We start from the raw sequence: 72,089 nt of genomic DNA, 5'->3' as shown, positions 1-72,089 counted from the left end.
TGGTAATTGCTACAAGTAGGATGGCAAAGCTATCACCACCTGCTCGTCCTTCACTTACACTCTTTCCTGAAGCATTTGCTCCTGTCTGTCAGGCACATAATGCTAGGCAAGGAGACTTACTCTGACCTAAAGCAGCCTTTCTGATATTCTTAGCTAAGTATAGAATTATACACTAAGGGATAAAAAGTACCTACATTTTTCTTTTTTTTACCATAAAAGATATCTTCCTCGTGAAACATAATAATTTTATATAAAAATAGAATAACAATTTCCACATCAATAGCTTCTTTTATGAAGAAAATCAAACTTACAAAATAGTCCTTTTCTGTCCAAAATTATCACAATGTAGGGGGCAATGCAGAAATACATCATTTGTTCAGGTTATAGAAGATTTTTGAGGAAGGAACATCATTTCTGCAGTCTGATGAGTTATGGTGAGAGGCCTCCTCTGCAGAGCTCTGGGAGGCTGCAGGGAACAGGGGCCAGCCAGAAGCACTTGTGTGCTTGGCAGGGCTAGGCTTGGGTAAAGTCCTGAAGTACTGAACACGAGGAAAGGTTGGATGACAACATGGGCTCTGCATCGGTAACAACTTGTATAAGAGAGTGTGAGAGTATAAGAGACAGCAGAACTCTTCCAGTCAACTTTTGTACATGTAAGCATTCTCCCCTAGATGCAAGTAGTCCTATCCCCTAAACAAAACTGTTAGTAGGAAAGATTTCTGTCTGTGTTCTAAACAGAAGAACTGCTCTCTCAGTCTGTTGAGCTCTCAGAATGATCTCCTGGCAAGCCATAATGGTTTGCTGCTATTTTTTGGAGTTGTACAAATTGCCTATGTGTAAATATAACCCAACAGTAAAAGGCACCATGTATACTGATCAATGCATTCAAGAAAGCAAACTGGTGTTTATTTTCATAATCCTTTGACTTCATATGGAACTCATTTTTACAGAGAGAGAGAAAAAAAAATCATTTCCAGAGATAAAAGCCTAAATTTATATGTACATAAGTCTTCTGCAATCCCATCTGAACTTCCTGACTTTCTGGACCTCCAGCTAGCAGACCACGTGGCTCCACCCAGAAATCATGCCTAGTTTTAGGTCCCTTTTTTCAAAAAAAAACTTGAGAGAAAGACTAGAGTCAGTGTCTTTCCCTTCCCTTCCCTTCCCTTCCCTTCCCTTCCCTTCCCTTCCCTTCCCTTCCCTTCCCTTCCCTTCCCTTCCCTTCCCTTCCCTTCCCTTCCCTTCCCTTCCCTTCCCTTCCCTTCCCTTCCCTTCCCTTCCCTTCCCTTCCCTTCCCTTCCCTTCCCTTCCCTTCCCTTCCCTTCCGTTTTCATGGACAACTTATCTTGTAGAATCAAAAGTTAAACTGATTTAATATAGTGAGAAAAAAAAAAAATTACATCCTTCTGTGATTTTTCTTCTTTGGCTTAACAGGCCGGTTTGAAAAACAGTGCTTTTTCACCACTAAGTCTGAGTCTCATCATTCATGCTATTCACACTGGCATAGTGGTATTAGAATAGTTGCCTTCTAATAATGGTGGAAGAGCCACAGGCTAGAGGCAACATCCAGAACCATTACTATTTCTAAGTCTGCTTTGGAATATTTTCACCATTTATTTCCTCTTTATGCATATGAAATTAACCAAGCATAGCAAGGTTTTCTTTCATATATCTGGTTCACTATACTGCATGGGGAAATTTGTTATCACAAAAAATAAAGGAATCTTAGTATTTTTCCTTATTTATTTATATTTCCTAACCTTCCTTTAACAGAGACTCTCTTTCAACAGTCTTACAACTTATTTCAAGATGTTTAAGCACTGTTGAGGGACCAGAGCAGAACTTTTTTGGTTTGGAGACCGCCAAAGACCAGATCATCATTGGGTGGAGCTGGCAGATAATGTGACAGCTGCTGCAAAGTCTGGATCTCCATGGCATGCCCCTCTTTCACTGCTCCAACTGGCAAGCTCACAAGGGCACATAAGAATGATGGTGCTTCAGGTACTAAATTGTGACCTATAACTACCTCTGATATTCAAGCATTGACCCAGAAGACATTATCAAGAAAGATAAAAGTTTGAGATATTAAATGCAAATGCATTTCAGGTATTTTCTTCAATACAAATAAGCTGTAATTGTTGACTCCTGAGTTGCAGAGGTCTATTGGATAATATTCTGGCTAATCTACATGGCCTCAGAGATACAGCTTATTATTTTAGCAACAAAGACTCTGTTCTTTTGGAGTGCTAACACCTTTCTTTCCCCCCACTTTACTTTTTTTTTTTTTTTAAACTGTTTTAAGTTTTGACCTTGGACTGTCATTTTGCCTATATTTATTTCTCATATGATTCTTTTTCTCCTTGAGGTGTTTAGGTTAAAAGAGGAACGCTGGTCAAATATCATACAATGATAATGGTGTCAGGAAAAGTTTATGTAGTCTGCTGTGAATTCAACATGTCCCCTAGAGGATCCAATTCCTGTACTTAAAAACTCTGACATCTGAAGAAGAGGGATATTTGTTTAACTATGCAAGAGTTTAGAGTGTGTCTATCTAGTCTGCTACTAAGAATAATATGGCAGTCCTGCTAATTCGTTACTAGTAGCTCCCTGATTTCTTCTTGTTGCAGATTGGTTTATTGTAACCTAAGGCAGGAAGAAGAATTGTGGTAATTTTTATTAGTCTTCTGACACAAGCTTTTTTGTCCTTGTTTAGTAGTAGTGCAAATGGATTTTTGCTGTTTCATCTCTAGTAAATATTGTCCAGTCTAGCTTTATTTTTTTATTTTTTTCAGGCTTTTCCAGAATGTTATTATGACAAATTTGCTTAATCTGCTCCTATATTTTGTGTAAATACAATTATTTACTACGGATATCCTTTATGACTAAAAAGTATTTATCTTATATTTTGTATCTTGTATTTTGTATCTTGTATGTCATGATAACTCAAATTCATCCTACAAAACATGTGTCTTCAATAACAATATGTGCCATTGGCAATGTGTGGCAACTGTACAGGAAAAGTGTTCATCTAAAAGAAATACTTCCTGACCTCCCTCCATCTCTCATCCATCAGAGCCCTGGCCTGCGGCAAGTGAGCTCCTCTGGCTGTCCAGAACCTGTCTTAGTCAGCAGCATGGTCAGGATGGCCTTTGCCAGCTCCTCCTTGCACTCTCATCTTACTTTTTGCACAGTTTGTCTTGAGCAGCCAGTGTTTCACACCTACTCTGATAGAAACCTTTCAATGCTGAACAAGGTTAACCCCTATTTCAACTCTAGGGCTTAAAGCTAGGACAGTCAGAACTGTGTTGTGCTGTCTGCTGGAGGGATTGGCACTATGCTTTTCAGTAGACTCCCACCACTTCTAGAACACCCCCCAACCTGCTTTGTTTTGGAGCAAAGTGATTTGGTAAAAAGTGACCAAGTTGCAAATAGCATTTGCCTATGTCCATGTAGCAAAGCTGTTTTAGGTGGACATGACATGTCTCATAAAAAAGGCGATGAGATTTCCTGCCAGTACTTAGTAGTGAATCAGAGCTTGGAGACAGAGATGTCATTCTTGCCTACCCGCCTGGTACACAGATAAGAAAAGACAGCTCCAGGCTGTACAACAACAGAGGCAGGTTCCAGATCTTTATTATTTTCAAGAAAAATAATAAAATGAAATTTTATTTTTTTCCCAGGTTGTAACATCTCTGACAACATGTCAAGTGCTAGAACTTGAAAGGGCAAGTGAAAGAGCTGGGTGGTTTCAGGGCAGTTTCAGGGCAATGTGGATGGTAACTGAGAGAAATCAATGTGGTGCTGGACTGAATGGTGCTGGGGGTCTGTTAAAGGTCACTGTCCAGTGCCCATTATCTGGGCTAAATCAGAGGCCAAGAAGTACCCTCATCTATCTCTTGCAATGTGGCAAAGTGAAGGCCACACAAAAGCTTTCTTAATGCTTTCTTAAATGATGTGCCTCATTAACTTCTGGTTCCCTGAGCTTCCCTGCATAGTCAGTGAGATGATGATAGTTAACCCACTGCTATTTTTCTCACTCAAGAGTCTCAGGAGAAAGGGCCTTAAACTTTGATATCTTGTCAATAGGACTAAAAGCTTCAGGATAGCACTGAGATGTGTTTCAGGAGGTAGATGAGCTCCTTGCTGTATATATATCATAATCCCAATGATGGAGAATGAAAAGGGAGAACAGCAGGATGAACCCAGACTTGCCCACCCAAGCAGTTGCATTCTAGTTTTATATTCAGTTGGTACACACTGACCGACTATATTTTTATATAAATATATTTTTATTTCAAATATTTTTATTGATTTAGAAGACCATCCATTTGCATATTGTGAACTGTCCCACTTTCTACTGGACGATTAGGGGAAACACATATTTCGGGGATTATGAAAGTGGAAAAAAGCCTCAGTCTGTGTCTTAGCGATGATTTGAAATGTATGCAAGCTCTATAATGCTAGACTGTCATGGCAGGAACTTCATATTAAGTTTGATTTATGGAAAGACCACATGTACCATTTCTGTAGTCATCAGACTTTTGTGTGAGTCGTTGTAACTGGTCTCATGATAACGGGAAGACTGCAAACAAAGGTGCTGCTGTGGCATCCTGACACCACATGATGTATGAGTAAATTGGAGATAGACCCATCCATTGGTTCTGTATGAAGATATGCTTTCTAATTGGTACCATGTGACTACATCCAACTTTTATTTGAATGTGATTTTTATTGGAATTGTCTTGGTAGCTTTGGTAGGACATTCCATATTTTAATTACCATCAGGGGAAAAATATTTCAGTTCTGCTTCCTAAAAGCTTATCTCTTTTCCTGTTCTATCACTGACAATCTTTCTGGCAGCTAAATTCTTTTTCAAACTGCTTGCCTCAGAAGATAACGAATCTATTATGTCCATTCTTATTCTCTTCTTCTATTGTCTCATTACCTGGTACAATGTTTTGCACCTCCAATCCACAGCGATTATCCTTTCTCTTAATGATTTTCTGAATTATTAATATTCCCTTTCTACAGAAGCCCAGAGAGTCTTGCACAAGGTTACATAAGAGGGTCACCCTGTATCTTCTAATTCATCATCTGTGCCCTAATTATGATCCTTCCTCCCAAGTTTCCTAGAGAACAAAACATTTGCTTTCCTAGTATGTTCAGATAACTATAATTATCTGACTGAAACTAATAAACACAAAGTTAAGATCTTTGATCTTCGAGGCTGCTTAAATTTGAGATTAATTTTACGATTGGGTAAGGATTTTTTTTTTTTTCCAGGGAAAAAAGTCTGCTTAAAGCTGAAACCATGTAATGAAGCGGCAAGAATAAGACTATAGGTGATCAGTCACACTGCTTGACAGCTGAATTATAAAGATTAATTCTCCAGTAATGTTGGCAAGTCACTATTGAGAAACTTCCCGAAAGAAATTAGTTCACTGATTCACTGTAGGTTTCTGAATGGTGAGTACATAGGAACAGCCTGTTTTGTAAAACTAACTTGACACACTCCAAACAACTGATTCATTCTGAGAAGGTCTTTCATAAAATGTCTTCTCTCTGCCTTTTTTTAAGACAAAATATCCTTTCACCCCTCTTCAGAACAGTTTTTTGCTGCTTTTCAGTATTCATTTGCCCTCTCCCTGGAGAATTCTCTGAGCCAGCCATGAAATGAGTACCTTCAAGAAAGACACAGCTGTACTGCTTACATCACCCCTGACTTAATGATATCTACATCTGAGATGGGAACTCAAATTCTATTCCATTCTATTCTCTGAAATTTTGACTCCAAATTAGTTGCATCGTGTCATCTTTATTTGAAACATTTTAGTCCAGATTACTCAGATTCCAAATTAAAACAACTAATGCCAAATTAATAGATAGTCATGTGCTTGCATGCTTGTTCTAATTTTAGTTCTCTGATCACCTTGTGATGACGTGCAGATAATTCTGCACAATGATGCTGTTTCTCTTATCTTTTGTCTCTGCTGACTTCTGCTTCATTCCTCATTAATGTGTCTTCGGGCTTTTTTTGCTCTTCCAGCTGTTGTAGCCATTTAGGAGCTGTTTTATATGCTTTTGTAATCTCAGCTCCTTCATGAAATACTTGCTGAAAAGTGCTCCTTAGTTAACAAAAATCAGAGGATGAACCTAGCAAAGGGATGCTGGATGCCTTAATGTGGCTGGTTATTTAGATGGGATTGGCACTTTGAAAAAAAGCTGTGTTCCATAGCCCTGGGAATTTATAGTTGAAAGATAACATATTACTTGCTTTGCACGTATTACTTGCTTTGCTTAAAAATTTAAAAAATAAAAGAGCACAGAACCATGTTGTGAAATGGTTACAGAAGTATCATATACTTTATAAATCACATGAGAAGTAAAACCTGACAAAGACATCACTGCAGCCCATATGCGTCATTTTATTTATCAGGGAATGAATGAATGTGTTATCTTACGCATACAGAAGAGAATCAGGCGCTGTAGCTCTTTTAGCCTTATTTATGGCAACCAACTCACCACATACTGTTACAGAAGCGGTCCGTAGTGCTGACGAAGTTAACCTGATGTCAGGAGCTTTGGTTGACTGTACTTGCTGTCAGACTGCATATGTTGCACCTTGTGTTCACATAAGTGTAGGCAGAAGGGATGTCTCACTGCTACTTGCATTTCTGCAAGCTGAGCAACATGTGCTTTGTGACAGTCATGTTGCATGGCCAGGTTTGAGAGACAGGTTAAACACCGTTGGAAGAGGAAAACCTGAAAGGGGACTAGCAGGATGTTGTGAACCTGTCCCTTTTGAAGTGAGAAAACTGGATTCTATGTTTTAAAGTTTTTATTTCTTCTCTAATTTCTTTTTCTTTTCAGCACCTTTCCTCAGTAATTACAGTCTACCCTCAACATCTGAGAAGATTGTTCCTGGTAGGACAATTTCCCAACATTTCTAACTGTGACTGGAAATATATGTTCTTGATATCCTCATCCCACACAACCATATTGTCTAACTGCTATAGTGTAGAGGACAGCTAGATTAGAAAAAGTGAAAATGCTCAGCCCAAGAATTCATGCATTGTGTGACATTACTGTAGCATCCAGTGTTAGCAACTCTGGAAGTGAACCGAGCAGTCACAAAGAAACACCTTGTAGACAGCCATACAAGTAAATGTCTGCCAGCCTCCTTGTACCTTTCCAATAGAGCGAGGAAAAACAAACAGAAAGATAAATTTAAAAGGAGTTGGTGTATTGAAGGAGTGTTTGGTCCAAAATCTGATAACCCAGAAATCAGGAACTGTGTAAATCTTTCAACTGAGCTAACTTACTAAATGTTTTATATCAACAAAAGCCCTAGGTTCTCTAAGTAGAGCAGATAAAATTATGCATTGTGGTAATATTGCATTAGACTTGGAAGACATCCCACAAAACTCTAGAAAGGCTCATGAACAGCAGCAGTTAGGCTTTTCTGAGCTGTACATTACAGTGCTGCTTCTTTTCAGAAGCCCAGAAAGTCATTTTTGAGTCTCTAGCTTGCTTTCATTGTTTTTTGGGGATGGATTTGGAGCTCTGTTGCTGTGGATTGTCTGAACAGAAAATTTGTCTATTTAATGATCTGAAAAGGAGATGCTTTCTCCCCAGCTGTGTGAAACATGGAAATGTAGCCTGGAGAATGACTGTAAACATATTCCAATTCTCTGTATTTTAAAAGACCTCATCTTTTTTTCCCATATTTCATATTTTCACCCCAGTTAGCTTAAGTTCTGAGGGTTAGGCTCTTTATTTCAGAGTTATTCCTTTGCTTAGAGTGATGCTTTGTAAAACAGTCAGCTAAGCATTAATCACCATTTATCTTGTCATTTTGGCTGTGGCTGACAGATATTAAACTGTACCTCAGGACATACACATCTGGTGATGACAGTCATTTGTTAATTGAATGTGACTTTTAATGAACTTTTCACCCATCAGGCTATACCAGGGATTTATGAACCACTATGTTTGTTCAAAGTGTTTTTTGCAATTTTTGGTAGCAAGGATCAAAAGGAAGCTTGCAGGGTTGTACATATTTTGCCAGTTGATCCCCATGGGTACCAAATTCATCAGCATCATGTCTGACTCAATAAATGCAAGCTCTTAATGACAAGTGTTTTATAACCACTCCCAAATGTATCATCTGAGTACAGCTATTCACCACAGCAGCCATTACAGCGGGTGCACGCCTCAGAGGCAATATCACCAGGTTGACTCCTCTTCCTTCTTCTAGGTTTATTTGAGAGAAGACGGCTGCCTTGTGCATGTACTGCTGGTGAGGCTACACATGAGTCTGTGTTCTCCATGAAGGTAACACATGGGAACAGCTCATGTTCCATTAGAAAGCAGGAACAGGCATCAAGGGTTTGTGGGTGCTTTTCAAAGGAAAGAAGTGAGGATGATCAAAATGGTAGGACACAAGTCAACTGTAAGTATATTTGGGACTCAGAAAAGCAACTTTACACTGCAAACAGACCCTTTCCCAATTCTTTTGGTTCTGTTTCTGATAGGAATTTGGCTTTGATGTCTGGTTTATGAAATGCCTCGTTCTTTATCTTGACTTCCGATTGCCATTGTTTACATGCCTTTGGAAGAACTGAAGATCAAACACAGAACAGGGGGAGAGAAGCTTTGGAAATTAGCAATGTATATAGAGACTTGGCAAGAGCATTAATAGATGCAAAGGAAAATTACAAGAAGAAAGAAAATAACCTAAATGAAGTCAACTTGCAATATGAATATCAAAAGAGGACTAGTTTGGAAATGGAAATGCAGCACACTTGGAATTAATGTGGACTCATTCTAGTCCTGGCATGATTCATAAAGTGCCAACAGGCTGTACAATTTGCATCAGTATCTATGTTTCGATACAATTTTGTAACCAGGCTATTTAAATGATCTAATCCTTTTATGCATGCGTGTGGGAGCCTGGAGATGAGGAAGGGTAGGCAAGAGCTGGGTATCTGCAGGGCACGTCTCACATGCAACTTGTCAGGGCCAACTCCAGGTTGAAAAAGCAACATCTCTGTTCAAACCCTGGCTTTGTCATTTTGATACACACATTTCGGCTGCAGATTCTCTGAGCAGACATTTCTGAATACAGGCAATGTAGTCTCCTCCCTTCCTCTCAGGATGCTTTAATTCAAAGCACATATATAGTTGTCAGTCCTGCTTTAAGTCATTGCAAGATGTAAAGCCTGATGCTATATCACAGAAGACAGAAAGTGTGTGTTTGGAAGTTTGCATGTATATGGATGCATACATGTAACATCGGGAATCAGAAGCCTGATTGTTGCTTCACCTCCTTTAAACTTATGTGGAGTTAACTCTTGATTTGTACTGAACAGAGGCCAGTTGCTGAAGGCAAATATGTTGGAGGCAGTGCCCTCTTTTTGATCAACATGGGTATACAATGGTTACAAGAAGAAAATGTTACCACTTTGAATAATTGTGCTATGCAAGCTAGAAGGGGCTCCACACAGTGCTCATTCTGTCAGTATTGTAATGAAAATGTTGGTACATAATAAATAAAAATTCAGTATTCATACTGAAACGTCTTTTCCAAATAACATCCTCCCCAAGAATATTCCTGAATGTGCTCAGAGTCTGTGCTTTCCCCAGGCAAGCAAGCAAATTTCAGGCCATAAAGCTGTGACACTGATGATGCTCTTGAACTTTCTTTTCTTTTTCTGAAGCCTATCATTCGGCTTGTTGCTTTTGGCTTTTTATTAGAGGCCTCATACTTCTAAAGAATGGAAAAAATATATTTTGTGTGTGTGTGTGTCTTTGTATGTTTAATTGTACCTTATGGGTATTTCTTCCATAATTTACGCTTTATTACCTGTTTTTTGTTTGTTTGTTTTTGTTCTTGTTTTTTGCCCTCTACATCTTTCTCTGACTATGTGGTAAAATGTCATTTAATAATGTGCTATGTGGAAAGAGTTCTTCCTTTTACTTGTTTCAAACACACTTTTTGAGGATTTCATTTACTGCCTCTTTTCCTGTGTTGGGGCAGAAGTTGCATCTGGAGCATTTTCTTTAATACCCCTTGACATCCTTTAATATTTCTTTAACATATTTTTACGTAGTTATTAATTCTTTTAATCTCAAGATACCTGAGCTTCTTTATAAAGGTTTTCATAGGTCTTACGTAAAAGACCTTGATGTAAGTATTAATAATATTTAAAAGACACCAAGATGACCGGATTGTTTACGTAAGAAGAAACTTGAAGCATTTGCAGATTGTGAGGCTTCCTTCCACAAATGGCAGGTCAATGCTTCTCCACTAATTCAGATTTACTTGCATGCCAACAAATCTAAGATATCCAATATAGTATTTTTAAATGGATCACCTCAACTACAAATACCCTCTAGGAGCCCTTTTCAAGATCTGGTACCTTCTAGTTGTCTGACTTCTAAAACTGTTTAATGGTAAGTTTACACTTTGGTTAGTTGACAAGCTATTCAATATCTGACCTCTATAGGATCTTCTGGGTGGGCAGGACTCAGGCCAGTTGATTTCATTATTCATTTTATTTATGTGAGCTATTCTTTTTCTTCCAACCATTCAATGTGAGATAATTCCTCAGTCCTGATTTTTGTAAAGAAAGAGTGTGTGTGGACCTCTACAAACTCCTTGGTAGTGAACACTGCAACTAAGATTTTAGTTAGCACTTCTGCCATGACCTTTGTGATCTTTCTGTTCCTTGATTATCTACCAGCTGTACAAAGCTCTTACGGCCTCAAAGTTCTTATGGCCAGAGAAAAGGTTTTATTAGTAATTTTAATACCTGTCTTTAGCTAGATGTTCTTCAAAATCTTTGTTTATAGTTTTAAGCCTAATTTGTCTGGGTTTATGTTCTGTGTAAGCTCCCTTGTTTGCACACAACTTCCACTTTTTGAAAAATGATTTTTAGCTTCACATAATGCCTTTTACTCCTTCTAACCCTGCCAGTTTATTTATAGTCCTCCAAGAATATTTTTTCTATTTTTTTTTTACAATGAATATTCATTTATTCTGAATCTCTTAAGATGATGCTTCATATAAGGGCAAAATGTCAGTTTTCTAAAACCAAATCTCTAGAAGAAAAGAGATTTCAGAAGCCTTTACTGAAGCAAGACTCTGCCTGCAGCTTAAAAGACCTCCTGAGCCTCTGATATATTGATGCAACCACAACCATGGCTGCTCAGCTCCCGTGAAATCCCAGCTGAGCGCAGCTCTACCCACAGCTCCAGGAAGGGCACTTTGCAAGAGGTTTGCTTCATGAGAAGGCTGAGTAGCAGGACAGTGGTCCCGCAGCCCCTCTGCTCTCCTGCTGCAGTACCTGTCCTCTCCTGCCTACGTCCACTGCAGCAGAGACACTGTGCCTGGAGCAAGGGAGTTTTAGGGTCTGCCTGCAGGTGATGGGCATATTCATCCACCGGTTCAAACTCCCGTGCTGGCTCACTGAAGATGGGTGAAGGGAGACAGCCTTTTTTTTACAACCATGCTGTAAAACCGTACCCTCCCTTGCTTCCTCAGACGAATGTATCCTTAGTAATTCTTGCACTAAAATTAAGGTGGTCAGAGTGATATGCAGCCCCGAGGCTGTAACAGTCCTGTGTTTTGCTTTTGTCTCATTTTGACTTTATTGATATCCTGTTCATTTCAGAAATTGTAGCTGTCAGGTGGAAAACATTAGGATCACAGGACAAGCAAGGATGTGGAATACTGAATTAATTCCCCTGCTTCTAGGCACTACAGTAAAACATAATCTTCATAAATTTCTCAACTAGAATTCAAAAATATTAATCTACAATATTTTCTTCACTGGATCCTCACAATTTCATTAGAAGCTTCATTGGGATTTAATCTTTTATTGCATTCTATCAAAAATATTCAACATTATAAAGAAAGGCTTGGAATGAATATTATTAAAGTACACTAGGATTTTTTTCCTAATCTTCCAGATGTCTAAAAATACAGAGACTGCACAGAGTTACATCACAAGTCTCTTAGCAAGGCTTTCAGATATAAAATCTGTTTTTCAAGTGACATTGATTTTGCTATAAAGAGGAAGAAAATGAAACTAAATGAAAGAAATAGCAGTTTATAATGAAGAAAGGGAAAAGAATCCCTGTTGTGGTTCTAAGTGGACTGCTCCATGTCAAGGCATGCCCACAGCAGTCGATCTCAGCTGCCTTGAAAACAGCTTTCCACGACTGAATATCACTGAGGCAACTGATTTGCTCCTTTGCAGAAAGGTTTCTTCTCTCAGTGCTGCAGTAGGAATATGCACATCCCTTAAGAACTTCTTACCTATAGTAACCATCTGTGGTGCGTCTGGGCCTGATCAGGTGTCTGAAGGGCCCTAGGCCAAACAACACATGCCAAATCCAGCCTGTATGCAGCAGACACTGGCTGCAAAGGGAAAGGTGAGCAGAATCTTGGACTACCTCAGAATAAGTTCTACCACTGCATCAGTCTGAAGCAGTACACAGGTTCACATTAATATTAGCAAGCTAAATCCATTAGTACAGCATTTTGGCACTAATATCTGTAACGGGGGTGTGTACAACAGTTGGGTGTATTCTTCTTTCCTCATGTATCCTCAAGTAAATGATTTACCACAGGTTAACATGAATTCCAGTTCCTGCAGCAAAAAATTGAGTTCCTGAGTGCAAATCAATCATATAAATACTGCCCTCATGGGCAAGTAACTGCAGTTTCCCCTTATCTGAATAAATCTTTCCTATAATCCAGAAAATGGAAAATATCTGACATTTATTTTAGTCATTTAACTAAAAATAGTAGTCATGAGGGTGTTTTTTGTTTTGTTTTGAGAAATCAAACCAAACGCACAAATAATAAAATAAATGACAAATGGACTAATCATTAACAGTTATGTGTAGTATGTTATAAGGAAAAATATTTTGGAGTGTAGAGGCATGACTCCAAATTAGAGCTCTTTAAGAGGGATTTAAAAGGTCTAACAAAAATGCAAGATGAACAACCAATTCTAAGCCATGCACTGAGTTATTAGGTGTTTAAAGTTTCCACTGTAAATTGAATTACTATAATAATAAGGCATAAAGAGTTGTGACAATGGACCCCAAGTGTGCTAACTCACACCAGAAAAATGCAAGTAGGGAGGGATTTTAGGTTCAGGAATACCAATTTTAGTTTTGAGATAAATAGAATTCTAAACTTTATACTGTCTTTATTTATTATCATAGAAAATTATGATGAAAAGCTTGACCTACTTTGTAGGGTATCCACTGAAAAAGAAAAACCAAACAGGTGTGATACCCATTCTTAGCTGAATCTGTGCAGTTCTGAGAAATGGGTACGAATGGAAGATAACTCTGGGGTGTTGTCCATTTGGGACTTTGGGACTACTGGGGTTCCCTCATCGTTTTGCTATGACTGGATCTAGGTAGATGACAGGATTAAGGCTCAGATAAATCTGTATCGGCTGTAATGAGATTTCAAAATAAAAAATGAAAAAGGATTTCCAGACGAATAGTCCAGAGCCCTTTGGTACAATGTACAAACTATGTCAAAATCAGCTCCTAAGATGTCGAGGTTATTTTAAAAGCCTTCAGAGCCTGTGTGCATGAAACATTTTCCCGGTGGCCCCGGCTGCGGCGGAGCCTCCCCTTAACCCGAGTGTTTCCAGCGCCGCGCCACGGCGGGGCCCGGGACCGGCCCGGGACAGGAGCGGTGGGGCCGGGCGCGGGGGGACCGCGGCCACCACGAGCCCCGTCGCCTTACCGCGGCCACCGAGGGCCGCCCGCGGTCGCCACCAACTTCTCAGCGGCGGCAGCAGCAGCAGCGCAAGTTGGCAGCCGCCGGCTGCTCGCCTCGGGCAAGAGCGGGAGGGCGGCCCAAGCTCCTCTGCTGGCGAAGCCAAAAAAAAAAAAAAAGGAAAGAAAGAAAAGGGAAAAGGGAGGAGGAAGGCAGAGGAACGACAGAACGGCAGACAGACGGCGGCCGGCTCCAGGTAGGCGCCGTCCCCTCCCGCCGCCATCAGGGACAGCGCGGGGAGACCGGGGGCTACTGGGGGCTATTGGGGGACGCTGGAGGCTACTGGGGGATGCTGGGGGCCGGCTTTTTGGTGTTTAGTGGTGTTTATGGGAGTGGTAACGCTCCGGGAGCGCCTGGAGAGGCTGTGAAGAGGAGGCATCGCTGGGCTGCGTCTCGTCGGGGGGGAGCTGAGTTGAGGGGCTCCCGGGGCAGGCAGGCAAGCAGGGGTGCTCCGGCCGCAGTTCTTCGCCCTCCTCTCTCGTACTCTGCTCGGGCGACCGAGTTAAGCAGCGCTAAGGACACGGGAAAGTAGCGAGTGGGAATAAGCGGCGTTATTCACATAGCCGCACTGCTCACTGATGTTAAAGTACATTTCTGACAAGTCAGGTTTCATGCTCAAAAGCTTCATGCTCAAAATCGCACGGGCAAGAGAACGAAGTAACGTGGCTTTTAATTTGTTGATACAAAAGACAGTCCTGGAAAATTAGTTAAAATACATCCTTGACTTTCATCTTTCTGTGATTGTAACAAAGTCCTTACGGGGACAGGATTTTGACCACTCACAAGACAGGAGTTTTTCTTTCTGTTTGCAACAGTGTTGTCAGTAAGGCAGGTTTTCTTAATTCAGTTCCTGTGGATGCTCTTCTCCATATATTAAAAAGTCCTTTGTGGGCTCTGAAGAACAGGCAAGGGCTTTTAGGGAAGGAAGAAGTAGAAATATATTCCTGCAGCGATACCCAAAGTGCTGATGTACCCTACATCATGCTGTTTGGTTGGTACAGGTATACCAGATTCTTAAATGGTTGAGTTTTTGAAAGTAGTGAAACTTTTACAAGAAAATCTGAGCTGACTTTGTTGGCAGCATAGGGAGGAATTGTGAATGTGAAAATATATAGGGTGTGTTGACTTATCCATTGTAACTTAACCACTTTTTGTACCTAGCAAAAAAAAAAAAAAAAAAACAACCAAAAAACAAAACACATCAGAACAGAGACCTGAAAACATCTGAAATAAAGGCCATGACTCTTTGTTTACCTTTCCTCACTGAAGAAGTCATAGGGATGATGATGGTCCGGTGTTTTGGGTTTTGTTTTTGTGTTTAGCTTCAATCGCCAATATTCCCTTTGAAATGATAAATGTCTCTGTTACGATGTTTGTGAAATGTTACATTGTGGTTGATAAAAAATGCTTATATGGGGGTAAAATAAATTGGAATGTCACTAGGGATATCCAAATAACTTCTAAAAGCAATCACTTCACCATTAGAAAGTCTGGTTCCATAGGTGTTTTGAAATAAGTCCTGTTGGAATAGAGACCTGTCGGAATATGTCAAGACAGTAACAAATTTAAGCAAAGAAACAAAGCATGCTTGGGAATGCTATGAAAATATCCATGGAGTTAAAAATCATGACAAATGTAAAAATATTAATGCAAATCATGAAATAGAAAATCTCTTAGTATATTGTTAATGTCTGGAAGAGCAAAATTGTTGCTTTGTGTCCATTTATTGATCTATTCTGTTCAAATAAGGTTTATTGATAGTATAACAATGAATGTTTTTAGTGCATCATTCAGAATGTACCTCTGTTCTTTTGTTTCTAAAACCTGGGATCAGTCTGTGAGGAATCATATGTGTACTTTACTTCATAAGCTAAAGATAGTTCTCCTGGGTAACTGTACACTCTCTGAACTCCTGCCAGGCCTTTTCCTGGACTTTATTGATTTCTTCTTCTGGTGAAGATGCTCCAGGACCTTGCTGACCTCTCTTTTGGGGAAAAGTGAGTCTTTGGGGGAGCAGTGAAGGAAATTTCTGTGCTCTCTCCATATCTTGAGCACCAAAGAGCCTTCATTCACTGCAATGTCTTCCTAGCATCTTCCTTGTTCTCAAACAGTTTTGTGAGCAGTTAAACAATTGAGTATTTAGAATTGAGCAATAGCTTACAGCAGCATGAATTATTAATGTAGTGCTTTTGATTTGACACTTGCTACTGTGTCATGTTGATTCAACTCTTATTTGAGTAATGTCAGGCAGTAAATTTTCTTCAGAAGATATGTAATGAAGTCATCGCCTTCTGGAGAACAAGGCAGCACACGTGAGTATCAAACGTGCCAGGAAGACAACAAGTCTAGCCATATCCCAAAGCTGAATTTGTCATTCAGAAGTCTGGGATTCTCAGAGCTTGCTGATGGCCTGATTTATTCCACTGTTTGGCATCCAGGCTGGCCTCTCAGACCCATGGGTCTGTTTTGCTCCAAGACTAACTACCAGCATTGAAAGGAGAAAATTACAAAAATAAGTGAAAGTGATCTTTTCTGATAGAAGTATTTGAATAGTCAAATATCTGCTTTAGAATGAATGAATATTCTGGCATTAATTTTTTTATGGATATGGAGATATGGAGATCATCCAGATTTTCATTGCAACTTAAGAGTATTGCTTAGCAGAAATTCTAAGAAGTCAGGAATACTGATCTATTTGTGAAAAACTATAAAATCTGGCTTTTCATACATAAAATAATATATTGTATACTAAACTTGATAATTCTAGAGTTTTCTCAATTTGAGGTTTCTCTATGTTATTTCTTCCCTTCTGTCCTGAATATAGTTTTTGACCCGGTTTCCTACAGAGATGAAACTGAAATAATAATGCTGTCCAACTGATAGCTCCTCTCATTGTCCACCAGAAACTTTTTTTTACCCCTGGGGATAAATTTCAACCAATATAAATAGAAGAGTAGAGATTTCAAAGTGATGACATTCTTACAAACCTCAAGACTGCTGGTGACCAGGGAGATAAGAGAGATGATGTTGATGCCCCTACTGAGGGGAGAGCAGTAGCAAGCATTCAGCTTATTAGACATTAGAAAATTCATGTGGGTACTCCATAGGATGCTGAACATCCTAGCTTTTGCTACTCACAAGGTTGGTGATTATAGTTTTCAATTTCTCTGCTCCTTGGGAGTGCACAGTCTCTAGGAGGTTTTGATCATGCCTTTTCTCCTCCATAGTTGGTTCAAAATAAACTCTTAGCCTGCGATGTTTCTGGTAATGAGATATATGTAAGTGCTGCTGTTGTTCCTTGACTTTATAAACTGACCTGTTGCTTTCCTAACCCATAATTTAATACTTCTCAATGCAGATCGATAGCTGACTGTGCAGTAATTTTCTTTTCTTATCTTGCCTCAGTGCAAACACTTGATTGCTGTGGTCACAATAAAATGTACTTTCTTCCAGTCAGTTTCTCTGAATTGCTTACAAGTTTTTGATTAGGTTGTAATTTGTTTCCTTCCGTCACTGCTGTTTCTTCTGCTTACAGCTGAATCCAAACTTTCTGTTCTGCTTTCTCTTCATAGCATGGTGTCATAACAATGTGTGTGTCATGACAAGAGGAGGATAACAGGATAATTATTAAAATGCATCATAAGTTTATCTAGCAGGGACTTATGTTCTGATATATAATTATAGTTAAGAGCTATATTTCTGCACAATTGCCCATTTTCTCCTTTATTGCCTTTCCAACATCAATACCGTCACAATACTTGCCTTTTGTCTCTCTTTTGTTACCTCTCTAGAAAATTCCTTTGGGTGCTTTTTTAGAAAGTTTTGATATAGTTGATTTGTTAGTCTTCTATTGTAAAAATCATATCACCTGGACTTACTGCCTGTGCATGAACATACATAAAGTAAATCAACTGAGTGGAGCACTTAGTGGTGTCAATTTTTTGTCAAATATTCATCTGCATTCAATGCAGGTGCACCAAGATCTCCTTTACATATTTCAGAAATCATTTAAATATTATTAAAATCTGCATTCCACACTTGGTACAGAGCATCATGTTCATATAGTGATTAAATTTAACTCTATTTTACCAGCTTAGGAGGAAAGAGGCACATAAAAATACCTTTTTCTATGGGAGCAAGAACGTATGCTGGTGTAACATCTTGCCCTACCCCATCTTCTCATACCTGCATGGAGACAAACAGCCTTATCTAAACCCTTTTCAAGGATCAGGATCTCCTGGCTCTTGCCTGGCCAAGCCACATGGCACTGCCTGCTCACCTCCTGAGGCAAGGCCAGGCACAACCACTCTATTCTGGTCTTGTCCCAGTTGGTTGAAGAGGCTTCTCCCACAGCTGCTTCTCACACCCACCCATCACCAGAAGTTGCTGCTCTCTCAGAAGCACAGGATGTAGCAGCATATGTAGGTGTTACCCGGTCTGTTTCAGTTAAACTGGATCTGGAGGATCTTAAAAAACCTTGCCAGTGAAAGTGCTTAACCTAAATCTCTTTGGCAGATCTGTTAGGGTGTGGAAACACCTGGGGTTATGTTGGCAGGTCTAGGAAGGAAGGGCAGTGACATCCTGCAGAGAAAGGGAAACATCCTGAGGGCATTGGCCTGGGTTTGGAGGCCAGGAAAGTGGGTTGTGGTGTGAAAGCCAGCAGCTGGGCTCAGAGCAGCCTTTTAGCTTGGTCAGCTGCAGCCAAAGCAACTCAGCTGACTTCAGCCTAAAAAAAATCCCCCAGTGTCAGTGAGGGGAGGTGATGGTTCTGCTAAATTGGTTGTATTTCTGTTGCATGTAGGAAGATGTGTACCTTGAGCAATCTTTGAACGTGGAGCTGTGTCAGATGTACCCAGGCTAGGGTGTTTGGACAGGAGGTGTTGCAGCTAACTTGCCACAACACCATTATTGCTGAATATCTGCAGTAGAAGCTCTCCTGCATGTGCTTTCTTTGATACATAGCTTTCCTTGCTGATTTGAGAGATAATGGCAATTCTGTACTAGACTGTGCTGCAAGGATGCAGTTCTTAATTAAACATCTACAATTTTTCTGTGCACTCCTTAGGAGGATCCCAGGGAAGCAATAACTGATCAGAAAGCATTTTTTTTTCTTTTTTCTTTTTTCCTTCTGTAATCCGGATTAAGCAGTATTTGCTGTGTATGTAAAGTTAGCAACATGCTGTCTTCCTCTCTGTTTGCTTTCCCCTTCCTGTCCACATAATGCATCCGAAAGAGGAAGGTGAAGTGGGTTTGTAGCCCATGTTTATGTCTGCAGATCTAAACACACTGATGTAGGACAGGGGAATGAATAACATCAGCTAATTTCTAGACTTAGTGGGCAAATAGGCCACCTTTTATGAGCCTTTTTATGAACCTTTAGAACTGGTTTACAACATTGAGAAATCACAAGCTTGTCAATAGGCCCCTGAGCAACCTGAAACTGTGTTCAGTAATGCCACTGCAGAGTTGTTGAAATGTCCTTGGAAAACATTTTAAATTCAGCACCTCTTGGGTAGAGGCAGTTTCCTCCATTTGAACACCAGATCCCTACTGTTGGCATTGGATGGGATTGCCATTAGGCACCTCTGTTTCTGTGAAAAGAGGCTAGTAGGTCAACAGAAATAAGTATAGAAGTGAATATCACTGTAGCACGCAAACCATTTTTATAAGACAAAACCAAATGCCTTCAGATCTCTGGGTTTGGTCTTTATCATTATTATTCTTAATGGAGCAAGACAACTTGGAGGATACCTCCCCCATTACTCTGAGGCAGTTCTAAATACAAAACATTTAGCAGTACTTGTGTGATAAGTCTTAAAAGACAAAGAAAACACAAAAACTTAAAATAAGGAAAATGAAGGAGGAAATTTCAGTTTGTATGTCCAGAACCCTAGTAGTACTGATTATTTATAGTTTCAGGACTTTATTGCATTAAAGCTTGTAAATCTTCACCATGACATAACATATCCTGAAACCTCTTGGTGTTGTCTTAGAAGCTCTGTTGATATCGGTATTTTCATATATGCTATAGAAAATACCTGAAGTGTATTTCATGATGTCTATACCATCATTTGGTGACTGAGATACTAGACAAGCATTAATAAACCTCATGCAACTCTGTATTCTGTCTGGGTAATATATTCCTTTCTACTCAGACTTGACATCTCCTTTCAATTCTGTTTTGCCTAGCTTTGAGTCCTGTGCTATTTGTATTCTCTAGCTAAAAACCTCACCCATTGATAAGTATGATGTCTTCATTACAAGGTATTTTCTTAGACAGAATCAGCAGTGTTGGCAGCTGGTACATATTTCATACAGACTAATGAAAGTGCTCTGTCACATACCACTGTGTGATGCTAAGGAGATTATTGTTAAGGTGAGTATATATGTCCTTGTTCTTCCTCATCAAAAATAGCTATAATTCTTGGGCAATATGTGGTATGCTTTGTTCATATGTAATTACTAACTATAAAGTTAGATGTTAGAGTCTTTAATTAAGAGACTGTCTATTAAATAGTGTTGGCAAGATTTGCTGTGTAGGTACATGTATTTTTATGTGGAGAACTTGATCTCTTCTGTCTGTTGTGGACATGGTTTGGTTAGATATGAATGATAAAGGGAACAGAAGTTGGGAAGATGGTGTCTAGAAATTCTGTCTCTGAGTGGACAAGAAGTTCTGAAGATAGTATTTGAAATGTAACTAGAGTTTCCCCCATGGTACCATACAAAGAGATGCACAATACCTGAAGTGTATCTATATTTCTCAGGGCTTAGGCAGTTTTGAATAGCACTGTTAGATTTGGCAGATGGTGTGACAAGATGTTGGGCAATCATATGGCACTTCATTTAAATTTAAATCTAGGGTATAGTGGGAGTGCTGGAGCTTTTCCGCTGCTGAATGAATAAAAATCTGGAGGATTGGCTTTATATACTGTCCTTGGAAAAAAGGGAAAGCGTTCTGGCATTGAGGAGCAGAATAGAGCTCTGTGTTTCTGTCGCCACTTTTCCAGAGCAAATGGGATGCTCTTACAGAGAAAAACTGTAGTTGGATGATGAGATGACAGGACAGGCACAGCGATTTGCCTGCAGTCCTGCCTGTAGCAGAGCCTTGCTTGCATGCAGGAACACAGCTCCACCCCTGAAGCAAGGAGTCATGGTTCTGTAGCCCAGTTTGTTGGGGCTGTCAATGTGATTAAATAGGATGCACTTCCCCTGGGGGAGAAACAAGAGTACCTAGAGCTCATAGGACATTAAGAGCATGATGGGTTAGGGCTGTAGCAGCTGCCCTGTGAGGAGATGCTGGGGGACAGGGACTGGCCCAGCCTGGGAGAGGTGGTGTATAAGAAGTAGCTGGGGAGACGGAGGGCCTTGGCTGAACCCAGGGAGGCTCAGAGCGGATTCAGGGAGAAACTTTCTCCCCATGGGACAGGCTGCCAGGGAAGGCCACTGGCACAGTTCTCATGGTTTCTACCCCCAGTCCCACACAGCCCGGAGTAGCCCCTGCCTGGCTTCAGCACTGAGCCTCCTGCCTGTTGGGACAGGGACATACCAAGTGCCCAGCCAGGCACAGCTGTCAGGGATCCCATCATCTGAAGTTCAAAGCTGAGCCTTTGAGAAGTTGCTGTTAAGTTTATATTACCATCTGTGCATGAAAAAAAAAAAGTAACGGGGAACAGGAACCCTAATTTCCCAGACTAAAAGAAAGCCAGTGACAACTACCTGTAATAAGAAATAACAAATAGGCACTTAAACAGCATAGAGTTTTACAGTCCCTGTCTTTAAGAGATTACATTATCAATATATTTAATATGGCTAAATTCAGTTATGTAAAATCATTTGTAAGTGTGCTGCACGTGCTCTGTTTCAGGCTTCAAGTCTAATTCAGTTAGCTGCTGCCTTTGTTGACCTAAGAGAAGCTTTCTCCAAGGCACAATGTGGTATTATGAATAGGAAGGAATTTCTGTAAACATGTTTTGCTTAAGTGTTAGCATGTGATACTTATGGTCTGCAATCAGAAATGAAACACTAATCCTATTGCTTTCTTAGAAGACAGCATCGCTTGTAATGGCGTGATTTTGAGGCTTTGAAGAAAAAGGTCTCTCAGTGGGGTTAGGTCCTTTGAAATATATTTCCTGTTTTTCTTCTTGGAAACCTCAAATATTAGAAATTCTACACCACCATTCTTGTGTTCTCTTTAAGTGTCTTCTCAAAGAAGCTGGAGTGCAGTGAAATCTCATGATAATGAAGTCTCCAGGGAAGACAGCCACTCGCTAGGCTGTTATTAAGACTGTGGCTTGCTTCTGTTTAACACATGCACGTGCGCACATGGCAAAATAAAAGCAATTGTTTCTAAAACAGACATAGTCTCACTTAAACAAACATAAAGCAAAAAGCTCCTTTCAGTGTTGTCAAAGTTGCTTCATAAACAGTGATTGCACATATGTTCCCTGAGTAGTATAAAGTTGTTTGCATTAACAAGCCAGCGGTGCTTTCAACCACCTCCTCACTTTTCCCCATCATTACTCAGAAATTGTCACTAATGGTGCTTGCTGTTTACAGTGGAGAGCTTAAAAAAAGCTTAAGAAGATGAGTGCATGAGCAATATTTTTTTTCTTTCCCCTTGAACTTTCATTTGTTTGCTGGAACAGCTAGAATTGTGAAAGGAATTGAACTGAAGAAAAATCTCTCCTGATTATTAATGGATAGTCCTTTTATTGATGTGGTTGTAAACTCTCCACTTGAATATGGAAGTCTCATAGCACAGAGCCAGGGTTTGATGCCTTTATGAGGAAGAGGATGATGAGAGGATGACAGTAGCTTTTGCTGTTCTGAATTTGGTAGTTTTATCTGTGATAGCTTGAAGAGAGTATACTTGCTCTCCATGCAGTTCCTTTTATTAATGGATTATCTCACTTTTGCGTACCTTTGTTCCTTCCGGACTGTCATTACTTAAAGCTAGCTGGAAGTAGCACTTAAAATAGAATAAATGGGATGATGTTTTTCTTAAACAGATTTGCCAATAGAGCCAGTGTATTGTTTCTGTTCTACCAAGTTTTGAAAGAAAAATAAATAAATACTAATTAATTAAACTTTACTTGTTATAAAAAATAATGCCAAATGGAAGCTTACTTGCTGTAATCGTATTTAAGTAGAGACAATTGCTTGTTTTGATTGAACTGTAACAATTCCTGCATCTTGCCATGGAAATTGAATGCTATTATAGAAACTCATCTATTTTGATGGAAATAATACAACCTTCAGCTGTATAGTCACTGTATTAATTAAGTGACTGGTTAATAAGCCGGCCTTTGTAGAGAGTTAAATTATGTCATGCAAAGAAGGAACAAACTCATTTGGAGACTTCTTTAGAAAGAATTAGTAATTGGTAAAGCATCTACAGAGTGTAGAAGGAAGCTGAATGAATGTACCCAGCTGACCTATTTTGTAAATTTCACATGAAGTGATATTTACCTCTTTTCACATCCAAACAATATCAATTAAAACTTTGCACCATAATGATATGGAAAGTTGCTTGTTCTTTAAACTTGTATAAAAACATATAACTTTTAAGTTCTATTGCTTAAAATTAAATGCAAGTTTATATTCTGGAAAAAAAAGTGAAAGATGAGATGCAGAGATGTACTTTTTTTTTAAAAAAAGGGAACTTCCAAAACATAATTGTTTACTCAGCTCTTGCTGTAAGTATTTTGCTGTGAAAGTTTCCTAAGCACTCATTATGAAATGGTCATTCTTTAATTTTGTATCTCTTCCTTATTTGAGTACTTTTAAAAATATATATAATTTTCTTGCCTAGAACTTAGAAAGTATGTAAGATTAGAGCTGAATCAAAGCATATATATATATATTAGAAGAAGTAAATTCTGATTTTGGACCATGCAGGTACTCTTCCCACCCCCTCTCCATCCTCTGATTTGGTTTTGGTTGTATTTGATTAAAGCCACCAAAAAGATAGAACTTTGAGTCCAGGCTTTTCTGCAGACCTGCCTCTGTCAGGGTAGGAATGAATGCATTTTTTCCTGCACTATACCTGGTTGAGAACTGGAGAACAGAGCTAACAGCTGGTACTGTATTCTCTGTAGTGAAGGACATTTCCTGCGATCTCAGTTTTCTTGTTAAGGCTTTCCAGTGGCAGTATTTCTTAAAAGAAGGAAAGTGGGGCTGACAGGTTTAGCTACCATCTGATGTGAGTCAAAGTGTATGTATAAATGGCAGCTGATCTGTTGTGTCTGTGATGAATGAGGCAGCCCTGCAATTTAGGCTTAGAAGACGAGGAGAGCCCAGCAAAGATGAAGTGTAATTACCATTTGAAATTAAACTTCTCTTATTTGTTCAGGTGTCTTACCAGGAGCTGTGAGGTCAAAAAAACTCTTGCCTAATAGCAAATAAATGCCAATATACTCGGTGCTTTCCAGAGCTTGTGGAAAGCTCAGGCAAGTGTTCAATGGAATAGGTCTGATGCTGAATGAGAAGGTACAAGTGTTGTTAAAAGAAGGATGAACACAGGGGAAAGATATTTAATCACATTGTCCTTATGAGAGGAAGAATTGTGTTGCTGAGGTGCAAGACACCCAATCTCTTGATGAGAAGCTTGTAAGCAGGTTGATAAGGCCGTGACTTTGTATTTGAACCACATTTCACAGTGTAGAAGAGGGGTTCAAATTCCAAGGCAACAATTCCAAACCACACAGAAGCTGAGCTGGCAGGTGCATCTGGCTCTGCTCCTCTCCATGCCATTCTGAGCTGCTCCATCAGAAAATGGGCCAATCTAGACAGCTGAAAAAAAATAATAAATGTGCAGAGTAAGACCTAGTGCTGATTTTTTCTGGTATTCATGTTGTCCTGTCCTATATTTTTCATCAGAGGCCTTGATAGGAGCAGATGGAGACACATGCTCTTTGTTGGAGACCTTTTTAAGGTTTGATCTTGCAATAGAGAGTGTAGGGCATGTATCCTCATGTTCAGAAACATGAGGATAGATGGATGATCACTAAATGGGATGTGATGAGGGGGCAGATGCTAAGCCTAAGGTAGTGGTGTGGGAGCTAAAAACAGCTCGATGTTTTGGGATCTGCACTTGCACAGTTCCAGCAGATAGCGCAGCAAGCACCTAAGTTGTGATCAGTTGGAGTTGTTCTGGGATTGTTCAGAGAAGCAAATTCCTTAGGGAGGAAAAAAACAAAAACAAAACAAACAAACAAACAAAAACCCTTAAGTTGAGTAAGGAATATTAAGGCATGGCTGTCTGGTGCCAGTGTGTATGAGTTTCAAAACTTGTTAAGAAAATAAGCATATGGACTGCAATGTCTAAAAGGCACATAGGCTTTTTTGAGTGAGGAACACAGCAGACAACCCTTTTCCATTTTCCATTTCTTCAGAAAGTGTCTTCACACATTTTCTTGTATATTTATGGCTCTATGGAGGAAGGCAAGCTGAGGAGACAAGCAATGTTGGGTTCTGATGGAGATTAGCACCAGTTTGTTGGCAAATGGAAGTGCAGGAGAGCTGCAGTGATGTGTTATATTGTTAATTATGTTTCAGTGGAAAAGCTGAGACTCCGGAGAAAGAGGCATTTCCAGTAACAACTCTGGAACTGGATCTCCAGCCTGCATGAACGTGGTGCTTAGTATTTGTTGGTGAACTGTGGCTTCTGAAATGATACTGCTCTATACAAAAATAGAGCTTAACTGTGCTAAATGGCCACAAAACACTTATTGAGACTCCTATTTTAATGTTTAAACTAAACAAAATAGCAGGTTGTTGGGGGAATGAATTTTGTCACATTTACATGTACTTTCTAGAGGAAATTGTTCCCTCATTTTTTAAATTAGTGAAACAAAAATATTTGGTCATAAATTGCATGAAAATAGCACATAATTTTCCTGCACTTCTCATTTGGGGCACTGAATCTGTGGGACATTCACTTGAAGGAAAGCAGCTGGGGGCAGAGCATGTAGGAGTAGGACGCAGAGCTGGGGAGACTGGCCAGCTGGTGACTTGGAAAACGAGGTGTGCAAAGCACGGAAAAGGCGTGAGGAACATTTGCTTTGTGCTGTGTGGTCTTGTGGTTTTCTGTGTATGGTGACAACAGCCATCAATTATGTAGAGCAGAGAAGTGAGGAAATGTTGACTTTGTGTAATGTGGTGGGAGCGTTTTGCAGGAACCAAACTCCCCCGAAACCTTGGCTGGTTCTCTGAGGCCTATGAAGGTGACTGCTCATCACAGTGAAGCGTGGGTGGACGCCTGCTTTAGTGCTGTGGTGGCTTTGTACAAAGTCCTGGGACCGTTCCTGTCCAGGGAGCCTGGGGACACCTCTGCCACTGGCTGCTGGGGGCACCGTGGCCTGGTGCAGGAGCAGGGGCAGAGCAGGACAAAGCCTTCAGCTGCCCCGAGTGTAGAATGTTGCCCCCTCTGAGGAGAGTTATGTGTACTGTCCGCATCACTCTTGTAGATGGTTTGTTTTCCTCGTGTTTATTCTGTCAACACACTCCTCTGAGAAGGACAAACAGCAAACACGAGCACTGGAACAGGAGCAGCAGTAACTGCTTGTTTTATAGCCAGGGTGGGTAGGGTGAATCCAGCGAGACCTTGCAAATGCTTTCCTCCTCCACTGATGAGGGTGCTGGCTGACAAAACGAAGGTGTGGTGGCAACAGCAGTTGCACCCAGTTGTAAACATGTAGGTGGCAGGTGTCCTGATTCAGATTATTTTCCTCCTTCAAGGTAGAAGACACTTTTGATATCTTGTATCTCTCTGTCCTCCATTTAAAAATGGATTGGTGCTATAAAAATGCCGAGGCTAGGATGTTTCCTCTGGTTATAAATTTCCCACAGAAAGATCGCTCCATCTTTAACTTCATGCTGGGTCTGGTGCTGAAGCTTGAGTTTAATAAGGTTTATTAAAGAAGGCTGGCTGAAATTGTACTGATTTTCTTATTCTTGCACTGTAATTGTACTTCTGAATTAGGCTTCAGTTTTGGTAGCAAACATTACCTTATTTTCTTCTCCATAGCTCAAGAACAACTCTGGTGTTAAAATGTACCTTTTTTTTTTTTTGGACAGGAAATGTAATGAAATATGTATTGAAGACTGGGTCTGCATGAGCAGGAAATAAATCCATAATCAAACATGGAAATCTGTAGAAAAGGTGATTTTTAGTTAGAAGATGTACCTGCCTTTTCCCATCTACTAACTTGTTGTTTTACTGGATCTGGGGAGTCAGAGATTTGTTATGAGTCTTTGCCTTGAACCAGCAATGCCTTTTCAGATCATGGAGGAACTGTACAGGACTTTATATTCATGGGTAGCTCAGGCTTTAAAAAACCACCACCACAAACCGCTAGCAACAAAACAGATGAAAAGAGCTTCTCAGGATTTAGGCTGTAGCACCTCACAGATGGCCCCACGCTGTGGTTTGGCAGTGGGGCCCCTCTGGTGGTTATGGGGCATACTGCATAGGAAGCAGCCCTCCCACCTGGAGGTCAACATTCAGCTGGGGGAGCTGTGAAGCAGGAGTACATTTCCTCATAGATCTCCAGCTTATCCTCACTGGCTCCACCACTATACCTGGACATGCACAGACAGATCTTTTGCATTTACCTGTTTGCCTCAAAACAATATTTTTTTTTTCTGTTTTTAAATGACGGAGAAGGAAAAGAGAGGCCATCAGTATGTGTTTAGTCTCAAGGAAGAGCATTGGCAATGCTTGTGCAGGCCTGAGATAGCGTAAAGCAGAATACAGGAAGATGTGCATGCTCACTGCAAAGTTTCAAGTTGTCCTCTAATGTATAATAATCCTGATAATAAACATTACTTTGAGTTGTAAGACAAAGCCTTCAAAATGCAGAGTAGACAGCAGTATCACCAGGAAAGTTTCTTGAAAGACAAAGAAGTTTGTTTTCTTTAATGAGGTAAATGAGTGATGTCCTCTGGATTCAGTTGTGCCAAGCAGATGATAATGGAAAATCATTGCTTGTGAAAAAGTTTATGGGTATGCCTGCATTGCTATGCATGAATAGTTTTCACCTCAAATAACCCCAAAAGGAAGTTGGCTGAATATACACACTCTTGAGAACTGGGCCATGCTCCATCATTTCTGTGAGATCTATCCTACCCATTGCAGCTGGCATTAAAGTGAGGACAGGTTCCTCAGGGATTCCTGTTTGAGCCCTGAAAATCTAAGGACAGATCTTCCACAGAAGATTTGAGCTCCATCTCCAGGACTTGGCCACTCTCACTATAAATCTTTTCTTCCTCTGCCCAAAGCAAGTTTCCTTGTTGTGACTGACCAACTCTGAGAAGCATTTGGATCTCTTTTTAGTAGGCCTGTGGAGGTGGTGGAGGGCTGCCATGGCAGTCCCACCTTGGTCTTGTCATCTCCAGGCTGAATGGTGCCGCTTCCCCCAGCCTCCCGTCACACACTGTGTGCTACAGCTCCTTAATTCACTCCATGGCCCCCCAGCAGGCCCCTCTCTTCTGCAGTGTGGTGGTGCTGGGGCTGCAGCTGGATGCCTCACTAGTGCTGACTTATGAGATGTCTTCTTAAATCATGTGTGCTATAAGTGCCCTATTAAGAGCAAAGTGGACTGTGCATAAACATGAATATATGAATATATTCTGAATATATTGAATATATTCTTTCTGTTGCTGTGCATACTTGAGAGATGGACCAGGAATAATAAGCTAGTGAATTAAAGTCAGAATTATGTTCACTTACAGGCTGCTAAAAGCTGAATAACTAGTCTCCTGTCATACATAAACCATATACACAGAGGATGGAAAAGCAAGAATACCATTAAGATGCCTGAGGTTTGGTTTCATAGCACACTGAATCCAGAGGTGACCTTTAGTTATAATCAATGTGATATCCTTGGATATACAGTGTGCCAAGGCTTCCTTCCCTTGTTTTATCTGAGGTTTGATCTCGGTGATACCTGATGCAGAGTAATGTGCTGTCAGTCAGCCTACTCTGATAAAAGAAATGCTTGCAGACATGGTCCTAGAGCCAGCATGACAGAGACCCTCATGCTAATAAACATAGTCAAGTTTTGTGCAGAACAGCATTGGTGGGAGAAAGGGAGGAGGATGAGCACTGGTAAAGTGGCATGAAACTGGGGAGGGAAAATCTGTCTGTCTGAGGTGAGGCAGTTTGGCGCATGCAGTGGTCATTCTGGACACAGGATGGTAGCTTTCAAACACACTTGCTTCTCTTTAGGCTTGTCATCTCCTGCTGCTAACATCAGCTATACTTTTGTTGTTGTTGTTATCGCTACTTGAAAATACAAATACTGTGTTTTCATGATGGGTAAAATTGAATTCTCCTACTGACAGCAGCAAGAGTTCTTGCTGGGGGATTGCAAAGCAATCTGTTCTGTGGATGGGGTATGCAGAGGGTAGGGCTGGGATTTAATGATTTCTGCTTTCTTTCTCGTGCTCTTCGCAGAGATGCTGTTGTTCAGGGGAGAGCTAAGAAGTGCAGCCCTAACCCTCAGGAAACACCTTGAGCTGCAGCTTTGTATGGTCTGCATATTGCAAGAACAAAAGCTGAAGAAAACCTTCTTCTGTTGTTCTTCTCTGCCTCCTTAGGGATTGGATGTGATTTATGGTATTTCCCTGGGGCTCCCTGCACCTCACCTCTAAAAGCCATTCATTCAGCCTTTGGCAAGCCCTAGTGGGGCAGCAGATTGCTTCAGCTGAACGTTGATAAGCAACCACATAAGCTGTGGCTAAGGTGGCTCTGGTCTTCTGTCATACTTTTCCTTCTAATCATGTTTTTTTAAAGAGGGATTTAATTTTGGAACTGCTGACTTCGGCACTCACATCTATGCTGATAGCTTTATTTATGCAGATGCAGCACATAAATTGTCATGTCCTGACTGCCCAGTGTCAGGGATGTCTCTGTAGACAGGAGAGCAGGTGTTATTTCTTTGAGGCATTTGACTTTTAAATTTCCTCGGTATCACCTTGCTTGAAAGAGCATTGCTTTAGGAATTGATTTCTCCAGTTGCTGCCCTTTCAGAAGGGCAACCTGCAGCACTGCAGGGCTGCCTCTGCAGCTACCAGCGGAGAGTGGCAGGGTTTCAGGGATGATCAAAATGGAAAAACTTGTGTGTTCATCTCTCTGTATGCTGCAAAACTGCCATTTTAACATCTGAGTAGAGTTCAGCACAAGTGGAGGGGTCACACAATTTCAATAGGAAGACAAAATTGATAATCTTAATGTCCTTTTCTTATTGAGCTTTTTCAGTCTTTAGAGCTCTTTCTCATTCTCTCAGTTTCTTTGAAATCTGAAACTAAACTGAATGAACAGTTAATGGTGTCTTTTCCCATTTTCATTTGAAAACAAAATGCCTTATTAGCCCAAAATACCCTTGTAATTTTCCATTTCCAGATTCTCCTTTATGCCTCTCCAAAATCAGCAGACCCATTTGACTTTTCCTTGCCACAGAAAGGACTTCCCATCTGGAGGGGACTGCTGTAAGACTGGTTGGGGAAGGTCTTGTATACCAGCTTCTGGAGGTGGAAATCAAAATTGAAAATATTTTTGGTGATTTTCTCTTCATTAAAAATGTGATGTTTTGCCTTGCCACAGCACCAGGCTGCCAACACCAAACTAGAAACCTCTGTGTGCCGTGCTGTGCCGTGCCAGTACTTGGGTGTCCAAAAAGAAATGGATTTACCTAAATTAATGTTGACTGGATGATTTGGATGTCTCCGGTGTGGAAGGGGAGGAAAGTTTTCTATGTGAAGTGACAGAATGGGGATTTCATTTGTAAGTTGTTTTTGTTTGTTTGTTTTTTAATTTTCATGTTTTCCTGTAGAGTATGAGAACAGTTGTACTGGATCAGATTAAAAGGCTATGTAGTGTACAGTGTCTTGCCTCTGACAGAAGTCAAAAACAAATGGATTGGAAAAAGACTATCAACACACAACAGTACTTTCCTCTGTATATTCTCCATTTGTCCAATGCTCAGCAGCTCATGCTTACTTGAGCCAGATGCAGTATCTTTGTGTTTAGTAGCTGTTGATAGATTTTTGCTCTCTTTCTCTTGACCTTCTCAACATTATTAATTACCTCCTGGACCCCTCAATCATCTCTTTAGATTGAATCCAGTTTTCAGGTCCAGGATAGATTTGCCTCAGACATCCAGACGTGGCTCCATAGTGACACCTGCATGACATCAAGCATGTTTGGTCCTGGAAACAATCATGATTTGTTGCTTATTGTTCCTGTGGATATCTGAAATGCTAAGATCATGTGCAATGGAAACCAAACCATGCATCTGTGGAGGTGTGGGAATTTGCAGTGTTGGTTTTTGACAGAGGTCCTGGCCAAGGATCAAGAGATTGAGAATGATAGCCTGTCTTTTCAAAGCCAAGCCTCACTGCTGCCAGATTCATATTTCTTTTCATGGCACTGCTACCTCCTCGACGCCAGCTGTTATAATTATTTCCTTGTCACTAGCCCAGCTGTCACCACTGCTTTCTTATCTACTCCAGGTATGCAGGTACATGGCTGGTACTTAACAGGATAAGCAGTTTTGGAGGCAGGAGCATTGCCTCTCAGCACACAAAGAAGTACTCAGCACACAAAGAAGTACTGAGGTGAAGTGGGCTGTTATGCACAGCGACCACCCTTCAGGTCATCTATCTGCTCTTTTGATTTCAGAAGGTGTGCATTCAGATATCCCAAAGGAGTTAAGTAACATAGAAATTCATCACAGCTCTGGAAGAAACCAAAATGATCCTGATGATTCCTAAGATCTTATTGAGCAGGAGCATAGAGCTCGTTAATGTTGCATTTGAAGATGAGAAGAAAATGTATGTTTAACAAAACATTCTAAACTTACATCATTAAAATCAAGCCTGACTAGAGTAGATGATTTTTACATTGTGTCATTCAGCCTATGTTTGTATAGCCCCCACATGAGAAGTGCAGATAACTCAGCAGGTCTGCAGTCAGTAATTCAGTAAGTGCTTACAGTCGGAGTTTTTAAAGGAAGGATGCTTACTGAGGCCTCTTGCTGTAGAGTGACTTGTTTTTGAAAATTAGTTTTCTGTTTCTGAAAACAACCTTTTTCAGAGTGCTCATTCCTGAATACTGCAAACAGATTTTAAATATCTCAAGAGTCTGAAATACTTATGAGTAAGTAGTAGTAACACGAGGTATTAAAAAGGTTTTTTTCTCTCTGCAGCTGTGAAATTTGCTTTGAAGCAGTAGAGTGCTCTTTGGTTACACAAGTAACTGGTAGAGGAAGGAGCCACAACTATAAGTGGATGTGGCTTAAGCATAAGATTAACCTACCTATCAGCTGTAGACATCTTTGTTAAGACTTGATAAAAGCAGAACTCATGAAATACATTTTTTCCCCTTATTTCACTGTAGATAATGCTCATGACACAAATTGTGTAGCTTAATAGTTTACAACATGAGATCAGAAATTGAATTAACCTCTTTTATCTGTTCTGATGTAAAGCCTGCATATTTCTGTCTGGAAATGGTAAAAATGTGGAAATTGATAAGCTGCATATGTTTTTGAAAGATAAACTTCTAAAATGTGGGTTTACAGTGTGCAAATCAGGCCTGCCAATATCCTTCATGTTCAGCATAGGCTGAATGAGGAGAAATAAGTAGTTGTGCTTCTTCTTAAGATTCAGAGATGTCCTAAAGGCAGAACTCTCTGAAGCTGGTACAAGCCTATACAACAGCCCTCTCCTTGAGTCCTGTCCTGACTCTGAGATCCTGGAAAGTCTCTGCCTTCAGACTTCAGTGTAAGTTGGATCTGGTACTCAACCCATGTTAACTTCATATCTTTATTTCTTTAATATAGAAACCTCTATTTTTTTTTTTCTTCAAAGCCTCCAGGGACTATGTAGGTACATCACTGAAGCTTGCAACACTGACATCCAGATCAACATAATTATACTGGGTCAGGTGGGAACTGTGATAAAGGATTTTTTCGCATTGGAGAGACCATGTAGCAACTTCTCACAAAAAGGATGGTGGAATCTCTAAAACTGCTCTGCCTGCATGTTAAAGATGCTCTGTAAAAGCACTGCACAGACTGAACCCACACCATATTTACATATTTTAGAGGAAAGAACAAGTTGTCCTCTCTTGCGGCCGAAGAGATGCTGTGCTTGCTGTCATGTGAGCAGGCAGGAAGCCTGCGAAAGCTCTGTCCCTAGGCTGAAGTGTTGGTCCCTCACTTGCTGCAGGGCTTTACCTGGCCAGCAAGACTGTGGCCTTCCTTAGCTGGCATAAAATGCCTTTTGGCAGAGACCAGCACTTTGGAGGCTGGCTCCTGATAAGGATGCAAACTAACCCGAAGGCATAATGAGCCAAATGGTAGGTATGTCGAGAGCTGAACTGTGGGGGCCTCTCCCTCTCTAACAAGCACTTCATTAACCTGTTGTCTATCAGCTAGCTCTATTCATGTGTGATGGGACAGACATGTCTCCTCTGGGTTACTTTTCTCCAGTCTACAGTCTGGACAAGGAGTGGATGCATGTGAGAGGTAAGTATTCAGAGTTTCTTTCACCCCTGGTTCCAAAAGAAGCTGGAGTTAGGAGTGGAGATGCTTTTGCTGGCCTAGTTTGGTTCTGATTCATTCTGAAAACAGAGAATGCTCTAAAATCATAGGAGCAGCTATAATATGACATGTCTTCTTTTGTTGCCATGTCAGTAACCTTTTACATTTTATCTTGAGAATGACTGTGAAAGGCCAGGCTATCTCGGGAAAACGGTGGCAGGTTAGTGTCTGGAGAATGCACTGACATTTGTCATGACTTTCCATGATGCGTGAATCAGACATCTGGGTCCTCAAAGCTACGCTCCGAGTATTTGTCATTTAGCACATTCAAATCCCCCGAAAGTTCCATTTTACTCTGAACAGGTCAAATTATTTGTGAAAAGACAGAAGTGAAGGGGGTGGGAGTGGAGAAGGAGTCCTAAACCATGCACACCATAGATCTAAAGAAGGACACAAAAAAAAGGGATGCCCCCGTACTTTGGGGAGGGCTAACCAGGTGGCCTGGACATACCCCTCGTTACACCTGCCAGCTGGCTCCAGAGCTCTGCACAGTGCTGCTTTTAGCTGTCCTGGGAATGTGAGTGGGGGGCACACACATGTGCCCGAGATGCGAGTCCCAGCTGCCAGAGGGAGCCTTGCATGGGCTGGCAGGTCACATCTGTGCTGCTCCTGGTTGACTGCTCCTGTTGTCAGGGACTGGTGGCTGTCACACCCTAATATTGCTGCAGCCCTTCAGTGGTACGGCTGGAGAAGAGGAATGTGGGCTCTGGCTGGTAGCAGCAATTCCTCTGACATTTCACAGTTGGTAAGTAAGTAGTGGTTGCTCCTTCTAAATCCTGGGTAAATGAAAACCATAAATCCTCTGTTAGGAGGCATGTCTCTGTCCTCAAATGTTCTTCAGGCTATTCAGACAGCTTCAGGCTGAGTTACAGCAGTGGGCTGAGCTGGTGCCCTTCTTCCTCAATGCTTTAGAGGGATGTTGTTGTTTTTGATGTTTTTCAAGTTTAAGTCAAGAAAAAAAAAAAAAAACAAAAAAAACAAAACAAAAAAAAAAAAAACAACAACCAAATCCCAGTACAACTTCAGCATTATCTATCACAGGATGAAGGCAAATCCTGTCAGAGAAGCCAAGCTCTTTCTTTGCTTTTTGCTCTTCTCTGAGGCACAGAAAGTGAAGGGGAAAAAAGTGAGCAACTGCTTCTAGGGGATAGTACTGAGGCTCAGAAATTAAAACTAGACTAGGAGAATAGAGTCTTTGACATAGGTGCCAGGGAGGCAATTCTGAAATTGAAAGGGGAACTGACTGACTTTTTTTGTTTCACAGTTCTAGTTTTGTTTGCTTTTTATGGGCCAAATTTGTATCATGCCAATATCATTTCACTGCAGTTTTACACTAGTACAAAAGGAAAATATGTTATCAGATAGTAGTTTGATGTCTGTACTTGTACAAATAAATCTTTAGCAAGCAATTTATTATAGTTATTTATACTTCAGAACATCAGGGGAATAAAAAAGTCACAGAGTAGAAGTACTTACATAAAAATTGTATTTCTAAGACAGCACTGGGAAAAAAATAATAAATAAATAAATAAATAAAAGGTGCAAGTCATGTCCACAGTCTGATATTTGATATTTGAAGCTCATATGCATAAGGACAGTATGTAAGAAAGACAGCCTTATCAGAAAGTATCAGTTTAGCATGCATTGCAAAACTACAGTACTGTTGACTTCTACAGTGTTCCTGAGTCAGCTGCATAGGAGTGGAGTTTGTGATCTTGAAGTCAGCAAAAGCATACAATGATCTGCTAGAGCAGGTGATGGAAATATTCATGAGGTGTTTTGACCTTCACCTTTCTTTGTGATGATCCCTGATTTATAAGTGAATATGGGAAACAAATGAATCAACATATAATGTGGTACCCTGTTCCCTAACTGTTTTTTTTCCTTGGTGCTGGAGTAGGAAGTCCTCCCAGGCTGAAATGCATGGTAAATGGTTATTTACAGCTAAACTCTTTAAGGTCGAGGGTAGACTTTTTCTGTGTGTTTCACTGTATAGATTACATTGTTGCCTTTAAACTAAGGATTTGGGAAGGATGGGGCTTTCATTCTTTCCAATAAGCTGATAAAGCCCAGGAGGCTATATGCAGCTTTATCACTTGCTGTAACTGCTCATTTGCAATTTCCTGAATTTCCCTTGCCACTTATCTTTACAAAAGGTAACTGATCTAATCAAATTATGGTCTTTGATCCTCACCAAAATCAGTGCTTCTCTTCTGCAGTTGATTCCAGTGCAGTTTGAAAACTGTATTTGGGCCATGCCATAGCTTGAAACTCAGTCAACTGTTAGTGGCTTCTTAATTTTGATTTCAGAACTAATGTTTCTACCTGTTGGGATCCATTGTTCTGATGAAGAATAATGCATCATGCCACAAGACGAGTCAGAAGTGCAGCTGAATAAATTTAACATCCATGCTCTATGAGAGCAGATGTGTAGCCCAGCTTCCTTCTGCATAATAGAGCTTCATGACCACCTATGCTGGTTTCTGAAGTGCTGCAGATAGCACAAATACCTCATACAGCTTTCAGGTATTGCATGGCAACATCTTGGGGGAATTACTGCAGAACTTCATTTGTACAAGTGAACTACAAAGATGATTGCTTTTCACCAAATTGGCACTTTAACTTTAATGATGTGTGTTAACATTCTGCTGCAAATGTTTACATATCAGTAATTCCCTTTATTTTTCTAGCTTCAAAACAGCCAGCAGCTTAGTTCTATCTCTGTTCCTTGTTTTGGACTTGGAGCACACCTGTAGGAAAGAGGCCAACAGTGTGCTAAAACTGGAGGCAACTGAAATTTTTTCCTATCTAAGCAAAACAAATACCTTTTTATGGTTTCACATTTCAGTTGTGATATGTGCAAAGTGATATAAAGAAGTGCTTATCTTAATAGCTGCCTTATATATATTTATTTATCCTAAGTACCAAACTACTTTATTTCTTATAAAAATCTTGGTAACATTCTTAAAAGTGAAAAGTGGTCATCTAATGATTTAGGAAGTTAATCAGTCCTGGATACGATTGTCTCTCTGGGAATGAGTTATGGAAGCATTTTTCAAATCTATTTCAGTGCACGGTCACCCAGAGGAGCTCAAATACTTCGTGTGCACATTATCTGTTCTGGTGGGTCAGCACTGAGAGAATGGCAAAGGGGAGACATGCTTCAGCAGGCTTAGTAAAGGATGTCTCCTTATCTCCTTAGGCTGATACATTGTCTACTCATGATGTTCTTACACTCATCTCCAGGATGAATGTAGGAGGAAGAATTTCTAAGCAAATTTGTTACTAGCATTACGGTAGATAGATATCCAGCTATTGTCAATCAATGGCATTGGCAAATTCAATGGCTCTTCTGTTCTGAAATCATGCCTAATAAAAGAGAGGCACTGTCACAGTAAGTGATTACAGCAGTGACTTACTTGAAAAATAAAATATAGATGAATGGAAGGTGACAAAGATGGAAACCATCTGAACAGAAAGTCTTTTTTGAAGGAAAATTAAGAAGTGGTAGGCTTTCAAAATGAAGTGATAATTGGGATAGGATCAAATAAGAAATAGCAGGGCTAACTTGCTGAGGCTGGTTGAACGTTGTGCATGGGTTATATGCTGGAATTATTTCCATCTGCCTTTAGCAGCGGCTTTGCTAGAATAATGAAAGGCAGCAGGCTGTGGAAACAGACACAGCAGCAGGCTGCTAGGGCAGAGATAAAAACAAACCAATAACAAACAAAACCACACAGACATCAGCAGCTTCATCGGTGCGTTGGATGCTGGATGTGTCCGGAGGGCCCATGGCAGAAGGCACTTCAGGAAGCCGTGGTGCCCAGCAGCCTGCTCTGCAAACTGACTGCAAAAATCATTTCCTTAAACATGCTTTGCTTCAGGATTTTTTACCCATGCAGAGGAACGCAACTCCAATCAACCGAAGTAAATTGCGAGCTGTGAAAGAAAAAAGGAAGAGCTGACAAAATTTCTGCTTTTTTAACACTTGAGGGGAAAGCTGGGATCCTGGAAATCTGAAGAGGCATTATGGTGGGAATGTTCGTGTTTTGTTTCAGCAAAAATTTTATTCTCAGAAGTCACGGTTAATGCTCAAGGGACAAAGGGCAACATACCATTTACATGCCAGCTGTACTTCATTGTTTGTCACTGTTTCCAGTACAGAACCACTGCCCTTCTGCCCTTTTTATATTATACCCATTTTTTAAACTGATAAATAAGTATTAGGATTGAATGAAGGAATGAGAAGATTATAATGTACAGTTTCCATTTTTGTTATAAGAGAGCATCTTCTTGGTAGCGAAAAGAACCCTCTATCTGCAGTTTTCCAGGAGCCTGTTTCTTTAAAAAGATGTTTTCAAGATTGATTGGTATCAGGTGTGCCGAGCCGTCTGATTTCGGTGTTACTATGGTGATAACTCTTTTTAGATAGGATGTCAGAGACTATAATTGCACTTAAAAAAATCCTGTGCACAGTATGATAACCTGTGCGGAAATAGTCTACAGCCTCACTCAGACTGAGGTCTGTCTGTGTGACTTTGCTGACTGTGAGTCACCAAGATTACATACCGGTGTCTGGAGGAGATTGCTGTCCCCTCTCCCTTTCTGTGTGACAGACAGGCAGGATCAGCTCCACCAGCCTAAGAGGAAAGACAAGACTTTCATTTTGACTGACATTCCTCCAGCCCCTTTTGAGTCTGTGTCTTTCTCTGTGTCTCAGGCTACCAGATCTGCCCAAGAGGTGCTCTGGTGACATCTGTGTGGCTTTACTTATGTCCACCTTGTGCTAGGTCCTGTCAATAAAAGTGTTTACTTCCATGCTAGCATCTCCATGGTTGCACTGTGGACATGGAAAGCCCAAAACTCCCCCTCCTCAAGCCTTCCCCAAATCTCTAACCGGTGATTAAAATTAAATTACCTTGCTCTTCAAAATGCTTCTTGCTAACACTTTGTATTTCATAGGCCCTAGCATTGCAGCCACACATTTGCCTTTTCACAGTTCAGCCAGCAGTAATGTTACTCTTGTTCATAAACTTTTAACTTGTGCCCCTAACCCTGCAATTGGCCCTCTGTCTGCACAGTGCTTGTCTTCTGGCTTGATCTTTTGGATTCCACAGCCTATAGATCCTGGACTTCTGCACTTGAAGAATAATAGCTTATTAGCTTGAATTCTGCATCAGTAAGATGGAAGGAAATGAGGCAAGTTGGTAAGAAGTGAGGAAACCATGACATGGCTTTGTGGTCAAGAGGCATAAGGTGAAGAAGCCATGGCATCCAGACAGTACCATGCCTTTCTGCCCCAATTCCTCTACCCCACTCTGCTTCTCGGTAGCTGCAAGGAGCTCTGGGCTTGGTCTCCTGTGGTTGCCCATAGGCAGGATGGGATGAGCTGCAAGGTGAATCCTGTTTTTCATGACTTGGGATTTCATTGCCCTTGTGGTCTCCTCAGAAGGTTTGGGCTGTAAGCCATGACTGCATGTCTGTCAGCGTACCAGCTTGGTACAGGAGTTCAGATGTCAGGGAAAGGTCCACTGTTAGAAAACATTTTCCTAGAGTTTGATAATGACAGAAACTTTTCTGATGAAAGCTTGAAAATTCCTGCAGTTTTAGTAAGGCTTGATCCTTGCTTTTAATAACTTAACTGCTACTTTTGTTAAGTAACTTCATCTCTCTCCAATGTCTGTAGAAGTCAAAAGTAGTCAGGATTTTTTAGAGATAAGAGAAGAAAGGTGAATATTTGGACCTCTTGTCTCTGGTGGTCTCTCTTAAGCCTATGACTGCTATTTTGAAAGATAAAATCAGAAAATATGATCAAATAAGCAATTATGGCCCCAGCTGTACAGAGGGCTTAAGTATGTGGTTTTAAGCATCCAACTACAAGAATTAATCATTTCACTGACTGCCCTGATGGATTGGAGCTATGTGGTACAGTGAAGAATAGTGCTACAACTTTGGAGTAAAAATGGCATTTGATTTGATATTGCACTGCAGTTCAGTTCATTGATTTGACATTATCCCTTATTGTGTTTTGCCAAGTAGAAAGTGGTCTCTAACACAATAAATAGATGGAACATAGTTAAATAGCTAAAGGTGAGTGATGTCAGCAGTCCTTTAACTCAGCTTTGTTCTGTCACTTCTGTATTATTAGGTGTGTGCCCTTCAGCCATACTCAGCTTCTATTAGAAGCCAGAATTAGTACAGGGGTCAAATTCTTAAACTGATCTCTCCCATTGAGTTTTAATGATATTCATCAATGAATTTGAGATCAGTGAGCTGTAAGAAACACATTCAAAGATGGAAACACTCAAACCAGTCCCTAATACAGGCATCAAGCTGTTTGAAAAATTAAATATCAAAAGCAGATAAAGAGCAAAAGAAGGCAGACTTGGTGTAGCATAGAGTACAAACACTGGTATGGAGACTGAAATCTAAGGGGATGGTAAACAAGAGCATCTGTCCTTTCAAAGACCATTTTTGTCAATAAAGATATAATAAGCACGGTAATTGGCTGCTTTGCATATAACTGTATAAATGAGACTGGAAAATGCCAGCCAAGGCTACTACAGATCGGAGAGTCAAGCACTGATTTGTTTGGCATGAAGTGAGAGCTTCCACAGCTGTTTCCTTACTTGAGAAAAAAGCGACACAGGAAGTGACTTAATTTACTAATTATTGCCTTAGCCCTCACATTTTTACTTCAGTTTCCCTGATTTCTTGCTTCTCTCTGGAAAAGGCTTTTTCCTCTGATTTTGCTGTGTTCCTCTATGCAATAGAAACACACAACAGAAAACCATCTGGAAACTAGTCTCAGTGCCAGCCCCATTCAGAAGAACAAAGCTGATTTTTGATGCCTGATTTGGAGTATCAAATGCTCTGCCTAACAGAAAATCTGGTGCCATGCCCAGTTTCGGAAAGATGGAGGCTCTTAGAATGCAAAGTCACGCTGCTTTGGTTGATAGCTCCCTGGCTTTTGCACACCTGTGGAGGTGAGCAGTTCAACCTGAAAACTCTTTTTGACCGTGACCATCCTGATCCTGCTTTGTGTGTTGGCTACAAGGAGATAAACATACTCAGCAAAGCATGCTGGTGGCAAGGAAGGTGTAATGAAATACCAGGCTGCACTTGTTAGACTATGTCTGGAAAGAATGTGTCCAGCTTTGTCCTTACCTTACAAGCAGGATGTTGATAAACTGGAGCAGGAGACCGTCAAGTTGAGGAACATTTACCCTATGGAGAGAAGCTGAAGGTCTGGGGCAGGAACAGCCTGTAGAAGACTTTAGGGGGATCTCAGACTGGCCTTCCTGTACGTACAAAGGATTACTGAGAAGATGGAACCAGGCTCTTTACAGAGTTGCACAGCAGGGAGGATAAGAAACCACAGTTATAAACTAGAACTGGGCAGCTTCTGACTGGAGGTAAGGAAAAACTTTTCACCATGTGGGCAGTTAAGCCCTGGCACAGATAGCCCGGAAAGGTTGTGGAGTCTCCATCCTTGGAAAGGTGTCTCCATTCTGGGACATATTCAAAATATGACTGTACAAATCCCTGAGCAAACTGCTCTGAATAGTTGACCCTGCTCTGATTGAAGCAGATGACCTGAGGTCTCTTCCAACTTTAGTTTTTCTGTTACTATATATCACCAAGTTTTTAGCCATGCTTTATCCTATGCTTCTGGCTCTGTCCCAGATATCTCCTCCTGGCTGCATATCCTATGCCACTCTTAGAGATCTACCACTAATGCAAAATATCATTGCTGATCTCCTCCAGCTGAGCCTAGGCATGATAAAAGATGTGCTGTTTTTGAGATGTTGACAGACTTTTTCTTTGAGAAAAACCCTACCTTGTCTCCATAAAAGAGGTGTTTAACCAGGACATGTAAGTGGTTGACCAAATAGGAAACTCTTTGGTTTGAAATGATTGCTCCTTTTTCTTCCCCAGGAGACTGACTTTTTAGGATATCCCGAAATTTGTTTGTTTGATATTCAGAAACCATACAGAATGGGAAGAGATGAAGACATCATCTAAAATGTACCCAGGAATAGCCTGAAATAATGACTTGATAATAAATGTGAAATATAGTTAGGAAAATTGCAGAATTTATTTTCTTTCCTAAAATGAAAGGACTCAAAAGTCAGATTTCTAATTTTGATTAATGACACGTAGTGCTTCTAAAATTATGATGAAGTATATAATAGACACTTTGGGACATTCTTGAATCTTTGATAATGCATCTTTTCCCCCCAAATGTTACTTCTGAAACTGAAATTTGCTAGACTGGCTGACAGTAAGGAGAGCAAAGAGTCTCTCCCAGAAAACATAGGGCCTCAAGTAGACAGGGAGGTAGGTTCATGAGTTTGTCTATTGAAAGTTGCTTCATATCATCTAGTTATACATGCCTTGACATCTTGTCACCACTGTTTTCTTAGCAGTTGCTGAGTTCAAATTCAGTGATTAACTTGGGATGTGACTGAGAGGACGTGGTCCTCTTAGTGCTTTCTGTTTCTATACTTTTTTAATACTTTTTTCTTTTTCCTACTTTGCCAATATAACATTGGCAATGCAAAGCAAATACTGTTTCAGAGAAATACTCAGCAGTTCCTTGGAGCATGGTCAATGCTTTTAGTGTCAAGTCTTACTTAAATAAACACACAGTGGTTTTACTTTAATTTTGTTTTGGTTTTACTAACAGCTCATTGCTGTGAACACTTTTTTCCCCATCCATTTGAGAGATAATTGGAAAAGAAGACATGTAAGAATCCATGATTTGTGGGGACAAAATGAGTACAGTCATTAAAGGACTCTGTTGGAAATTTGGGGATTGTGAACTTTGCACTGACACCACGGGCTTGCTCTTCTTGTATAAGAATCAGTCACTGCATAAATTACAGAAGCAGTCTTTAGGCTTCAAGCATAATATTTTCCCTCTGTGTTTCAAGTGGTAGCCTGACCAATGAGAGCCCTGACCCCAGATTCTGTGACATATTTCTTTTTTTCCCTTAAAAGAAGCATTGTGTTAGATGTTAAAGTGTGAAGGTGGTGGCAAAACTTAGTTGACTTCGAAAAGACAGAATTTAATTTAGAATACGTCCATTTTCTTCTGCACAGTGGAAAGTGCTGTTGCTCAGCTTATTTTTTTCCCTAGTGAGTAAAGCATTCACCTAGGAAACAGAAGATGAAGCCAGTTTTCCTTCAGAGCCCTAGGTCTCCTCGTCTGGGCACCTTTTCAACAGGACAGAGCTCTGCTTGGTGATTTGAAGGAGTCATTGCAGAGGTGATTATTTCTTCATCTGATGAAGTTGCTGGTGAGTAGATGGAGGTATTTCCTGGCAACCCAACTTCCTTGCAATGGGTAGGATCTTTAGGCATGCCCTTCTCCCAGGTATTATCAGTTGTTTAGTTCCAGGTGCCTTTCCTTTCATGTGTGAGCTTTGTAGGTTGAAGCGGTTTTCTGAAGCATCAAGTCTTTGTAGATGCTTCAGCATCTACTTATGTGGTTTGGTTTCTTTCTACCTTGCAGGATGGGTACCTCAAGTATTGTGGCACCCATCTAATGTGTACACATGCTCTTTGCTGAAGAAGGAGAAAGAATCCAGTCCCAGATGTTGCAAAGAAATGTGGTCTGTGGAACAAGAAATGAGGCAAGATGGGGTCAGGGACTGTACTGGACCTTCATAGTGACAGTCCACAAAAAGCTTCATTTTGCTTATGGCTAACAGTGAGCTTTACACCCATCTTTATTCACTTTAGAGAGAAGCCGTTTCTTTTGTTTGGCTGGATTTTTTCATCGGCTGTAGTATGAGCCTGAACAGTTCTGTATCCAGACAAATTTAGAGGGATTTCTTTTCATCTTTAGTCACCTTACCTTAATAGCCATTGGAATGGCATTTGGAGGAAAAAGAATTTGGATAACATATGTCTTCAGATACTGGTGTAGGAGCTGTACATCAACAGCAGTATCCATACCTAATAATACAAAATAAATGCTAATTACAGATAACCTGAAAAGGTCTTTATATGCATAGGTTAGCATTTCATCTATAAAAATAAGAGCATTCTGGACATCAATTATGTATCTCATAGTCTAACTTTAATTTCTTTACAGACTTTGTACAAGATAGCTTGGTTGGCATATAGTAGTACAGACTTAACTGAGCTTGAGCAACTTAAGTTGAGAACTTCATCTGTTTAAAAAATGACTAAGTACAACTTCTTACTATGGAAAAAGCCAGCAAGGAAAAGTCTCAGAAGTATTATTTGGAAAATAAGTTTCTTGAAATGAAAATTGTAAAATTCTTCCTTAATTAGTGATGGTATGTCAGAATAGATTTTCCACAGCCCAAAAATCATGTTGCTTGGGAGATTCTGAATGCTTTCAGCATTGCAAGACCAGTGAAGTTTACCTGGATTTACAGCAAATAAAATCTGTCCTTATACAGGTAGTATGCAAGCTTGCATTAGAGCATCCTGCTGTTTATGAGGAAGCTGTTAGATGGATAATAGTTTATCTGGCATCAAGCCATTTGCCAAACTTCTAAGTGTGAGACTGGTTGCTGAGTCACAGTTTCAGCAACTGCAGTAACAGCTCAGAAAAAACTATCCTTTAGCTAGTGAAAACCCTGTAGAGCTGAAAAGATGTATTATATGTATGCTTTTGAACTTTAAAATAGAAAAGAGAGAAGCCATCAACAGACCTTTTATGTGTGCGTGTTGTTTTCTTCCTCTCCTCAGCACTTAGGTAACTATAAAGCAGCTAAAATCAACAAATGAAATGTCAAGTTTGAAAGGGCATGTGTGCAAAGAAAGTGTTTCAGGCTGAGGATGTGGTTCAGAACACTGACTGTACCAACTGTTTGTCCAGTAATATAGCAACTGAGTTAAAAACACGTTTTTCAGGCTTTAGGTAAACAACAAATTTGGAATGGGAGAATGTTTTACCCTGAGAAAACATTTGCAGTTCTGTGGTTCCCTAATGACACCAGGCACGATTTACTGAAGGAGGTGGTAAGGGAAGGTATAAGGAAAGAAAATAGGTTGAAAAGGGGACTAACAGAGCTCTAGCTATTACATGTCCAGAGCTGGGCTATGTATGTGTATCAGCATGATGGCAACCATGTACTTTTCTGCTCCTGCAGCACAGGTAGGTGTGACTGTCATACATGCCATTTACTATTTCCCTTGACTAATGCTAGTCCTTTCAGATCCTGGATCTTAGGTAGACCCCCATTCCTGCTGTTCTACAACTATACTAGTAAAATAAATGAAGCATATCTCATAACCAGTGTCCAAGAATAGTTATGTTACTGAAGTTTTCTGGATTATGTTAATTAAGCAAAACCAATAACGTAGGCATAATTGACAAGCACAAGAAGAAAACTAATTTAACAGAGTGCTAAAAGCTGCAGGGAGGACTGCAATTTGTCTTGTAAATGTATTCTTTTTTATTGTATCAATTTCTCTTGCAAAGACATTGAGGTGGTGGTGGAGAAGTGGTACAATTGATTTTGCAGCATTTTGAAATACAATATTCTCTCCATAACAAACTCCTATCTACTTCAAAATGCTGATGTTTGAATTACTATTCTAGTAACTTCCTGGAGAGTCATTTTTTATGACTAGTACCTGCAGTCAGGGTTTTGTGCTGGGTTTGTGCAGAGTTTCATGAAGTAATGCTACTTAATCTGAAAGTCCAGAGGGAAGAATGGTCATCTCAGAGAGAACATAAGGAAGAGAACATTATATTGGGAAGTGTTGAATTCTTGGGTAGATCAATGTAGACTTAATGTGGTTTTATGGTATGCTAAAATAAATATGCAAGTGATTTGAAGGCTAATTTAATATAACTATTTAAACATATTGTTTCATTTTTTTTCTCTTTATGTCTAGATTAAACATTCAAAATAGAGATGACTGCACAAAAGGAGTATATATCTATGCAAATTTATTTCTATTTCTGCTAACTGACTATGGTGCCACAGACATCCACTAAAATATCCCATTATAAACAAGCTCTTTTCACTTTAGTAACTAAATAATTGGCTGATATGCACAGTTTGTGGGATGATCCTGATCTCAGTTGCCCTGGTGTACATCCAGAGGAGCTTAACTCCTGTGGCATTGCTCTGGATTTACAGCAGTAGAGTTTTACTCAGCTTGGGTCCTCTGTGTCAGAAGAAACCTATCCAGTGGTTAATAAAATCCCATCACCCCTTCCACTTGTGTGTATTTGACCCTTGAAAAATGTCAGGTGGAGACTCTCTTGCCGTTGTACAAATGGTTGAGTCATTTCCTTGATTGAGAAGTTTGTTTTTCCTCAGTGTTCCTTTTCTTGTTTTTCCCTGCTGACACACTCTGCACACAAGAGCTTTTTTATTTGTACAACATCAAGTTGTTTCAGCCCTCCTGAGTTTTAAAAGCAGCGAGTTTTTTCCATTGGCAATTTGCTTCTCCGGTAGCTGTGAGATGGCAGGTTATTTTCAAAGGGGTGGTGGGAGCCAGAGCTACTATTGCCTTCCTGAATGTCCCTCGCAGTGACTGCATACAGCTCTACCGGTGGCTCTCTCCTCTTTTTAGCTCATACCCAGTCCCTGTTCCAGAAGGACCGTGCCGTGGGGCTGAAGGCATACATGAACCATGAACTTTAAGGTACTTTGCATTTTGGAGAACACAATTGGGCAAGATCAGCCAACAGGCTGATCTTGAGGTAACCCTCTTCCATGCTGACCATTTGACCATGCAAATCAGCCGACAGCTAATACAAACTTAAGCAATGTGGTTATTTCCAGGTAGCTTTCTTGGCTGCTGTGAAACTCAATGTATAGATGCTGGAATATCTGTTGTTGTAGACATTTGATGCCAATTGGGTGGGAAAGTATTATTTATCTCATGAATGTGAAAGCAATTTTTATGCTACAGTGTTGTCGTGACTGGCTATTGACAGCTTCTGAGTTATCGCTTCTGATAGCAGAATGCCATTGAATAGACACAGCTTGTTTCCTTAACTAGCATCTAGGCAGTAATTACTACCTTTGAAGTGAATGTAGCAGCACAGCAAGTGAGGAGAGTTTGCCTCTTTTGATGGAGAATGGAAAATTCATTCTAAGACCCTGTTATTAAGGACTGAGTGTAGAAAGCTTATTTTTGTACCAGAAGTGCCCTAAATGGAAATGCTGAAGCCCAGAAGTCTACCTGTAAGGCACACATTCCTGTATATGGTTGTGTTGTTATATATTTGAAAGGTGTTCAAGTTTTCTTTCCCTCTTGGCCATAATTCAGCTTTCCCTTGGCATTCTGCTGCAGTCAGTTGAAAGTCAGAAATTAAGATAATGTTCTCGTTGTTTCTCTGATACTCAATATCCCTTCTTGCTGTCCTGTGAGTAGTTATGCTCTCATCTGCTGTATTCTACCATTGTGTTCTCTACCTCTTGTAAGCTTTTTTTTTTTAAATAATATTTTATGAGGTTTCATAAGTGTCTAGCATTCCTAATGAGTTGTGCTTGTCTCCTTATCACTTTGAACAAAATAAGCAAGCAGAAAAGAACCCTTTTATTTAAATTTCCTAGCCTTTCTGATGTTCTTCTGCTTGCTGGGATTTACATACATGTGATCAAGAAGGTTTTTTTAGTCTTTCTATCCCCTCCATTGAAACAGCAGAGTAAGAATCTTCTTTAGTATATGAATGTGGTTAGATTAAAAATAAATAAATAAATAAATAAATAAAATTAAAAAAAAGAAATCACTTCTAGATTTATATTCAGATTTTGTTCTTTGGCCATGCCTGTCAGTGCCTTACAGAGTTCTTGGCTGAGCAGTACAGAAGTACAGTACCCACAATTTTTCTGTGGAAGCAGCTCTTCCTCCTTCAGAGAGGAAGAGCGTTTCATGAAGTGAAATGGGGGAGAGCCACTGCCTATGTGGCCCTCCAGATGGAGGCTGTCAGGCCTGTCCTGTAGAGACACTTGTATCACTGCAAGGCTTTTGGAGCTCTCTGTGACAGAGGGAGCCTGAGATGGAGCACTGGCCATGAACAGCTCTGAACACAAAGCAATGTGTGGGCTTGGACCTGGCCTATCGGGTCTCCACACAGTCTTCATGAATTTGATGGACTCTACAGTTTGGGATGGGTGTTACAACAAATCCATTTTATTTTATTTTTTTCCTCAGTATGAATGAATGAACAAGACTTCTTGGAGGGATATTTGCAGAGATTTCTATCAACTCTCTCCTAAACCTTTGTTGTGTTGAACAAATCTGTACTGGTTTGGTTGACGCTATAAGGAACAGAATGTGACCTGTGGTTTCAGAATAAGTGCAGCATGCAGATCTGTGGAAGGGTCATGACTCTTTGTCTGCAACCAATAAAATACAGAATTATTTCTTAAAAGGGAACGGGGGGAAGGTTTGAGGAAAAACTCAAATTCATGAATAAAATAAACTTTGCAACTGCTTATTCTAAACTGAGACATAAAATGTGGCAAAGAAGATCAGAGAAAAATGTCTCCCATGGCCCCTGTAGCCTTTTGTAGCCTCTTCAAGAACAAGTGTGGAAAAGCCAGTTGCCTGAAATGCCACCATCTACAGCTCTCTACCCAGATTCACATAGGACTCCAGGAGGGAAGTGTAGGTTTCTACTCATCTCCAGTGCTGACTGGAATCTAGAAAAACAGAATCCACCATCTCTAAGGACGTATGTTCAATGGGAAAGCAAGGCAAGCATCCTTCATGTTTTTGACTTCTCAGATAAGGTCTTAACACAAAGTAAATGCAGAAGTATGTAAAACAAGAAGTAAATGTTTGGAGTGCTAGAACAACGTTAAACAGAACACCAGTTATACTAACACAGTTATAATTTCTAGGGGGTTGTTTTGAAAAGCTCAACTCCATACTTCTGCAAACAAAACTCCCTTGGAGTTCCTGTGAGGCAATGCAATTAGGTCTGTGTGTTTCTGGGAAAGATGCATCTTTGTAGAACGTGTCTTCCAAAAGTGCCTTTGTGTTGGTTTCAATCTGTCTAGAAACAGAAGTTTTACTTGGTGATTCTGCCTATCTGTTTTCCTCTTTCCCTGTCTGCTTAATAAGACAAAATGGGGAACAATACTCTTCTGAGGGATTTGCATTAAGAAAAAAAAAAAAAGATTAATTTACACTGCTGGGTGTCAGGCTGTAATATGATCATGCTTGCAAAGCTAAAAAAGGAAATGTTCAGAGCTCATAGAAATTTTAGAAGATGTCATTAGCTTAGCAGATGGGAAAATTTTGTTTGAGAGCATTCAGCAGTTCCTGATCTCACACAACACGTTACACAGGTATGCACTTCAGCCAGCTGTGCGGAGGATGCAAAAGCTTCCAAGTAGCTCACAAGGGTGGTAATTCCAGTTTAACATAAAATGTTAAGGCTACAAAATGTCAGCACAGACAAGCAATCTGTAGCCACCTTGAAAGTGGTTCTTTCAGGCAGTCATTCTGTAGCATCAGAGCACCTTCAGCTAGCGAGTCAAATGGTAAGCACAGTGTCTGTGGTGAGCTGCCTCCCTCTCAGTAGGAAATCCCACCCAATTCTGCTCTGAAGAGTGAAACACTTGCTCAGACTGGCCTTGCTTGTTAATTTTGCTATTGCTTGTGGGAGAAAAGCTCTGGTCCAATATGTCAAAATTAAGCCCATCTCTCACTCAGAATACAGCAGACAAAAAATGTTAAATTGATAACAATAAAAACAAGGGAAAAAGCTGACTTAAATTTTTATAACCAAAAGATCCAGATAAATAGGTATGCAGGCCTGCAAACTAAAGTTATTTGTATGACAGATAAGAGCAAGACTTTCCCTTATGCATCCGTGGCCCACATACATTAAGAAAGTTAAACAAAAGTTCTGTGCTTGGTTATGTTCCAGCTAAAAATATCTGAAGGATCTAACCACGTTTGATTCCTGTAATTTTTAAAAACACATTTTTTTATTTTTTTTTAATTTCTCCCCTCTCATCTTTTAAGATGTCCCATTTGTACTGGTTGTTTGCATAGCCTTGTTATCATTTGGGATATAAAAATAGGTGGGTTTTGTTTTGTTTTGTTTTTCTTGGTTCTTATTTAAAGCATTTTATCCAGGTGTTTTGGTAGAAGGGCATGTTTACTGAAGGATCATTTACCAAAATGAAAATGACTCTTTGAAAGCCACCTGTCTTAATTATAGGTAATTTTAATTGAATTAATTTAAAACACATTAATTCAACCATGTGGAAATTATCTGACTGGCTCAGTACATACTGTAGAAATGGCTGTTTGGTGTTTGTTCCTGAACAACAGGCAATAATCTTTGGAGGTAGAGATCTGGTTTTAGAGTTTACTTTTTTTTTTTTTTTTTTTTTTTTTTAAGGGACAATAATTCTCCTCAATTACTGAATAAGCTCAGGCAGACCATAAAAACTTCTCCTTAGTATATTTTACTGGAAGTTTGATTGAAATATGTCTATTTTCTTGAGCTACTCTATAACTGCGAAGCTCTAAGATAGTAAGGCTGTTTAATGTCCTAGAGCAAGGGCATTGGAGGGTAATAGAGATGATTCATGCTTTCATAAAATGGAAGTATATTGAAAGGCTAAAGAAATTAAACCAAATGAATCCCAGGTGTAATTCCACTGACTTGTTTAGCCTTATAACTAGTATGAATTTCACCTATTAGGTCTATTCTCTTATGGAAAAGAGACACTCTGAAATAGCATGAAAGTCAGGGAGTTTATAAATCGCTGTGATCAGTCATATCCTTTCAGGAAAAATGCAAAGAAAAAAAAAAAAAAAAGAAGTCATCTAAATATAGGGAGGTAGGAGCAAGTAGAGTGCTGCAAATAAAACCCTTCACCTGAGCAAAAAATTAATCTAAAATAAATTGCAAAGAAAAAGGTTTTAGTGTGTACTGTGGCTAATCATATACCCTACATGTTTCCACCTTTAGTCCTCAAGAGATTGTTGGTTCAGGGGTATTTTCTTCATTTATTTGAAATTCAATTTCAGCAGTGCTGTTCAGTGGCAGCAGGCTGTACCTGGCTCATTCCCAGAAAATTTAGGGACAAGATGTTCTCAATTATCTGTGCCACCATACTAGCCTTTCTGTGGAGGTTTAGATATTGTTTAGGTGTCTGATCCACTGGAGAAGACTGCTGTCTCCCAATCTGAGATGGACAAATCCGACCCTGTGATCCATTCCTGAAGGTTACGGAGCATATTCCTAGTTCATTTCCCTTTTTGTACTGTCAAATTTGAATGGAAAGAGCAGAAGACTTCTGATTAGATAAAGTTAAGCACGTGCATAACTAACTGCAGGATCAAAATGTAAATTTATACTATCAGGGTATATATTTCAGTGAATTATAATTGATTTTTTTTTTTTTAATCAGCACATTAAAATATTCTGTAAATGAAATTGGTAGGTCTCATGAATCAGGGTCATTGTCTAACTTAATTATAAGGCTAAAGGCAGACACATTTCTCAAATCTCAGTCTATTTTCTTGGTGAGTTACCATAGAATGAGGCAGATTTTTTCTATCAGAAATTTCACTAAAATCAGTAAACAGGATTGCTACCAAGACTGAACAGGTATGCTGTAGAAGATATATGACTGATTGGAATTATATTAGAATAAACATGATGTGTGTCAAAAAGTGAAATTAAAATGATAAATTATTCATTTGATATTGAAGAAACATTGTATATGAAGTAAAATATGTGCTAAGTCATAAATAGAGATTGAATGCAACATACAGAGCAGGGGAAAGAAGTGGAACTGATGATCCAGTTTTAAAATACAATTTTAGAAGAGGGTGAAGAAAAGCAGTTCAACACAAACTCTCAAACTGCAAACTTATGTCCTATTGATTTTTTTTTTTTTTTTTTGGTGAATGTTAAAGTCACTGAGATGTCAAGCACAGCAGTAAGAGACTTCAATAACTCATTAAGGGGTGCTTCAGTGCACCAGGGTCACTTGCAGCCCAGGGTGAGCTCTGTTCTCTTTGTATTGGAATTCACATATCAAGCGGTTTCTTTCTGCTGGGGCTTCCTTAGAAGTCATCAGATTACTGTGAAAAGCACAGCAACATGTATTGGTTCATAGGTTAAAAACTGGCTGGATAGCCAGGCCCAAAGAGTTGAGGTGAATGGAGCTGGAATCCAGCTGGAGGCCGGTCACTAGTGGCATTCCCCATGGCTTGGAACTGGGGCCAATCCTCTTTAATATCTTTACTAATGATCTGGATGAGGGGATTGAGTGCAGCCTCAGCAAGTTTGCAGATGACACCAAGTTAGTCAATCTGCTCATGTGTCAATCTGCTCGAGAGTAGGAAGGCTCTGCAGGAGGATCTGGATAGGCTGGACCGATGGGCTGAGGTCAAATGTATGAAGTTCAACAAGGCCAAGTGCCGGGTCCTGCACCTGGGGCACAATAACCCCAAGCAGAGCTACAGGCTGGGAGATGAATGGTTGAAAAGCTGCCAGGCAGGGAAGGACCTGGGAGTGATGGTGGCTGAATATGAGCCAGCAGTGTGCTCAGGTGGCCAAGAAGGCCAACAGCATCCTGGCTTGCATAAGAAACAGTGTGACCAGCAGGGCTAGGGAGGTGATTGTCTCTGCTCTAGTGAGGCTGCACCTCTAGTACTGTGTTCAGTTTTGGGCCCCTCACTACAAGAAGGACATTGAGGTGCTCAAGTGAGTCCAGAGGAGGGAAACAAAGCTGGTGAGGGGTCTGGAGAACAAGTCTTATGAGGAGCAGCTGAGGGAGCTACTTGTTTAGTCTGGAGAAAAGGAGGCTCAGGGGAGAGCTCTTTGCTCTCTATAGGTACCTTAAAGGAAGCTGTATCGAGGTGGGGATTGGTCTATTCTCCCATGTGCCTGGTGACAGATACGAGGGGGAAGGGGCTAAAGTTGCGCCAGGGTAGGTTTAGGTTGGATATTAGGAAGAACTTCTTTACTAAAAGGGTTGTTAGGCATTGGAATGGGCTGCCCGGGGAAGTGGTTGAGTCACCATCCCTGGAGGTCTTTGAAAGACATTTAGATGTAGAGCTTAGTGATACGGTTTAGTGGAGGACTTGTTAGTGTTAAGTCAGAGGTTGGACTCGGTGATCTTGAAGGTGATTCTGTGATTCTGTGATCTTCCTCCGAAGGCAGGCTGAACCAAAGTGATTTGGTAGAGCTTTCCAGCACCTGTGTTGGCCTAAGGATGTGGTTGCAAAAAAGTTTACAGGGACAGAAAATATATTTTATTAATTAGGAAAATGTCTTTGCAAAATCTTTTGGATATAGCAGCTCTCCTTCAAGCTGGGATGGCTTTATAGAATTATCCTACAATAGCTCACTTATATTTGCAACATCAAGGACCTTTTACTACCCTTGAACTGAGTTAATAAAAAAATATTTTACTACCTAAATAAACATTTATGAAGTTGAGCAAAAACATTTTGCTTTCCAGAATCCTGTCCACTAAAGAAAGCTAAAAGAATTATTCTGGTTTGGATTTCCAGCAGCATTTGTGAGTGAAATAGAAGAATATTTCAGGAAACCCAGGCCATTTGTGGGTAGAAGAAGTAACCGAAGCGAGAGTAAGAATAAATTATGGGGGAAAATAGTTATGCGGAGCTTCATGGTGAAAGCAAAGAACTTGAGTCAGTAGAAACCCTGAGTACCTAGTCTTGTAGCTATCACCCCAACACTTCACTCAAACATCTGAGCAGCTATCAGACTGATATTTGCTCTTTGTGAACACAGTGGAATAGGTGCTAGCACCAACAATAAGCACTAGTGAATTATTTGAAGTTGTCAACAGCTTTGCCTTTGATTTCATTCTTAAAGAAAAATAATAGACAAATAATAAAAATAAAATAATAAAAATAATAAAAATAATAGACAAATAATAAAAACTTGAAAAATGCTAGATTTAGAAATACCCTCATGACAATGACAAGCAGGCTTTGTTGCAGCTGTAAAGAAAATAAAATTAGCTTCTGGTACTTTAGCAGTACTTTGATTGCCCAATTAAGAGCTGAAGGTTAAGTTGACTTTGCTTTAAATGTAGTATTCAGACCCGTATGAGTAATTAGCAATGAAATGGTTAATTTCTCTTCAGGATTTCTTTTTTTTTTTTTTAATTTTCTTTTCTTTTCTTTCCTTTATATATATATATATGTATATATTTTATTTTTTCCTTCCTTAAACAGACTGCTGTGAGTAATTCTTGGTATCAAAATAGTGACTTCTCTTTCTGTGTGTTTGGCACAATGAAGCCAGAATACAGAAACGAAAAATTGAAATAGGCAAGTTTTACTTCAGTCAGAGAAGAGTGGGTGCTTGGATTTGGTTACACTTCAGCTCTTTCAAAGTGTCCAACAGAACCACAGCATCACAAGAAAGTGATGCTCTCCTGTGTTCAGGCAAGGAAGCACAAAGATGTGCGGTGCAAAACTGGCTAAACACAAGTATTTCCATGTCAGTGAGGTGCTACTGAACCTGAATAGGGAAGAAGCCCACATGTAGGACACAGAGTTCTCCAGGTGTGATTCAGACCAATCTGAGGTTGGTCTAGCATTGCCCATATGAGCACTGCCTACATCTTTTACACAATGTATACCTATCTGTTTATTGGAATTTGCCTGAGTTTCATGACAGTAAACAAGGACAAAATGTAGCCTTACACTAATCTTTTAAAAGTGCTCATAAACCAATCACACAGAATCACACAGAATCACACAGAATTTCTAGGTTGGAAGAGACCTCAAGATCATCGAGTCCAACCTCTGACCTAACACTAACAGTCCCCACTAAACCATATCCCTAAGCTCTACATCTAAACGTCTTTTGAAGACTTCCAGGGATGGTGACTCCACCACCTCCCTGGGCAGCCCGTTCCAATGCCTCACAACCCTTTCAGTAAAGAAACTCTTCCTAACATCTAACCTAAAACTCCCCTGGCGTAACTTTAGCCCATTCTCCCTCGTCCTGTCACCAGGCACATGGGAGAACAGGCCAACCCCCACCTCGCTACAGCCTCCTTTAATGTACTTATACAGAGCAAATCAAATCAGTACTTCAAATCTTTGTTGTTTATCAAAAAGCTAAAAGATAGAGCTTGTAAGTTTGAAGGAGGAAGAATCATACAAATAAGATATGATTATGTTTTTCAGTATAATTATGGAATGTTACCTAGCCATGACAAAGATAATAAAACAAAAGTCATCTGTCATTGGCGTAAACAAAACAGTAAAGTGCTTCTGAGAGCTTTCCTTGCTTTTTCAGTGAAATAGACCCATGTTTTGAAGGCTTAGGGACTTCAAAGCCTTTTAACCAGGTGTCTTGCTGCCAGGCTGTTACCACCTACTGCCTAGCTGGAGAGAAGCACTGAGTTTCATGACAGCAATGTAGCTCTTTCACCAAACCCACTTCTGCCTCCGAGAGTCCTGGGGAAGTCTGAATGTGAAGCAGACAGGGACTTTTTGCCAGGGACCTGCTGTGCAGAAGCTCGCATTGTAGCTACTTGTTTTGAGGAGTCCTCACAACATCAGGGGTCATTGCAAATACTGAATCTTCAGTTAAGAAGACATAGCATGTGGCATGTTGAAGTAGTGTTTTAAACTCTCATGTGCAGACTCTTCAGGTTTTCTGTATGTGGGCCTATTGTGGTAATTGTACACACAAACTTTTAAGCACATACATGCCTGTTTTACTGCTACCTAATTTGCTGCTAATCCATAGGCTCTGCTGGATGTATATATCCTCCAATAAGTCTGGCTTCTCCCCAGACTTTACCATGTCTCCCTTCCTCCCTGCCTACATCCTACTTGCCATCCAAATAAACTCCTCATTACATGATTTCATCCCTCTTCCTCAGTCATTTTTCAGAATTACCCTTTCTCGTCTCTTTAGTTTGCCAGGTAATTTCTTTACCTCAGATAGACCTCAGTTAGTCATTCTTTCTCCTGATGTACAAGCACACCTATAGTCTCTTACTTCTCTGCCATGCTTGTGCTCATGTCTTTCAGCAATTTGTGCCCACGTGTTCCTACAAGACAACTTCTCTTTCCTCACAAGGAAAGAGACTATTCCTTACTATTCCCTTTTGTAAGCATTTCCACAAGGATCTGTGTTGTTACCAACCTCCCTGTGAATATCACTACCCTTGATTCACTCTGGTCTAGTTGGAAATGTTCCTCATTTGTGCCTGTAAGATCAGAAGGGGACTTGGGCCTTCTTCAGTAACCAAATTTGGGTATATATGTGTGTTGGTTTAGTGCATAAGATTGTCCTGTTCCCATATATCCTATAATCTGCTGAATTATAAATTCATCTTCTCTCTGTTCTTTTTATATTGCACTGAAATACTTGCCTTACCAGAGGGCATTATGCGGGCAGACCACAGCATACCATAAGCCATTTGCTGCCTGAGCCTCTTCAAGTGGATTTGTCGGAGTAATTTTCTTCCACAGAGAGAGCAAGCGGAGACCAAATCACTCCCTGATTCACATAAAGAATGCAGTACTGATGTATGCATATGCTGGCTTCCACAGCTATTCATTTGTGTGTGCTTCAGGAAATGTTCCTGGGATTCTGGGGTAATGGCTATGGAGGCAGAGGGAAAAGCTCCTTTGGTTTTCCCACAAAGAATTCATAGTTCAAAGTTTGAGGAACAAGCTGATGGGAGAGGACAGAGGAAAGGTGTGGTGCACATGTGACCATAGTAACAAGACTAGGCAGTACAGTAAAGATACTCACTTCCTTGTGTTCCTGTGGCAGTATGAAAAATCATGAAAAATACAACATAACTGCAATCTTAGTTACCAGTGCCTCTGGAAACTTAGGTAGTTGAATCTGATGTCTAAGTAATTCCTAACTTACTTCTAAAGTATGTGCCTGTGGGTAGACAAACTTCTCTAGGATTTCAGGCCAGGTATAAATCTTCAGGAAGGATATGAGGCTCTGTGGCAGAGATCAGAAAGTATATGTGTATGACAGGGGATATGTATACATTTTGCAATGGGTAATGAAGACTGTGAGGATGAATGGCCAAAATATAAGAGGAGGAATGAGGTTGTTCCCCTACCCCACACTGAGCTTCAAGCTTCATTTCCTATTTCATAGTAGGGGATGCATTTGACTTTTTTTTTTTTTTTTTTTGTTTCCCCAGCATAGCTGATGCATCAGCCTTTTTTCCCTGTTGAACTGTATTTTTGACTATAACTTGTGTCTGTCATTGCTTTTGGTCACTCAGAGACATTTGGAAAGTGACTTGCTCTCTTGCCTGGTATTGACTGCCTTCAGCTAATGTCACTTCATTTATTACTTACTGCAAATAACTTCTGATTAGGTTGTCAGTATCATGACCCTTTCCCCTCTTCCTTATTTTCTTTCACAACGGGAAATTTGTACCATTACTTAGTGCTATTATTATTCTTGTAATGTGTTTTTCTGTACATCAGAGCACTGTGTACTCAGTGTCTAAAAGCTCACAATAAACCTCTTCTACCCTGTGTAGGTTTGCAGAAGGTGAACTTCACCATAGCATCTGCACGTTCTCCATAAGTACAAAAGCATCATGACTAATACATTACATAGCTTTTTTCTCTGCTCTTTCATATAACATAAGCTATGTGGAAGTGATCAGAAAATCCAGGTACTGTGTACAAGAGAAAGCAGAAGTTAAGAAAAAATATATTTTGTATTTGGACAGAAGATCATTGTGGTAGTCCTTAACATTTAACAAAGTTAATTCCCCATCTTGAACCATTTCTAATGAAAGCACAGACAAGATATATCTAGAAATTGTATGTCACCAAGGGGCAAAAATTTTCAGCTCCTGTCATTATCCTACAGTTTTGGCCAGCCTTTCAGATTCTGCACCCCAAACTGATGAGCACCTGAACAGTAGGAGCAAGATCTTGGATTTTGACTCAATGCTTCTTCTGAGAGGACCAATGCGGGAAATGAAGGGATGGTGTGATCCTGCTATCTTGACCTGACTGGTTTGAGACTAAGTGATAATAAGTTTTGAAAATAACATCTGGACGCCATTGCTTCAGATTATCAGAAATGATATTGCCCCTGGTACATGAAGATAGAGTAGGTCACATCCAGAGCAGAAGAACACAGATGTGTGTCCAGCTTTTTTCACTTTGCAAAGAAAACAAATTGAAAACATGTAAACAACATAGCAAACTTTCAGACGTCATGTTAAGAATGTCATGTATGAGCTGTAATAGCCCAGGCTGAGACATAAGATGTAGGAAGTCTGTAGACCCAAACATGCTTCTGCATTATAGATTCACTGAGACTGGAAATAATTTAATTTCCCTGTTAGTTAGCATCTCTGGAGGTACTGGAAAGCCAAATCATCTTTCTGCCATGAAAAATAACAGAAACTCATTTCAACCTCAGTGATATAATAAAAATAAATAAATAAATAATAATAATAAAAAAGCTAAAGAATTGACTCCTTTTCCTGAGTGCTTCACTTTTAACTTTTGTGTATTTTGTCTATATTGTTATATATGTTTATATATGTCTATTCTGTCTATATTGTTTTGCCATGCCGATTATTAAAAACTGTGTGGTCTCTTATTCTAAGCCCAAAACTGTCAAGACGTCTGTGTATGCTATAGAAATCCTAAAGACTGCTTGCTTATATTTGTGTGCTGCCCACCACTAGGCAAATAAGTGTGTTGCAAATTTAATTGGTGGGGAAAAACACCAAACAGAGACCTCACAAAAATTGTTATGCAAATGTCAGGTTATTATTAGTCACGATCATAATCTCTGGACAGTCTTCATTAAAATCATGACTGCTCCTACCTTTTTTTTTTTCCTTTTCTGTGGTCCTGTACTGCTTCAGGATAAAGTGTAAAGACTATATTAGCATGTATGACAATGTTCCTAGTCTGACATCTTTGGGAAGAGCAGGCAAAGCCACAAGGGTGCAACAGCCGCAGAAGAGGATGTGGAAGCATGGCAAGTGTGTAGCAAGGAGATGTGGTTTTCATCTCAGTTGCACAGTGGGAAGTACTGCATTCAATAAGTTTTCTGTTCTCCTTACTTGAACACTTTTGAGCCTACAGACTTTTGTGAAAAAGGTGCTTGAAGAACGCTCCTCTTACTTAAAAGTAAAACAAAAAATAAAACAACTGAAGTTCTTCTTAAATAAAACAAGATGCTGAAGTATATCTTACAGCAGGAGACCATCAAGACACAAAATCAATCAATCTGGCTCTAACAGTATTACTTGGCTATTCTATTTCTCAAGTGTTTCTAAGAGGATTTCATGTTTTCCAGTCTGGTCTCACTAATGAGCATTCAAAAGGACTGGAAAGGTGTTTGGGAGGTGTACCTTTCAATTCAATAGTGCAGACAAAGGCCTAAGAGAAAAGTTTTCAAAAGGAGAGAAGAGTCTGAGTGGCAAAAAGTGATGCGTTTGGTTGTTCGGTTTCCTATGTGGAGTTGCAACAACATGGATGTCAGGAACATTTTGACATTTCCTGAAGAATAGTTTGTCCTTATAAGCAGAACAAAAACAGTATTTTGTCTTTGTATAAGACAGTAAAAAGATGAGAAGAAAAAAGAACTATCACAAATGTGTATGGTGGTGACTTATCTACTTTTTAGTAGATAAGGTGAGCAAGAGACAGCACTGACATTTAATGTACTACGGCTACACACTGTAAAGCATTTTTGCCTTGATCCTCGATACAAGTTGTTTTGGGAGACTTATTTGTTCTTTTCCTTTGTCATTTATTTAAATAAATCTGTGACTCATTTTCCCCGGAGAAGCTGGCTATGCTGCTGACAAAAGAAGATTCAAAGATTAACAAACTAGTTGTCTTGCTTAGGAAAAAAAAAAAAAAAAAAAAAAAAAGTTGTTATTTTGCCTGCCATCCTTTTTCTGAAGACACTCACTTGAAAATCTGATGGGTACACTAATCAAATTTTACTTTTGGTGGTAGCCAGTTTGCACAAGCAGACTTCTTCCTTCCCCGTTGTGCACCAGAGAGGTCTTGCTGTGCGTCCTTTGTCGTCCTGCAGGAATTTCAGAGGGTTATCCAAGAAGATTAACTTTATACTCCTGAAATCCCTTAGCGCTGTGTCATGGCCCATGAATGAGCAGCAAAATTAATCTGGTACCATGAAATACTGATGGAGTACTTGTTGTGTTACTTTTTATTTTAATGACAGCCAAAGCCCTTGTGCCTAGTTTCAGTAGGAAAGTTCTTTTGGCAGTCCATCTGCCTTACTACTGTTGACCTGCTGCAAACAGCCACTTTCCCCACTCAACTCATGTCCCACCCTGTCCCTTCTGCTTTTGGGTTGCCTGGTTTTTGCTTCGGAAAAGAGAGAGGCAGCGAAGTAAGGAATCTTCTGCTCCAGCAATCTGTCACTCTTCCTTTAAACTGTATACCATTAGCCTGGTGAGCAGTGACATGGGAGGAACTTGACAACAATAATTTGGAAGCTAAGAAAGACAACTGCGTGCTGGCATTGGTGAGATGTACATATCTCTATCTAGGATAAGCCTATAACAAAATGAGCTCAGTGAAGCTGAAGGAGATGTTGCTGGTGGGAGGAGTGGAATTGGGAAAATTGATGTTGTGCACACTGTGATTATTATTTACTCTGTGAGAAAGCATGAAAAATGGTACACATAACATGTGTGAGAGGACGCCAGCTTCAGGAAGATAGTACCTGATGAAAATGGTGAAAAAAATAAAGCTAGACACAGATGAAGAAAAGAAGAGCTTTATATCCATACCTAGATGTAGGACTTAGAAAATACTATTGTAAGGGAGCAGCAGAATGAAACTGAACAAAATCCTTGGAACATTAAAGAAAGAAATGCCATTTAGCTGAGTGCCATAGAAAGGTATTTTAAATATGGTCTGTTCCATGTTTGTAGGTAGACTTAAGTTTTGATTTATATGAACCTAAATGGTCCTAAATTTTGATTCATATTGTAAATTATAAGCCTGCTGGAGTAGTCTCATCTTTGAAATATACTTAGACAGTGTCCTGTATTCAGTCATTTCTCTCCAAACTTAGAAGTGTGCTACCTCAGTAAGTAGCCCCTAACTTTTGAACTCAGCCTTCTCCTCAGCCTCTGTTACCCAGGGTTTAATACAGAAAAAATGAAGATAATAACATAATGGTAACTGCTACACAAAGGACAGTATATTGGTATTTTTAGATAGCTACATTTCAATTATGCCCACCCACATGACAGATAATGATGGGCTGATTTCACGTCCAACAGCTGTTCTAAGATTTGCCCCTGCACACTTTTAAAATCAAATAAATCAAAATTCATGTACATGGAAGGATGGCAGACTGCCCTTCATCATCTTCCTGGGTTGCCTAGCATTATGCACTGAAGGGAGATTACATCAGGGGGAAAGGGCTGGAGAGAAAAGGGAGGGATTTGACATAAGCGCACAAGGTGGCTAGGATGAAACTTTGCTACAGGAGAGGGTGGTTTGATACTGCTGTAGTTGTAGAGTGGATTTTCTCCATTTACAAAGTAATTGCAAGGGAGAAAAGAGGAAAAAATAAATGGACAAGGCAGGTTTGAGAAAGTCTCTGGTGTTTTAACTCATGTCAGTCTGGAGATCTTTTGATGAACAGCAGCCACCTCACAACAGTGTTGGCCCACCAACTGTGTGGTCGAAGTGAGATGGGCAGCACTGCAGCCACAACAATATTTTGGCATCAGGAACAAATCTTAATGCCTTTTCCAAGCAAAGGAAGATACTGAGGATTTTCTGTTCTGTAACTTACAGTCCTTACTTGTTCTGGTGAGCATGTGGAGAAATATATTTAGGAGACCTACAGTCAAGTAAATATGAACACCTACAAAAAGCCATGAGACTGTCTGTAAATTTGGATTCATTCTCCTTATTTTGTTATTTCTTGTTCAGGGCTGAGCTCACCCATTTTAATGAACATACCATATTGCCTTATCTAAACCAGAATTGTGACACACATACCTTGTATGTTTTCTCAAAGTCATATTCTTGAGTGTCTTTTATCACTTTTATATTTTTGCTGCTTATGGGAAAGATTCATTTGGACTTGTCCTGGCTGTTTTCATGCAAGACAGAACTTTCAAATCTCAGGGTCAGAACCTTTAGTCACTGACTTCGGCTGAAGAAAGTGGTTTGTTTACCAGTTCAAGTCATCCTTCAGACTTGCAGATTTTACTTAAACCTCATTTCTTGCCAAGGAGGATTCATTTCTTTTATTACAACACATTCAGAGATACAAAAAAAAAATTAAGTATATTTATTCTCATAATTGGAGTGACGCAGCTGAAGGAAGTTTGAGGGAGAAGAGGGAAATGTTCTTTGTGGTGGAAACAAGGTCAGCATCAGTAATCAAAGCTCTGCCCCTCCCTTCCTGCACATCAGAACAGGCAATGTTCAGCCTACAGATCTCCCTCAGTTTTTCTATCCACAAAGTGAGAGCACTACTTTTTCCCAACCTTAGCAGAATTTTAGAGTGGTAACTATGATGAAGATGTTCTTATATGAAGAACAGTAAAAATGAGACTTTGCTTATCTAACTCCCATTCTACATACAGGCAGTTGTCAATCAAAACCTGATATTCTTCCATCAGGCAGGTCTCCAACCCCATCTGTATCCTTTCTACGTCACATGCTGAGCACAGTGACACAGAGACAATATTCCTGTTCTTGTACTGCACACAGAACCGCACTCATACAGAGCAAGTATTGCTTTTAATTGAACAGTTCATGGCCAATTATTATAATTTACGCTGTTAATTACTGGAAATTATTGTGTAAAATTCTGGTGTGATAGCCTTCTGTGATTCTTAATGAAACAGTTGCTAATGGGAGCTTTCACACACTATCCCTGTGTGTGACAGGCAGCTAAGTATCACCACCTTCTGCTCCAGGTGTTCTCACAGAAGCTGGTGCCCTGGGGTGTGATGCTGCAAACGCATCTATTCCTGATCCAAAGCCCATTGTGGTCAGCAGGAGTTTTCACTTTCAATTCAATTGGCTTTGAGACAGGCTTGAGGGAACAGAACACTGTTGGCTTTATTCAGTCCAGGGTTTGGTTATTTGTTAGGTAAAAGTCACATGCACAAGCTGAGGTTAAACCAAGCAAACAAGTCATTTCTGTAGGAGCAGAGGAAAGCAAGTGACTTGGTATATACAGGATAAAGAAATTTTGTGCAGTTTTTTTTTTTTTTTTTTTGAGGGTTCTTTTTATATAATTTACTCCTTTGCAAAAGGAATTTGTTCTAACAAGATTCTAAATAATAGTCCAAACAAGATTCCTAATAAAGAAGGCATGTTCTGCTTCGTAGAGACAGTATGACTAAACAGAGTTTCAGTTCCCTTTCCAGTGGCTGTGTGGCAAAACCACTTATAAAGAGAGCTCAGGTCATAAAAATGCATACAAGTGGCTGGCAGAAAGGTCTGTTGCTGACTTTATTTGCAGGTTTTCTGTAGGTCAAGAGCTGTGCATTGTGTTCCTCGGATGTGCAAATGGCAACATAAGGAAATGCACAGGCACATACAGCTTCAGCACCCAACATTGAGGTATGTGGCTTTACTAACAACAGACTCACTGGGGCAAAGCCTGTGGCTGTGATTTTGTTGAGCGGCAGGTTTGATTAGTGTCCATCCCGAAGAAGCAGACTGATTTCATCATTGTTTTGTTTTGTTTTGCCAGGCTGTAGCTGTTTTCTTCTTATGTTTTTGAGCAGATGTTGCTATGAGGAAAGGAGTCAGCAATGACTGATGTGGAGCCCCTGGTCACAGATTTTGCAGCATCAGGAAGGTCGGGCCGCCGGAACGCCTTGCCAGATATCTTGGGCTCTCCTGCTGGTGCTGGGACTTCAGACCTGCCACACAAACTGGCCGAGCTCTCCGTTTCAGAAGGTAATGCCTGCACATCTCAGAAGCAGACATTTCTATGCATTCTGCCATCATGCAATTTTGATGTCAATACTAATCTCTCTGTCTTCATTCAGGATTAAGTTCAACCTTCTAAAGCAGTTACCGCTTGTACCTCCTAACAAGACAAGTTAATTTTAACCCAGACTGAGTCTGCCACATCCACCCACAGATTCTCTGTGTAGTAGGTTGTGGAAGGGTGCTGGAAACTGAATTCCAGTTCCACTGAAGAAAGGGAGAAACAATACATTTCTGGGTAGAGTGGAAAACCATCACACCAGCTATAAATTAGGGTCTCCTCCTGCACTGAGATAACGTAGCACAAGACAGTAAGCTGTGCTGCTGATCCGATTACAGCTGTCATCCTAACTCAGACGTTTAGATTAAGAGTAGGGTTTGCACTGATTTACTCCTGCTGCTAAGCTTTGGACATTGCTATCTGACAGCAGTGTTGTGTTTTGCCACTTTCTTTAGGTTGGTAAGTGCTCTGTTAATGAACACGGGTCTAATTGATGCTGGCTTTGCATTTTAAGTTTTGTTTTTGTTCTGTTTCGTTTTGTTTGTCTTTTTGCTTTCAGAGAGATTGTCAGATTCTTTTCACTGCTCAGACTGGACTGAAGAAAAGCCTGATTTCTGATGCCTGTGAAAAGAGAATTATAGGTTGTCTCTGAGCATGGCTAGCCCCTACTTTTTTAGGTCCTGATTTGGAATATTTTTTTCTTTCTCATTCCTGTCACTTTTGCAGCTCTTACAAACACCCCTGCAGCTGGTGGTCTCAATTCTAACAGCTGCAATGGTGCAGGGACAGCGCAGTGAGCCTGTGCTAAGGAATGGAGGGCCCATGAATCCGAGCAGGTTACAGGAAGGATTTCCAGGATGTATGTCCTGTATGTCCTGCTTGTATATCGCTTAAAGCAATTGCAGGGTGTTGAATTTACAGCCTCCTAAAACACCATGAAGTTGTTGGGGGTTCTTTGATTACAATTTGGTTTTGCTCTGAACATTGCATTTATACTCATGTCTTTGGGGTTCTGTAATCCAAACCCATCTTGGGCACATCAAAGGACTGCTGGTGGTGAAGGTAGGGTGGGCAGTAGGTAGGGTGGTGCTGGTGGGCAGGTAGAAACAGCACTTCCAGAAGGAATGCAAAGGGACTGGATTACCACCTCCTGGCTTTGAATGTGGGAAGGAGAGAGAAATAAGGATCTGAATGGGATCTGCTGGAAAGAGGCATTACCTTTGAAAAAGGGAATAAGGACTTATAAAGGGGAGAGGGTGGACATAAAAAAAAGGGGGGGAAAACAACAAGGATGGTCAGATATACTTAGGCTGAAGGGCAGTACTGAGAAGAATTGGGGGAATCTAGAAGATTCCCCCAATTGTGTGTGACTTTGGCACTGAAAATCCATTCCAAAGTATAGACGGGCACTTAATGTTTAATGCTTTAATTTTCAAATATGATGTTTGTTTGTCTGTTTGTTTGTTTTAATTTCAAAAAGCTCTTCCACCTGGCACAGGTTGCACGTGGTGAGCAGGGAGCAGGCTCAAGCAAGAGGGAACTGTTTCCCTTATCAAAGGGGATGCAGATGGGAATTGCTGTTGTTATTAGTGTCAGAAGCTGTGGAAGTAAAGCTCTTGGACTGGCCAGTCCAATCCACTGAAATATTCATTCCTACATTACGTATAACTAACCTTTGTATTGTTTAGAGCAGTGAACCTTGAGGGACGTGCACAAAACCATGTTAAACAAAGCTCAAAACATACAGCAGTGGTAGATAAGTGGTGCCTCATGTTTGTTTCATTTTGGTCTCTGGAAAGCTTAGTAGTTGGAAATTATATACTTTTTAAAACATGGAAAATTTCTCTCTGATCCTTTTTTTTTTTTTTTCCCTGAATAAAAATAAACATGAAAGAGTGAATGCCTTGTTAAAAGAAATGTTACAGCACAACATATAATAAGCACTCTAGACAGAATAATCCTCTTCTGGTGTTCATCCAATGTATAAAGAAAAAGAAATGACACAGCTACATTAGTATTAGCAAAATGTACCAATGCTTTCTTACAAATGCAAGGACCAGCACTGCCAGGATTTGGAGAACAATTTAGAGCACGGAATTATCCTTTGCTTTTGTCGTCGGCATATAGCTGTACCAGAGCATGCCCGGAAGGAGCAGCGGCTGTTATCAGCACTCTGCAGTAATGATAATAGAAAGTGAATACAGGACACAGTTAGTCACACTGTGACAAGTGGGCCCTGCTTGGGTGCTTTTTGGGGTTGGGAATTGGGAATTCTACAAGTACCGAATGGGAATTACAGCCTCATTTTCTTGTCAGTTAAATTTCCAATCAGCCAGCAAGCAAAATGAGGGGAACTCATCAAAATGGAGAGAAAGTTTGTTTGTAAGTTCAAATGCTATGACTGGGAAATTGTTTGCTTGGGAAACATTTTGGAACACAAGGAACTCTTTTTCCTGTCTCTGGCTTTAAAAGTAAGCTATTAACAAAATGAAAGCCACTTCCAGCTCAGAGCAAAAAGGCTGGATAAATGAGAAAAGTGAAGATGGAACATGTGGCTATATAAAGCATGCCCTATTTTTTTCTGCTGTGAAAGATTCAGTGAAGATTGTGGGAAATGGTGAGGAGGACTCTCCATCTTGCTTCAAATTTAGCTAACGCTCATTCGATCATGCGTTTCCTTTCCTTCTAAAACGCTGTTACTTGCTGTCAGAGAGAAAGGTCAGGAACAGAATGTGCTAATACCATTTGTCTGGTTGCGATAAGATGCATGTATTCTTTATGAATACACAAGGATCCTGTCTGTGTGATACAAATTGCTGTGTACCCTGAAGGCTGCACCAAATTCATGTTCTCATTGACACGGATTGGAGAGATTTTGGCACCAGCTACTTCTGTCAGAGCCTAATTCTGAAATTAAGGCTATCTGTAGCCTAACTACCTCTGGTGATGTGTTAGTTTTGGAGGGCTGATACTTCCCAAAGGTGGTCTGGTAGGAGGCTGTAGTGGAACCACGTTAAACAATTGATTGTTGTCACTGGTGATCCAAAGGTTAAAGAGGAGTCTGCAAGAATTTTGAGAGCAAAGAGGCCACACTGGCCACCTGTAATCTGCTTTAGGGGAAAATTCTGCAAAAAACTTGTTTGCTGATTTTTTTTTCTAGGTGACTGTGTATGACTGACTTGATGCACTCAGCAGCTTAGCACTTGTTGCACACCTAAATGCTGCCAAGTACGAGATTAGATTTCCTTGAGCAAAGTATGTTTTCCTCTACCCTGTTTGCAAGACTCCACTGGTATTGGACATCCAACCCCACATAGAAGCAGCCAATAGAGGAGATTGCTCTATCTCCCCTTCCACAGCAGTGCTGTGCTATGTAATAGTGAAGGATGGCAAATAACTCATTTCTTAATTTACCAGTGTAAATCTCTAAAGCCTCCAAACCACTGAGCAGGCTGAGAACATCAAGCAGTTTCTGCCAAGAGCTTTAGCTGATACGTTGTTGTGGTATGTAGAGACCAAGATATATAATTCTTTTGTCTCTTTGTGATATTTAATGGCAAGTCTTCAGGGCAAATAGCTGAAAATGTACCCCTTAGATTATGACTATTAAAGTGGATAGAACTTGGAAGATGGTACAACCAGATTTGATGAGCAGATCCCTCCTTGCCTGCAAAAGCTACGGTCTGTCTTAGATTTGTGTATACAAACTGTTTGTTACCATAATTAATGCCATGTGGGACTTGAAGATAGTGTGAAAATAATTACACTTTGCAAGGAAATCAAGGCAGGAGGAGTTCTCATTTCTCAGTGACTGAAATCAAGCATCAAAAGAGATGGAGCTGAATTCTGTTGTCCTAATGATGACCTTGACCATAAATCACTTATGCTAGGGCGCTTTTACTTGTACTACTTATGTAATCATTCCACTGTAATGTATGGAAGAATGAGCTTCCAAGCCAGAATACAAGGGAAAAAATAAAATAAATAAATAAATAAATATATACACACACACATCCCCTCATCTTGTGAAAACCGGATGAATTTTCCATGGTATTTCTTGGTAAAGAAGGTCAGCCAGATAACTGGCATGTTCATAAATTGTAATGTTATCTACCTGAACCAAGCAATGCTGAGAGGAATGCAATATTCTAACCTGACTTTGGAAATATACCAGAAAAAATAATAAAAATGAAAAGTTATCTCCAATCTTATTCTTACAACCAAGTACACATTGATCAGCAGATGCAAGGAGCAGGGAAATCAGCATCAGTAGGAAATTGCTTTTGGATGATGCCTTTGCAATTTCTTTATCTTTTGAGTTAATCTTCTTTTCCAAAGCACCCATGAGTGTGGTAATAATGAGCCAATCTAAATAGTGGTGATCAGTAAACCCAAATATTTGTCTGCAATTAAAAAGCTCTGAGAGTGTGTGTAGTATAAACGTTGGATTCTGTGTTTTTTCTAGATGAAGGAGCAGAAGGTGGAGAAGTACCATCATCCAAAGCCTTGCTGGAAAGTCAAGAGGCAGAGGGAAAGAGCAGTGATTCCTAACACTTAAGGACTGCTGGAGTAGTGAAACTCATCAACAGACTTTCCAGAGTTTCCCTGTGTTGTTCCCTGTTCTCAAGTGTGGTAGCTACTGCAGCAGCACAGACAAGACTTTTGCACACCCTTGTATCTAGGTGGCATTAAGATGGAACTACTTTTTTTTTCTTTTTTTTCTACTGTAGTCCATCAGAATGTTCTGAACAATGTTCTACACATCCAAATGGGAAGAGAACTAAAGAATGTATCTGTTGTTCTGAGTTTTTTAATGGTTATTGTATTCATCCTAACTAATCTTCTTTGACAGTTTCAATGAATATAAATAGCAGATGTACCAAGTAATGATTGCTTTAAAATTAAAGACCTATTTCTTAATTTTCCAAAATAGCTTCTTTCTCTCTGACACAAAGGTATATTTATTCTCCCCACCTTAAGACGATAATAAGTATGTATTAGATTACAGACCTAATCTGCAGTTTGTCTCCAGAGATCTTTGTTCTCATTAGGGATATATAGATGAATATGGAAAATAGAAAAAAACACATATATTTTTCTCTCTTCCTCCTGACTTCAAAGCATTTTGTATACCACTTAAACCACCAGTGTCTGTTTTTAAATGTTCTTTAAACTCTAGTTGATTATGGCAGATCATTTCACATATCCCTCTCCCAGCAGTCTTGCTACTTCTGTCATTTCTGTTTTCAGGCTTAATATTGTAGCTATTCATGTGTATCTGAAATAAAATAGCCATGTTTGTAAGTGATTAAAACTGTTTGATCTTACAATGAAAATTAAATAGCTATTATGTTTTCCGTCTTCTGTTGAATTCTTGATGTTTCTTTTATTTGACAAGACTTAAACCCCGTAATATAAAATTATTTCATCTCAGTTTTGCTTTTTTTCTTTACTGCTGATAAAGATGTTCCAATGTTTTTGGTATTTACAAAGGGTTTTCCCCACTGAAAGGCATTGTTGTGTTATGGAAGTCATGGTCCTGAAAATACCCACATGCACCCCTTTATTGTAGATCAGAGATTCATGCACAGACATGCACCGTTACTGCAGCCTAAAGCAGCTGCCATTTTATGTGCTTTGTGAAACCTAACCAACACTGACAATCAAATGCTTTTTTTTTGCCCATACAGTCTCTTTGCTGGACTTTAGCCAGAGGGAAGAAGCATCCCCAATAGGAACATCACACATCTGACAGGTATTACATCTACAAAATACCTGTGTATTGTATTGTATAGCTGGCAGAGAGCTGGCAGAGAGGTTTTACCACACAGCTACCACCCATGCTATGCATTTGCATTTGTTCATGGGCTGTCTTTTGGGACCACTCAGCAAAGGGTAAATTTCATCCAGCTGAGGCAATACTGAATAGCCTCCTCTTATCTGCATTCCTTCAACAAGTGCAGTATCTCAGAATTACTTTCAAGGTTGGAAAGGTCAATAACCTACTCTGCTGGTGCAAAACAGGTGGCTTAAGGAAGTCTGAAGTAGCTGACATGGAGGACCAGAGATGGAAACCACAGTGGAGAGGGACTCAGAGTTAACATGTATCCGTGGTACACATGCCTGTTTGGGTTGCAGTCCCATTCTTGTACACCACTCCTTTATACTTTATATAAAAAACTCCTTTTATACTCTGTATACTTTATATTTATACTTTATTATATTTATTATTATTATATTATATTTATACTTTTATATTTATACTTTATACTTTTGTATACTTTTTTTTTTTATACTTTGTATACTTTGTATACTTTTTTTTTATACTTTGTACTCCTTTATAGCATCCGGGCACATAAAAGCGTTGTTTCAAGACGTTAAAATGATCCCATGGAAATCAAGTGGTTGAGCATTACTGAAACAGAATTCCTTATATGCTTTAAGTGGAGCATATGCTAAAACGCTCTTCTGGGTCATGACCTATATTGAATTTTCCACTTCCATCACAGTTGCAGCACTGGATATATTTAGAATCTTCTCTTACATTAAACAGACACTGAAATTTGGGTTAGAGGAGTAGTGCTTACACAAGTATTTTGCAAGCCTGAGAAACGTTTATTTTATTTTATTTTTTTCTATTAAAATACCAGTCGTGCAAAACAGATGAATTTAGCAAACTATTCATGTGATAAACTATAAACACATACACAGAGTTAATTGCTCACTGATGTTGAGTTTAGAACCTTAAGCAGGGTGCTAAACACCCTGGAAAACTGGTGCTTACTTTGTTCTTGAGCTGTATGAACCTGTCATTGAGAGAAAGGATATGGATAGAAGGTTAAAAGAAACACTGCACAAGAAATAACGACAAACAGGAAGATTTAAAATGCAACTCAATTAAAAGCAGGATTAATGTGTTTAATCTATAATATGTGGGGTTTGCAGATGATCGCTACAGTCCTCATTTGCCTGTTTATTATCTGGTTGCAGATTAACCAAGTTGCAGATGCAGAAATATATATATATATATTTCCAAATGTATGTATGTTTTTTGTCTAAAGAATTGTTAGTCTAAGCTGCATGAGAGAGCTCTTTTGTAGTCAAGTCGGATATAAAAGATGAGTAGCTACCAGGGCTAACTATACTCTAGATCTTGTCAAATAAGCCTTTCTAGGCTGAGGCAGCTGTGTATTTCTGACCAGTATACCTAGAACTGCAAACACTGCCTGCTGGGAGAAACATCATGCTGAAAAACTTTGGTACCAAAGAATTTATTAATTCTGTATTACTCTTAACTCAGACAGACAGGAGATAGTGAAGCCCCTTCCAAGCTCTTTGGGGGCCTCCAGGCCTGGGCTTTAGGGGTTTGGACAGGGTTATGGTCTGAAGCACCCCTAAAGTTGTGGTTCATTTTTTGTTAGTATCTTGAAGATAGGTCATAAATCCTGATGAACTTTGGCTGAGCCTGTAAAGAGCCAATTAAGTGCTTCTGAATACTTCCCACTGAGCCAGTTTATCCAGCTTTAACCAATATCCAGGATATACCACCCTCCCATTAGCTTGGCTAATGAATAATTAATGATAGTGTTTTCTCTTAATCCATACAGTAACAGATTTATGGCCCTGAATCAGCAGAATATTTTAAAACGTGCTTAACTCAAAATACAGACTAGTCTCACTGAAGTCAATAGAACCACTCAGTGCCTAAAATTAGGTACATACTTAATTAGCTTGATAAATTACACCATCAAACTTCTATTAGGGCTAACCTGGTATTAAAATGCATTAATCCCAATTTCCATTTTCAGCGAGTGCAGCACAGGCAATAGCATCTTTTTCATCAGCATAAAACACTGTCCCGGACTTTTATAGAGCCAAGACATATATTAGGACCAAGAAAAAAGGTAACTGTTGTCTCCAAATTTTAGAACGTAATGAAGTAATTATTCATTCTCAGCCACACTGCATACTTAAAAGGAAAAAAAAAAAAAAAAAAAAAAAAAGGCAAGGAAATAAAAATAAACTCCTGTAACTTCATTGTGCATGCATAAAACAATTTAGGTACATTGCACATGTATAAAATTGGCCTCAATCTTTTCCAGATGTCATTAAGACAGTAATTTTCTTTGGGTCAGCCCTTCATCAGAAGCTCCATGTAAGAGGTGGGTGAACATGCTGAGGCATGTCTTTTGTTGTTATTAATCAGGAAAGCTCAATTTGTTTTCTGGAAGGCAATGAAGGAGTAAATAGGTTTTAAGGTAGAGGACTGATTATTAGAATGTTCTAATTTAGAAAGATAAAAAGGAGTAAGTAAACTTTTTTTTTTTTTTACGCTTATTTGCTATAATTCCTCATACAACTACCTTCACCTATGGCATATGCCATTATTCTCATTATTCTGGTATAATACTGCATCAGCTGAGCTTAAAAAGAAATGTTGGATGAAATGAGTGGCAAAACAGTTTGCAGGGTGGCATATTTTAAAAGGATTTTGCAAATCATTGATAGTACAGCAATGCAGAGGCTGGATTCGATTGTCATTGAAGACAAAGATCATTTTACACTAATTGCAGTGTGAATTGTATCTAATTTTAGTTTTAAATCATGAGTTACTAATCATACAGAAAATTTCTCCCATTTTAGAAAGCCCATGAACAAAGGATTGAGACAAGGAGACTGCTCAGTGGAAACATCATACATGTACATGTTTGCACTGTCCAAG

General features: G+C 39.8%; 1 protein-coding gene across 5 annotated transcripts; it reads left to right on the top strand.

Moving 5' to 3' along the window:
* Positions 1-13,659: 13,659 nt before the first annotated feature.
* PKIB (cAMP-dependent protein kinase inhibitor beta) lies at positions 13,660-68,728 on the top strand. Of its 5 annotated transcripts, XM_068677572.1 has the most exons (4): positions 13,662-14,006; positions 62,891-62,991; positions 63,159-63,333; positions 67,833-68,728. In XM_068677572.1, exons 3-4 carry the CDS (start codon positions 63,186-63,188, stop codon positions 67,916-67,918), a joined length of 234 nt encoding a protein of 77 aa, XP_068533673.1. In that variant the 5' UTR covers positions 13,662-14,006; positions 62,891-62,991; positions 63,159-63,185; the 3' UTR covers positions 67,919-68,728. The 5 variants fall into 5 exon arrangements, with proteins under 5 accessions (XP_068533676.1, XP_068533673.1, XP_068533672.1 ...); XM_068677575.1 differs by lacking the exon at positions 62,891-62,991 and having other exon boundaries at positions 13,660-14,006; positions 63,125-63,333; XM_068677571.1 differs by lacking the exon at positions 62,891-62,991 and having other exon boundaries at positions 13,666-14,006.
* The last annotated feature ends 3,361 nt before the right edge of the window (positions 68,729-72,089 follow it).

This window comes from Anas acuta, chromosome 3 (assembly GCF_963932015.1).
Source record: "Anas acuta chromosome 3, bAnaAcu1.1, whole genome shotgun sequence".
Lineage (NCBI taxonomy): Eukaryota > Metazoa > Chordata > Aves > Anseriformes > Anatidae > Anas > Anas acuta.
The sequence above is the reverse complement of the archived record's forward strand: the minus strand, read 5'-3'. Positions and strand labels throughout refer to the sequence as shown.

What these genes read in the sequence shown, in the direction of transcription:
- PKIB (XM_068677575.1), top strand. Translation starts at nt 63,186, where the DNA reads ATGACTGATGTGGAGCCCCTGGTCACAGATTTTGCAGCATCAGGAAGG. An exon ending in CGAGCTCTCCGTTTCAGAAG is followed by an intron (nt 63,334 to 67,832) that starts GTAATGCCTGCA and finishes TGTTTTTTCTAG; the next exon opens with ATGAAGGAGCAGAAGGTGGA.